The sequence below is a fragment of the Erpetoichthys calabaricus genome, chromosome 9 (assembly GCF_900747795.2).
Source record: "Erpetoichthys calabaricus chromosome 9, fErpCal1.3, whole genome shotgun sequence".
In the NCBI taxonomy this organism is placed as follows: Eukaryota; Metazoa; Chordata; class Cladistia; order Polypteriformes; family Polypteridae; genus Erpetoichthys; species Erpetoichthys calabaricus.
In genome coordinates this window covers 179,870,427-179,942,515 of record NC_041402.2, presented here as the reverse complement: position 1 = coordinate 179,942,515, position 72,089 = coordinate 179,870,427, and the positions used below count along the sequence as shown (strand labels likewise).

At 45.2% G+C, this 72,089-nt stretch overlaps 2 protein-coding genes across 2 annotated transcripts in view; one reads left to right on the top strand and one right to left on the bottom strand.

Moving 5' to 3' along the window:
- The first annotated feature begins 22,704 nt into the window (after positions 1 to 22,704).
- On the top strand, positions 22,705 to 52,438 carry bcl9l (bcl9 like). Its single transcript, XM_051932254.1, is given in 9 exon segments — positions 22,705 to 23,938; positions 38,806 to 39,198; positions 39,700 to 39,825; positions 40,167 to 40,344; positions 47,882 to 47,966; positions 48,173 to 48,532; positions 48,534 to 50,328; positions 50,444 to 50,686; positions 50,737 to 52,438. Coding segments are annotated over 8 exon segments (4,179 nt in total). The 5' UTR covers positions 22,705 to 23,938; positions 38,806 to 38,894; the 3' UTR covers positions 51,825 to 52,438.
- Positions 52,439 to 61,505: 9,067 nt separating this feature from the next.
- LOC114657275 (C-X-C chemokine receptor type 5) overlaps positions 61,506 to 72,089 on the bottom strand; it is a 29,818-nt gene continuing 19,234 nt past the window's right edge. The window contains exon 2 of the mRNA XM_028808996.2: positions 61,506 to 63,051. Within this exon, the coding sequence (XP_028664829.2) occupies positions 61,978 to 63,051 (1,074 nt within the window). The 3' untranslated portion in view covers positions 61,506 to 61,977. The remainder of the gene's footprint in view (positions 63,052 to 72,089) is intronic.

Here is a 72,089-nt window from a genome sequence, read left to right as displayed (position 1 = left end):
AACAAGCAAGGGGGTGGGTATCCCCCTTGGAGACCATGCCATCATGATCAAATATGAAATCGATGAGCGAGGGGTTGAGGGTCCTCCTTGAAAATCGGTGCTGCTAGTGTGACCTACATAAGAAATCAACAAGTGGAGTGATGGGGGGTCCCACTTGCAGATCGACACCCTGGTGATCAGATACAGTATGAAAAAAACTTTTTGCTGTCCACTTGGGAATGGCGCCCCAAGGTTGGTGCTTAATGGGCCTTTGCCTGATCCTTCCCTGGACCCAGAAGTGAGCGCTGGTCTATCAGTTAAGTCAGCGTTTCTCAACCTTTTAAGTATTTGCGACCCGAGTTTTCATAACAGTTTTAATCGCGCCCCCCTAACGCTTTTTTGAAAGGAGCCCACTAATATCAATTTGTTATTTTTTAATTAATGATAGATTGCATCTACATAGATGCATATTTTATTATACCTACTTAACTTTTATCGATATTTATCTAACTTTATATTAATTTTTCTAGTATCAGAATGTAGTTTAAGTTAATTTGTTTTGGTTTCAGTAGATGTATTTTTCATATTTTCGATTCTTGTTTTCTTTTTTTCACATCTTCATGCACCCCTTTTTGTTACTTTGCATCCCCCTAGGGTGGCCCGCCCCACAGTTTGAGAACCACTGAGTTAATGAATGAATTCATTTCAAATAAGAATAAAAGATTTGGGCTCTGAATTCGTCCAGTTATGTCATCTTGGGCGTGTAGATGTTGTCCATCCCGGAGTGAGGACAATAGAAACAGCCTTTCATCTACCCTTACTATCTTTATAACTCAAACATGAGCCATAATTCTATCTTTACATCTAATTTCCTAATCCAGGTTTTTACCAGGTCATCTCTATGCATGACATTATTTCTAATGCACCATCTATTCTTTAATACACTCTTGTGTGTGTGTGTAGCATTTATCATTTCTCAAAGAAAGCTCTTGGTTAGATTAGATTAGATTAAAGTAGGCAACCTGAAGGGAAAACTTGGGGCTTGGTGGCAAAACTGGCACTCCAGCCACCATAAAAAACCTCCCACTGTCCCATTCCGTCTAAACTGGCGTGGTGCTGAGGTGTCACCCGTTGCATGGCTGCACTCGGATCCTAGATTAATCTTAAGGAGAAATTTAAATAAATACAGCAGTCTTCTTTATTTCTCTCTCACTCTCTCTGTCTTCTGCCTCCACTCCTCCCTGCAAGCATCGCACCCCTCCCTCCCAACTCTGGCTCCCAGAATGAAGGCAATTTCTTCTTTTATGCTACATCTGGGAGTACTTCCAGTGGCCTCTGGTCCACAAGCACTTCCAGACAAAGTAGGGCTCCGCAGACCCCTGGCGTCACCCACAGAACCCAACGGGGCTAAGCCCACAAACTCCAACTCTCAGTGTGCCCTGTGGGAATCCGGGATACTTCTACAACCCAGAGGGGCTGCCACCTAGCACTCCAGGTGGAGGTAATGCCCTGTGCCTATTTTCTATCAAGGCACTTCCATTATTAACGCGTCCCTGCCAGGTATGGACCCTGGCCATCTGCCACAACCTTCACCACACATTAGTTATTAGGCAGAGAAAGGGTGACAGAGATAGTTAGCTAATAAGGGACAGAGGACAATTAGGAGGCCACAACAACCATCTTAGCTCTCTCATGACTATGAATTTGGTTTTGCTCCTGCTCAGGGCCGTCATAACAGTATTATAGGCCCCCCGGGCAAAGCAGTGCACTGAGGTCCCTACCTACACAACCACTCAAAGGAATAAAAATGTAAATGGTCGATAAAATTAAACATATATTTATTGTATTGGCACTCCCAACAAAATCAGTGTTTAAACATTAAAAAATATGTTGTACAGCAAAGATTAAAACGTTTAAACAATAGAACATAAGCCTTGAAAAACATATAAATGATGCACAATTGGTAAGCCATACAGATGGAGATGGCACAGTATGAAATTACTCTGAATTATTTATTATGAATCAAGTGTTCAACACAAACATTTGCAAAATTTCTTTGCAGAGAATTGAGTTGAAGTGATGTTAACATACTGTATATGCTTTAACGTGATGTAGTGCCTGAGAGCCGTATACATACAGGCACATGAGGTTGCAGAGGTGACCGTGATACTAAATCAGAGGTGAATGCCAATGTCCACTTGTAACACAATAACAAATATTTATAGTTTAGTATAGTATTTATTTATTGACAGCAAGTCACAACATGGGGCCCCCAGGCACCTGCCCAGCGTGCCCATGCGTTAAGACGGCCCTGCTCCTGTAGTCCAATTTGGATGATTAGTTGACCCTGATTTTTTGGATTGGCCTGTTTTTTTTGGATTATAATTCTAATCCCTGCCACTCAAACTCAATAAGGCAACTAGAAACAAATATGTTACTTAAACGATTTGCATATGGGTCACGGCTAACAGAAGCCGACTCAAAACAGCTAAAGCTGATAGATAAGAAGATGTGACAGGCACAAGCATCAAGGAGATAAAGGTAAATGGACATTGGGATGTAAAAGGATTGTGCACAGAAGTACATGAGCAGGTTAGTGAGATCTTCCTGAGTAAAGCTTCAGTCACTAAATCTACAGGACACTAACATCTAGCACAGGGGTGTCCAACTCCAGTCATGGTGGGCCGCAGTGGCTGCAGGTTGTCATTCTAACCCTTTTCCTAATCAGTGAGCAGTTTTCATTGCTAATTAACTCCTTTTCCCTTCATTTTAATAGCCCTGTTTTTAAGGATTCAGTTCATTAAATGAAAGCCAAACAGAAATGAGATGTGAAACAAGCCAACAGGTGACCAACTAAACTGGAATGTCAAACTCCAGCCACAGGGTCGTCAGGATAGCGGAGAGAACAATTGGTTGTACCCTCCCCACTCTGGAACAAATCTACACCTCCCGAAGCCGCAAAAAAGCAATAGACATTTCACAGGACTCATCACATCCCGGTCATTGCCTCTTCCAGCTTTTGCCATCGGGCAAGAGATACAGAGCTATGAAAACTAGGACAAACCGCCTTAAAAACAGCTTTTATCCGAAAGCAATCATGGCCCTGAACTCAGAATAAAACTGCTCCATATTATTCTTCCAATGTGCAATATAGACCTTAAGTCAACAAGTGCAATTTGTATATTTATTACTATTCGGTTTGTTATTATTTTCTCTCTTCTTGTCTTTCTGTCTTTTTAACTCTTATTCCTCACACTGAGTCGATTGCACCTTCAATTTCGTTGTTCCTTTGTAAAAGTGACAATGACAATAAAGATCGATCTATCTATCTATCTATCTATCTATCTATCTATCTATCTATCTATCTATCTATCTATCTATCTATCTATCTATCATATAGTGCCTTTCATATCTATCTATCTATCTATCTATCTATCTATCTATCTATCTATCTATCTATCTATCTATCTATCTATCTATCTATCATATAGTGCCTTTCATATCTATCTATCTATCTATCTATCTATCTATCTATCTATCTATCTATCTATCTATCTATCTATCTATCTATCTATCTATCTATCTATCTATCTATCTTTCACTCCAACCAGTTTCTTAACGAGATGCCAATTCTTGCTGTTTATTAAACCAGTTATCTCATTCCATGGCTTGTTGCTGCTCTCATTCTGACAGAGCAGACATTTCCAAAACTGCTGATTTTTCTGTATTTTTTTTTGTTTTCTAAGACCACTGTCAAAATGTTTTGGTGACCTGAGAGATCATTTGTGTCTCATTATTGTTTGGCTGTAAATTAAGGAAACAATGAAGGGGCCTGAGTCACGTTAGTTAAAATTAAGGCAAAAGAAGTTAATTAGCGGCAGAAACAGGTCACTAATGAAGAAGATGGTTAGAATGAAAACCTGCAGCCACTGTGACCCTCCAGGACCAGAGTTTGACAGCCCAGTCCTAAGTGGTCCTCCATCCAACAACTGGCCAGGCCCAAACACGCTACCCTTCAGATGGATTACCTGTCCTGATGGTCACCAAGACAGGAAGATCAGACATAGTGGAAAATTTGGGTGGTCATTGTGCGCTAAGGAAGACGTTTCAGGTTGAATAAGAGGGGTGTTGGGTCGCTTTGAGTTGGAAAGTGGGGCATATATCAGGCTGTGTCGATTTTGAGATCTGTTCAGAAAGGGTTAAGTGTGATATTTAAGTGTTTATGGTGGCATCAGGGTAGTGCTGCTGTCTGGCACTAAGAAGACCAGGATTCACGTCCTGTGTGCTCCCTGCATGAAGTTTACATATTCTCACCAGTGGCCATCTTAATGTATGGGCACAACGGACACAGGCCAGGGACCCGAGGAGCATAGAGGCCCACAATGTTTCTGATGCCTACTGTATGTACGTTTCTGTTTTGCTATCAAAACAAGGGTCCCAACACTCTACTTTGCCCCGGGGGTCCATGATGCTGATAAGACGGCCCATTTCTCAGCGTGTCCGTGTGGGTTTCCACTGGGGCTCAGTCGAGTCCCGGGTTAACAACGAAACGACCGCCACCAGTACTGTTAGCCCACAGGGTGCTGGCGGAAATTTCTCAGCATATCTGTGTGGGTTTCCACTGGGTGGTCCAGTTTTTAATCCCACAGTCCAAAGACAGCCACTGTAAAAAAATCAAAAAAAATCACACACTGTTCCAGTGTGGTGCTGCGGTGTCACCCACTGCACTCGGGTCCTAATCCAGGTGGTCTAGCGTGTTGCAGGTGCAGCAACCAGTGCATGCTCCCAAAGACATGAAGGTTAGGTGGATTAGAATGCAGGGCTTCAAGTCCATTGCTGAGCAAGATTGAGCACTGGATGATCAGAGACTGGATTCACATGAAAAAGACTTACCTTTAACCAAAATGGTTCATTGACCTGAAATGGGATATATCTGTCTCAGATGCAGCGCAGAGCTTCATTGACTTGATGCGGAATTGCTCAGTTAAGATGGAGTGAGGGTGAGTGTGGGCTGATCAGATTTTGGAGGAGGATCTGCTTTTGAAGAGGAAGATTTTAACGACCATGTTGGAAGGACTGGGATTCACAGGTTAATGTTAAATTGTCCCTAATGTGTGTGTGTGTGTGTCTGTGTGTCCACCCTGCAATGGACTGGCACCCTAGGCTTGCTTGGATAGACCTCAGATCCCCCATAACCATGCTCACGATAAAGCAGGTTCAGAAAAAGGATGGATGAATGGATTACGTGCTTGTAGGGATCAGGGAAGGGTCACAGGCCATGAACACAGATAGCTGGAAGACTCCATTTTAAGGAGGTAGCACGTATGGTTTCTTTGAAGACCGTCAAGCAAAGCAGATATGGTTTGTGAGCAGCAAGATGCATGTGTAGGTGGAGTGGACACTTGGAAGTGTATGTGGTCATTTCCAGCTCGTGTGAAGATCTGATAATGCGGATGGGCCATGTAGAAGATGGGGAGGTCTGCCAGTGTGGTCAATGCATGTGCTCACCTTGAAGGAGAATTGAATGTGTGGACCAGCTAGGCTCAGACAAAGTAAATGAAGAGAGTGGTCACTCTGAGCTGTAAGGAGATGAAATCAAAGGAGGGTTGTGAGCCAAACAGGACAGATTAAAGCAGACAATTTGCAGTATGTGATGGTATTTAAAGTGGATGGAGCATATATATGGCTGTGGAGTTTTTCAAATGGATTGAAAAGGCTGTGGGCAGCATGGTGGCGCAGTGGTAGACCTGGGAGACCCAAGGAGACCTGGGTTCGCTTCCCAGGTCCTCACTGTTTGCATGTTCTCCCCATGTCTGCATGGGTTTCCTCTGGGCGCTCCGGTTTCCTCCCACAGTCCAAAGACATGTAGGCTTGGTGATTTTTAATTGTCCCTAGCGTGTACTTGGTGTGTGGGTGTGTTTGTGTGTGTACTGTGGTGGGTTGGCACCCTGCCCAGGATTGGTTCCTGCCTTGTGCCCTGTGTTGGCTGGGATTAGATCAGCAGACCCCCGTGACCCTGTGTTCGGATTCAGTGGGTTGGAAAATGGATGGATGGATGGATGGATGAAAAGGCTGTGAAATCACTTGACAGTGGACATGCCTGGTCAGTGTGACCCAAGGAATACGGATGTATGCTTGGTCAGTGGATTTGGGTTTACAGTGAGAGCAGACTGTGAAAGCCAAACACTTTAAAATGCCAGTTATGTCTGCCCGGCCCTGCATACGGCACTTTAACCGATCATATCGGAGGTGAAAGTGCCAGGGTGGCCAGGCTGGGTGGACACTGGTTGTAATTAGCCTACGATGTCGTTTCTCATCCTTGGGAGTTTTTCGAGGCACTGCCAACCACCCAATCGTCTCTGCGCGGCACTTCCTTGTCGTTTCTCTTTTTTCTTCTGCATTTCTCGTAACTTTTCTCCCCCAACTTATCACTTAGCGAGACTCGCAACCCGGTGAATAAAAAGCGGCCGACTACGCTGCGAGCAGAAATCCCACCCATCAGCTTGAAACGATCAAGCCCCGCAGACCCGCGTCGTCCTTGTGGCCGTCCGGCCCTGTCCATTGTGCAGCTCGCTTGCTCCTCCGCTCACTTTTTCCTAATGCTCACTTTGAAGGGAGGAGGCGTGTCAGAATAAAAGTCCCCCTCCGCGCGCCTTTTCTGTTCTCGCCTTGCCAGTAGCTTTCTTGTTTCACACTCCTGACAGCCCGGGACGGCTGCAAGCTGCCCTGTGGCTACTGGGCTCCGCCCTCAAAATGAGAATACGTGTGAAAAATGATTTGTGTTTTAAACGTTGAATTTCATTAAACCATGCACCTGATGCAGCCTGAAGGACGTCGTTATTCTTCCTCTAGGCTGGCGCTCGTTGTCTCATTCCAAAAATAAGAAAAACAATGTGACTTAACAATGGTCTGTTTTGGCGCCGATGTCCTTAACTGCGCATTCGAAAACCAACGCACACGAGCTGGGCGACAAGGACAGCAGTTGATCGTCATTACTTCGTAACAACACCTGGCCGCGGTAAACCGGTTTACATAATCGCACGTGAAAACTCGTCTTTACAATGGCGTGTAGTAAAGCAAAGGGTACTTCAGTTATCTCCTGGTCCTTTAGGGGTCTGCGTCTGCCGGAACACATTGACCTGCAGCGATGTATTTCATCAGTCAAATCTATGAAATCCTGATATTTATGAATTTCTTCTACTTTTTTTTTCGTTGTACTGAAGCTTGATGGTCCTGGAACAGGGGTCTCCAACTGCGTTCCTGGAGGCTTTCATTCTTACCCTTTTCTTTATGAGTGATCCGATTTTGCTGCTAATCAACTCCTTTTGCCTTAATTTTAATTTACTTGTTATTTAAGAGTCAGACCCCTTAATTATTTCCTTTTTTTTAATCAGCAACCAAACAATAATGAGATCTAGCATGAGCCAACATTTGGCCAGCTAACCCGTGTCCATCAAACAGTACCTGAAAATAAAGAAAGCTGAAGGTCTCCGTAATGTTGATCTGGTCATGTCTACAAAATATAAAAAAAAAATCAATAGTTTGGGAAATGTCTGCTGTGGTAGAACAAGAGCACCAACAAGCCATGGAATTAAATCACAGGTTTAGTTACCAGCAAGAAACCCAGCCACAGGGGATGCACAAACCAGCGTGTTTCTTCATGCCGGACCCAAGCCCGGATAAATGGGGAGGGTTACGTCGGGAAGGGCATCCAGTGTAAAATTTTGCCGAATCAATATTTGGACAACAATACAAATTTCCATACCGGATCAGTCGAGCCCCGGGTTAACAACGAAACGACCGCCATCAGTACTGTTAGCCAACAGGGTGCTGGCGGAAATTGGGCTACTGTTGGCCAAAGAAGAAGAAGGAGAAGAAGAGGGGGGAGACGTGTCCGGAGGCAGGAGGGAGATAGGACATGCAGGTGATGGGTGTAACAGAACAAGATGCAGAGGACAGAAAGATATGGAAGAAGTTGAGCCACTGTGGCAACCCGTAACGGGGGCAGCTGAAAGAAGAAGTAGAAGAAGAAGTTACCAGTGAGAATTGGTTTCTAATTAAGAAATTGGTTGGAGTTTGAGGCCCTGAGTTAGCCAGACATCTGTTGGCTCACTTCACATCTTGTTTTTGTTTAGGGGCCATTTAAGAAAATCAAGCTGTTTGTTCCTCTTCATCTTTTCCTGCTGGGGTTGATGTACACGATCAACCTTCTCCAAACAGCTCAGTCCGGCACCTCCTCGCCACTCAGACACTTTTCCTTCAGATCTTCTTTTTCTTTATCCATCCACCTCCCCTTTGGCCTCCTTCGCTTTCTCTTCACCTGGACTTCCACTCCCATCACTCTTTTGCCCACATACTCATTATCTCTCCTCATCGCATCTCCATATCACTTCAAGGTGCTTTCCAGTATTTTCTTAGATACTGTATATCTCACCCATTGTTTTGTACCTCTGATGGTCTCATTTCTTATTCTGTCCTTCTTCGTAACTCCACACCTCTACCTCAACATTCTCATGTCTGCCACATCCGACGTTTTCTCCTGCACTCCCTTTACTGCCCATGTCTCAGCTCCATACATCACTGCTGCTCTCACCACCATCTTAAAAACCTCATCTTTAACCCTCGCCTTAATTCACAAAAGAATTTTAAAAACAAGCAAAGAAAAAGGAGAAGAAAATGAAAAGGTGACACCCCACAGTAAGACCTTTATGAAAACAGGCTCTCCTTGTCTTGTCACCACAGTTACATTCTCTCATCTATCTGGGATTATTCTTCATATTTGTAGCGGGTTTCCAGTCAGAAGGCCATGTCTGACTTTGGGAGCCTCTTGAACCCGACACCGTCAGTAACATTACCGGATGAGCCAGGCAGATGAGGACAAACACACTCCTATCAAGGGGTAGGTGCAAAAGTGAACGGTGTTTTGTATTTTAAACAAAATCCAAACAGTGTTCAAACGTGCGGTGCAACTCTTCAATAAATATTCCATAAAAAGTATGTGATAGTGGAGGTTAAAACAAGTCATAAATAATCCATTAAAACGAGGTTAAAAACGCACAGGCAGGAAACTGCCCTTTAAAACAGAGCCTGGTTGCTTTCCTTTTAACACTGACTTCTCCTCATCTCATCCCTTTCCGGACTGAGGAGACGTCCACCAGCAGATGCAGACAACCTTTCAGTCCTGGCCTGTATCCTCATCGCCAATCCCACGGGGTTCTGTAGGGAGTCGTCGAGCCCTGCTGCCACTCGTCTCCACCCGGTGAAAGCGCACTCCTGAGCACCATCACACACGTGCGTTTGGGAGTTGCAGTTACCTGCCGGACCAGGGGTTGGCACTGCCCTCTAACTCTTTTTCCTTTCTCCCTGCAGAACAACTGAATAATATGCACAATAATGACATCACATACCGGGTTCCAACCCTCAAGGCCCCACCTCTTCATGAAGTCACTGCCGGTTCCAGAATACCTTTCACCCATGACATCACTTCCTGCAGCCAAATACAATATACCACCTCCATTGCTCTTTTTGTCAGTTGTGTTTTGAACTCTGTCTGTGAACACGTCATTTCCTTTGCTTATCCTACAGTATACGGGGGATACCCCCCAAACCTTTGACGGTGTTTGTGTCCTTATTTTACAGCATGATGGTCACTCCTGCTACAGTCCCTTTGAGTGCTGGCCACACACGCTCCTCTCTGGGGTGCCATTCCCACCTGTCTGCTTCCTTTCAACATGCCTCGGCTCTCGTGCTCCTCCTGCCTTTCTCTCAATGCCCCTCTTTTCGATCTTTTTCTCCCTAATGCTCGTACTTCCCTTTTTACTTTCTCATATACAAAGTATCCATCTATCCATTATCCAACACGCTATATCCTAACTGCAGGGTCACAGGGGTCTGCTGGAGCCAATCCTAGCCAACACAGGGCGCAAGGCAGGAAACAAACTCCGGGCAGGGCGCCAGCCCACCGCAGCATATTCAAAGTATCAGGAAAGTATTGGAATCATCCAATAATTCAATTTCGAGACTTTGAAGAATCTCGACATTTTAGACCTCACTGAGTCCAAAAATACAATTTTTGGAATTATGTCTATATGTGTGTCTGTGTGTGAGTGTGTGTTTTTATGTGTGTGTATTTAAACACAATAACTTGAGTACGATTTCACTTACATCCACCAAATTTTGCATACAAGTATTAAGTACAAAACATACATTTCTCTCAACTTTTCGGTTATTTCCGCTAACACTTTACTTTTTATTCATGCATCTGCAGAGTCCGAATTATTCAAGTTTAATTTTATAATAATTGTTCAATATATTATTAATTTGATTTGATTTGTTGTCGATGGTTCTTTAATGAATATAATATAAAAATATAATCATTGTCTTGCGGTTTTCTCCTCAAATATCCATCCCTATATCTATTTATATTAAAGCCAAATACCACTCACTCACTCATCACAAAATCTCCCTAACCATGAGGACTTGGAACTTGAAATTTGGAATGCAGGTTACCCTTGGCCCATAGGTGCTCACTAAGAAACGGTTTTAAAAATTTTCAAGATCAAGCGTGTTCTGTCTGTCTGTCTGTCTGAGAGACAGGGCCACAGAGGCTGCAGGTTTTCATTCTAACCCTTATCTTAATTAGCGACCTGTTTTTGCTGCTAATTAACTTGAAGTCTCTGCATCCTGCATTATCACTCACTGAGCAAATTCTTCGGACCACTGGGGTAAGGCCTCTGGTTCTTTGTGGCAGGGATTCCACAAGATTTTGGAATCATTCATTTGAGATTCTGCTCCATGTTGACACGATTGCATCACACAACTTCTGCCAACTTGTCAGCTGCAAATCTCACGTTCTACCACATGCCAAAGGTAGTCTATTGGTTTCAGAGCCGGAGATTATGAAGGCCACTGAAGACCATTGAACTCATTGCCACATTCATGAAATTGTTTGAGAGGACTTATGCTTTGTAACGTGGTCAGTGTCCAGCAAATATAACAGGGTTGAACTTGTCAGATCTCTTTGGCCTTCACCTTTGTTTTCCTTATCGTGCTAGAAGTAACCATTACAAGATGGGCACATTGTGGCCGGGAAGGGATGCACATGGTCAGCAATAGCATTGAAATAGGCCATGGCATTCAAGTGATGATTGACTGGTATTAATGGGCCCAAAGTGTGCCACCAAAGAATACTCCACACTGTTACACCACCACCAGTGTGGACTGCTGACAAAAGGCAGGTTGAGTGTGTGGATTCATGCCAGTGGTGACTCATTTTGACCCAACCATCTGTGGGCCTCAACAGAATCTGAGATTCATCAGACCAGGCTAATCCAGTCCAGTTTTGAGGATCCTGTGCCCACTGCCAGCCTCAGCTTTCTGAAGTGGAACCCTGATGTGGTCTTCTGCTCTTGTACCCCATCTGCCCAAACCATAGGTTGTGCATTCTGAGATGCTTTTCTTCTCACCACAGTTGTGCAGAGTGGTCACCTGAGCTTGATCCATACTGGCCATTTCCCCTCTGACCGCTCTCATCACCAAAGCATTGCTGGATGTTTTAGATTTTTTTCACCATTCTCTGTAAACCCCAGAGAGCATTGCGCATAAACATCTCAGGAAATCCGCAGCTCCAGAGACACTCAGACATGCCTGTCTGGCACCAAGTTATGCCACGGTTGGAATCACCGAGATAACATTTGTTTCCCATTCTGATGTTTGATGTGAGCATCAACTGAAGCTCCTGACCTGCGTCGGGAGGATTTTACACATTGTCCTGCTGCCACACGATTGGCCGTGTTACACACATGTGCATGGGAGGCAGCTAAAGGGCTCAAAAAAAGGATAATTCCACACCGGAAAAGAGGATGGCAGAGTGAACTGATCCTTTCTCTTTATCCTCTCTGGACTGAACACGAGAAAATCTGTCTGGGCTCGATGACGTCACTTCCACTTCCTGTCCGGATGACATCATTTCCCCCTTGCCCTGCTTTAAAACCACTGTGTTTCTGTCAGCCAGCCAGGTCTGTTTTAGACTGATGTCTGTAAAGACCTCTAAAACCAAATCTTCACTTTTGACAGCCAATTTCAAGTACATTATGGGTGGCTGCCCCCCAAACCTTTTTTCTGTGTGGTCCAAGTCCTTTCACAGCTCATTAGATAATTGCACAGAAAAGCAGGTGGACGGGTGGTCCTAAGGGGTCGTTTATACTTCATGCTCAGAACGCTTATGCACACGCATTCCGTTGGTTTGACTCCTTATCCTCTGAGCTCGTCCTCAGAAATTAACACGACACGTGCGCAAGTTGCAGTACCACCAAAAAGTCGGAATGTGACATCAGAGTCTGCGACAGAAAGCCGCTCTCCAGATCCAACAGGACCAATATGTCTGCTGGTGAATCAAAATGCCGACATACAAATGTATTCGTGGTGCTTTTATATTCAAGAGTTGCATATTGCCCATCGTAATGACACGATACATTTTAAAGGTTTCATATACCACCTTCTGTGCTGTCTTTTATTATTTTTTTTGCGCTTTCACAACACCAACAGAATGTATGGCAGCGTATTTGAGCCACAGAGGAAAAAAACGAAGGACACGGTGAACAGGTGTATTTTGTGATTAAAGTGGATATTTCGGCTTTAATCTCAAAATGTCCATTTTAACCTTGTAGTTTACTTTATCATTAAAGTAGACCGTCATAAACGTCATCTTAAAACCGACCAAGTTGTTAATCACTACCTGCTTCTGGGGCTTCCTCCTGACCTGACAGCAGCAATCGCCACACAGAACACATTACATTTATGATATTTCAGCGCTCTGCACATTTAGAATCTTTAGATCTATACTTGATATCACTTTCATGATGAAATGCATTAAAGTGTGTACGTTACATTTTACAGATAAGTCGTTAACTTCATTTAAATAATGAATACTGCTAATAATTACACATGGTGTGGCGGCACGGTCTGCCTCACAGGGAGTCAAGTCCCTTCTGTTCCCTGCCTGGAGATTGCATGTTTCCCTGGTGGGTTTCCACAGTGTGCTCCAGTTTCCTTCCAAAGACATGAAGGTTTGGGGATTTGGTGATGCTAAAATGACGCCAGTGTATGTGTGTGCTTGTGCTCACCTTGCGATGCGCTGATGCCCCATCCAGGGATTGTTTCTGTCTGCCGCCAAATGCTTGTAGGAATGGGTGCATCCCTGGATTGATGGTTTTAATCATTAAACATCCTTTTCAGAGATATTGTGGAGGCTTCAGGCAATTCACAACACAGCGAAGCCGAACCTGTTCTCACGGTGATATCTTCCAGATTTACGTAAAGTACAAGCGCAAATATGAACAGTACAACGCTTGCCTCCGCTGGAACATGCGTTGTGTCGCGTGAAGTATAAACCTGGCCTAATACTCTGGCTCAGTGTGCCTCTGTCTTCTTGCAGTCCAGTCCTTGCAGAGCTGTTATATACAGTGCATCCAGAAAGTATTCACAGCGCATCACTTTTTCCACATTTTGTTATGTTACAGCCTTATTCCAAAATGGATTACATTCATTTTTTTCCTCAGAATTCTACACATAACACCCCATAATGACAACGTGAAAAAAGTTTACTTGAGATTCTTGCAAATTTATTAAAAATAAAAAAACTGAGAAATCCCATGTACATAAGTATTCACGGCCTTTGCTCAATACTTTGTCGATGCACCTTTGGCAGCAATTCCAGCCTCAAGTCTTGTTGAATATGATGCCACAAGCTCGGCACACCTATCCCAGTGGCGTAGCGTAGTGGGGGCGGCAGGGGCGGCCCGCCCCGGGTGGCACTTTTAGGGGGCGGCAAAATTTCACAATAAATAATAATCTTGTAAAAATTTGAACCATACCTAAATAAGGGGGCGGCGGAATTTTCCTTCGCCCCGGGCAGCTGACACCCACGCTACGCTACTGACCTATCCTTGGCCAGTGTCACCCATTCCTCTTTGCAGCACCTCTCAAGCTCCATCAGGTTGGATGGGAAGCATCGGTGCACAGCCATTTTAAGATCTCTCCAGAGATGTTCAATCGGATTCAAGTCTGGGCTCTGGCTGGGCCACTCAAGGACATTCACAGAGTTGTCCTGAAGCCACTCCGTTGATATCTTGGCTGTGTGCTTAGGGTCGTTGTTCTGCTGAAAGATGAACCGTCGCCCCAGTCTGAGGTCAAGAGTGCTCTGGAGCAGGTTTTCATCCAGGATGTCTCTGTACATTGTTGCAGTCATCTTTCCCTTTATCCTGACTAGTCTCCCAGTCCCTTCCGCTGAAAAACATCCCCACAGCATGATGTTGCCACCACCATGCTTCACTGTAGGGATGGTATTGGTCTGGTGATGAGTGGTGCCAGGTTTCCTCCAAACGTGATGCCTGCCATTCACACCAAAGAGAGAGAGAGAGAGAGAGAGAGAGATAGATAGATAGATAGATAGATAGATAGATAGATAGATAGATAGATAGATAGATAGATAGATAGATAGATAGATAGATAGATAGATAGATAGATAGATAGATAGATAGATAGATAGATAGATAGATAGATATGAAAGGCACTATATCATAGATAGATAGATAGATTGATAGATAGATAGATAGATAGATATGAAAGGCACTATATCATAGATAGATAGATAGATAGATAGATAGATAGATAGATAGATAGATAGATAGATAGATAGATAGATAGATAGATACTTTATTAATCCCAAGGGGAAATTCACATACTCCAGCAGCACCTTACTGATACAAAAAACAATATTAAATTAAAGATTGATAATAATGCAGGTAAAAACAGACAATAACTTTGTATAATGTTAAAGTTGAAGAGTCACATAGTTTGGGGGAGGAATGATCTTCTCAGTCTGTCAGTGGAGCAGGACAGTGACAGCAGTCTGTCGCTGAAGCTGCTCCTCTGTCTGGAGATGATCCTGTTTAGTGGATGCAGTGGATTTTCCATAACTGATAGGAGCCTGCTGAGCGCCCGTCGCTCTGCCACAGATGTTAAACTGTCCAGCTCCATGCCAACAATAGAGCCTGCCTTCCTCACCAGTTTGTCCAGGCGTGAGGCGTCTTTCTTCTTAATGCTGCCTCCCCAGCACACCACCGCATAGAAGAGGGCGCTCACCACAGCTGTCTGATAGAACATCTGCAGCATCTTATTGCAGATGTTAAAGAACGCCAGCCTTCTAAGGAAGTATAACCGGCTCTGTCCTTTCTTACACAGAGCATCAGTATTGGCAGTCCAGTCTAATTTATCATCCAGCTACACTCCCAAGTATTCATAGGTCTGCACCATCTGCACACAGTCACCTCTGATGATCATGGGGTCCATGAGGGGTCTGGGCCTCCTAAAATCCACCACCAGCTCCTTGGTTTTGCTGGTATTCAGGTGTAGGTGGTTTGAGTCGCACCATTTAACAAAGTCATTGATTGGGTCCCTATACTCCTCCTCCTGCCCAATCCTGATGCAGCCCATGATAGCAGTGTCATCAGCGAACTTTTGCACATGGCAGGACTCCGAGTTGTGTTGGAAGTCCGATGTATATAGGCTGAACAGGATCGGAGGCGCTCCTGTGTTGCTGACCACAATGTCAGACGTGCAGTTCTCAAGACGCACATACTGAGGTCTGACTTTAAGATAGTCCACAATCCATGCCACCAGGTGTTCAATTTTTGTCTCATCAGACCAGAGAATTTTCTTTCTCATGGTGTGAGAGTCCTTCAGGTGCCTTTTAGCAAACTCCAGGTGGGCTGCCATGTGCCTTTTACAAAGGAGTGTCTTCCGTCTGGCCACTCTGCCATAGAGGCCTGATTTGTGGATTGTTGCAGAGATGGTTGTCCTTCTGGAAGGTTCTCCTCTCTCCACAAAGGACCTCTGGAGCTCTGACAGAGTGACCATTGGGTTCTTGGTCACCTCCCTGACTAAGGCCCTTCTCCCCCGATTGCTCAGTTTAGATGGCCAGCCAGCTTTAGGAAGAGTCCTGGTGGTTTTGAACTTCTTCCACTTACAGATGATGGAGGCCACTGTGCTCAGTGGGACCTTCAAAGCAGCAGAAATTTTTCTGTAACCTTCCCCATATTTGTGCCTCAAGACAATCCTGTCTCGGAGGTCTACAGACAATTCCTTTGACTTCATGCTTGGTTTGTGCTCTGACATGAACTGTCAACTGTGGGACCTTCTATAGACAGGTGTGTGACTTTCCAAATCATGTCCAGTCAACTGAATTTACCACAGGTGGACTCCAATGAGGCTGCAGAAACATCTCAAGGATGATCATTGGAAACAGGATGCACCTGAGCTCAATTTGGAGCTTCATGGCAAAGGCTGTGAATACTTATGTACATGTGCTTTCCCAATTTGTTTATTTGTAATAAATTTACAAAAATCTCAAGTAAACTTTTTTCACGTTGTCATTATGGGGTGTTGTATGTAGAATTCTGAGGAAAAAAATGAATTTAATCCATTTTGGAATAAGGCTGTAACATAACAAAATGTGGAAAAAGTGATGCGCTGGGAATACTTTCCGGATGCACTGTAATATTAATTTATTATCAACTAGCCTTCCCACGCGGCTCTTCCTGCATAGTAGTGAAACAGGACAAACTTTTAAAATCAGTAAACAAAAAGGTATCGCTTGCTAAGCGGAGGCAAGGAACACTCCAAAACGCATGGGTAGACCGACTCCCCACTCCTGACGTCACGCTTGATCCCCCCTCGGCCCGCACCCCTCGGCCCGCAGCCTCTGTCTCAGATTAGCATGAATATATTGCTCCCGCAAGTGAACTATGTATGGTTCTTTGAGCAATGAGAGAAGTCGCAAAAATCAACCGGAATGTCCAAGCAAATTATACAAAAAAAAAAAAAAAAACGGATCTAATTCCGTTAAGTAGTTCTTTCGTGAAAAGCGGAGAGACAGACAGACAGACCAGGGATGTGTGGTCAGGGGAATCATGAAAAGTAGAAAAAAAAAACTAATAATGATAACATAAAATAAATGTGTCCACTGGTCTGTGATTTAAATATGTTTTCTGTACAATTCCAATAATTCTGATAATTTTTTATAGTCAAAATCGGTGAATTTGCGCATTTCCTGTTCAAACACAGGGGAGAAACGCAAGGTGTGGCAGTGACGAGCCTCACCTCACCTCGGACTGTACTCTCCCTCACACCAGCAGCATAGCTGGAGGGGGGGCAAGGGGGGCCATCTGTCCCCGAGCGCAGCATCCGGGGGGCGCCATTTTAAAATTTTCTTTCCCTTCCCCATTGCATTTTGGCAAACAGGAGGGGGCGTGAGATCTTCAGTTGTTCCCGGGCGCTGAAAACCCTAGCTACGCCTCTGCCTCACACGCTGGGTTGATGCCTGCAATTGGCGCGTGCCTGTTGCTGTCTCTCTGTGTGTCGCCAATATAATGTTTGCAGACACGTTTATTATACACCCTGACTTTCCACAGTCTGGCTAATACATTTAATGAATGTGTGTGACATATTTAGTCTTGCCAATTGGACATAAAACCGCAGTGAAAAGGCACAAGTTGAGGCAGACAATGCTGTGTCGCACCGAAAGGGGGCACATGTGAGCCGAACAGGTGCTCGTTGTTGCTGTTCTTCTACGGAGAGGCTCTCAGTGCCAATAAGTTAGTGATATCAGAAAGTCAAGTGAACTGCGGCAGTCTGTTTATTTTTATTTTCTGTTTTGACTGACTGCCAAAATGAAAGATTAAGACTTTTAAATTAAAGGAAAATAAGGAGGACTTTTACAAGAATGTGACGGAGATGTTCGTGGAGAAGGATAGGCGCATGGATTTCATTTACAAATAAAGGTAAGACCATAAACGGTTTTCACTTTTATAGAAAACATTGGATCAGATTAAGAAAAAAATATATATTTAAAAGCTAAATTTTGACCTTAAATAATATATTCCTTTGTTTTTCTTGTTATCCTTTTGTTGAACAGTCAGTATTACAAATTGATTGATAGTATCCAAATTAAAAGCTTTTCAAAACAACTAAATATTTCAATTAAGTTCGAAATTGAAATCAATTTTTTTTTTGTACACCACTCTATACCTTCATTTGTACTGATTACGTATGAATTGTGGAATTGCAACGGCAATGGAGGGTGAGGACCAAATGCGCTCTGTCCCGCCGCAATAAAAGTAACGTTCTTTCTAAGCCAAATATGTACCTCACCTATGTGTGTGTAAAAAATGTTGATGAGATATGAAACATTACCAGTAGTCAATGTGCAGGCTGCCAATTGAAGAGTGAATAAGCTACTCTTTGGGGTTCATATATTTGTAAATCTGACTCTGAAGGAGTCCGTGCCTCAACAGCCATGAACCTCACCCGCACGTCACTGAGACAGACAGACGTTGGATTTTATATGCAGTGACAGCTCTTGAAATTAAGGAGCATCCCTTACATCAGCCACAAATCTGCAAAAAGCATATCCACCGCTGGAAGGTAATCAAGTCGTTTAAGTCTTTGGGATTATTATCCTGTTTGCAGTCAACAAGACCGACCAGCTCAGCAGGTTATAAATAATGAGGACTGATCGGATAGCTTTAGACGACACAAGCCTCTGAATGAGGAGCTTTGTTTGAAGTCCGGCTTTCTGCATTAAGACGGCATTTGCAGGCTGGTGTCGGGGTTTCATTACTGCTTCTTCCATTTTTTCTCGGCTCACTGCACATCTTGAGGTTTGTCCCGATTAATAAAGTTGATAGATGGCGAACCCTCTGCCGCTATTACAGCTTTCGGCCACCAGGTGGCAGCACGGACTCAGCCGATCCTCTCACCAGTCGCTCTCGTCACTCTGTGGTTTTGGGATCAGCGGCCTCAAGAGGCTTGGAGTGGGCGGCTGACCGGCCTGCCCGCTAATATACCAGCTTTGGCATCCCATGTACACTACCTGAGCTGAACTGCCCTAACTACATTATTCATTAAAGGAATGTGCAGTCTTTTGTGTTTTATTAACCCACTTGAGCTTTGGCAGCCCCTTCTCTTTTAAATACAAACAAGTAGGTAACGGTGTCAAAGGTCCCCACCTCTTACCCACCTCGATCCAACTCTAAATCATTCCAAAAGCCACCGCTGGTGCCTGCATCCACCTTCACGTTTTCATACAAGGGTCTCCCAGTCCAGGTTTCAAAGCTTTTGGAAGTCTATAAAACCCCCTGCCGATAAAAGAACTGACAGAAATTGCTAGATTTAAAGGATAAGTGTTCAGGGAAGTTCTAGTGAGCACATATCTCCAATGAACTAAACAGCTTGACCCTAAAGACATAAAAGAGCTAAATCTATAGTGTTTAAAGGGAAAAAAAGAACGTTGCTAGTGCAGCATTAAGCTGCCAACCCTTCATAAAAGCAAAAGGTGAATGCCTCGCAGGGGAGCCACTCTGGCACACACACGCTCATCTCTGCAAATGAAAAGCGGCTGTTTTGTTCTTAGTATCTTCCAGGCTTTACTTGCCACTATGTGTACACGAGCACAAGGCACTTTTCTTGATCCACTCTAAATTGCCCCAAAAGAAACAAAAAAATCCAATGACTTTGTGTGGTTATCAAGAATTGGAGCTACAACACCAAAACATGGAGGGATCACCACTGGCTCTACCACAACCTGGTCCTGTCTGCCCTCATAGCCATCAGTCGCACAAATGTAACCCCTCATTCAGGAACAGTAATTCTAACCTTAAGGCAAATTTTCAGTGACAGGCAGACATTTCATAAGGTGAGCAGATATGTTTAAGTAACACCTGAACCCCGTCCATTTGTAGGTTGACATCTTTACAAAAACAGGAGGGGACTCCACGATGTCGGACAGCCATGTGCTGAAATCTTCAAAGCAGCAGGAAGAAAGTCCACCTGTAAAGCAGGCACATTGAAAATGAGGGCAGAATCACAATCCAGAAGCCCTGCAGGCTGTTGAGGGGTCTGTGACTGAAGGAAATATCAGTGGAGAATGGGGGAGGGACCAGTAGAATCTGTGGGTGGGCTTCTGGAGCGTCAGCCTCTGGTCTTCTACAGCCCACCCCTCACCTGTTCAATGCACACATACCTGTAGCTCCTGATCTTCTAGCTCTGGTTTCTCCCATGTACTGTTCTGAAATGGGGGCCATCGGTCCTCACAGAGCTGGTGCTGAGCCCCCAATAAGGGCTAAAGATAGCAATGCCTCTGGGAGTGACCACAATGATCCTAACTGATAGATAGATAGATAGATAGATAGATAGATAGATAGATAGATAGATAGATAGATAGATAGATAGATAGATAGATAGATAGATAGATAGATAGATAGATAGATAGATAGATAGAGCATAATACAAATGAACTGTTAAAGGCCAATGAATGGAGAATCTATGTCAGAGACTTTTTATAGTTCCAAACCCTCGCCTCAGTCAATCAGTAGATCCCTTATTCGAGGTGCACTGTCAGTATAATACTTGCATGAGGTCGTACTTTATGTGAAATCTTGAACCACCCAAAAATCCTCTACCCCCTCAACTGAGAAAGCAGTTTGAAATCAAACCTCTGCCACCAAGTAGCAAGAAACGTAATTGTCAAGAACAAAAACGGAGCATACTGCACATAACTCTTGATGTGTTTAATCTCCAAAGCAAAAAAAAAAAATCTACTGTATTTCAGTCAGAAAGAGAAAACAACACCTGAGCACAGCCCCGCTGCTGAATATCTGGTAAATCAACCAATCTGCTCTTCTTAGCTTTCACTTCCTGGAAAGTATCCTCATTGTATTTGAATTCCAGACATTCTGCAATATTGGATACTGACTCATTCAGTGCCAGAGGACTGCTTTGGAACAGCTTAAGATACGGCTGAAAAGAGCATACCATTGAGACCGTATACATCCTCAGACATGTTAAAGAGCAAAAGAATTGAGCATTACTTAGCTGGCTAGCTACCCCAACAGGCTCCACTAACCACTGATTTAAGAAGTCTAACAAACGATAGATAGATAGATAGATAGATAGATAGATAGATAGATAGATAGATAGATAGATAGATAGATAGATAGATAGATAGATAGATAGATATGAAAGGCACTATATAATAGATAGATAGATAGATAGATAGATAGATAGATAGATAGATAGATAGATAGATAGATAGATAGATAGATAGATAGATAGATAGATATGAAAGGCACTATATATTAGATAGATAGACAGATAGCTATGAAAGGCACTATATAGATAGATAGATAGATAGATAGATAGATAGATAGATAGATAGATAGATAGATAGATAGATAGATAGATAGATAGATAGATATGAAAGGCACTATATAATAGATAGATAGATAGATAGATAGATAGATAGATAGATAGATAGATAGATAGATAGATAGATAGATATGAAAGGCACTATATATTAGATAGATAGACAGATAGATATGAAAGGCACTATATAGATAGATAGATAGATAGATAGATAGATAGATAGATAGATAGATAGATAGATAGATAGATATGAAAGGCACTATATAATAGATAGATAGATAGATAGATAGATAGATAGATAGATAGATAGATAGATAGATAGATAGATAGATAGATATGAAAGGCACTATATAATAGATAGATAGATAGATAGATAGATAGATAGATAGATAGATAGATATGAAAGGCACTATATAATAGATAGATAGATAGATAGATAGATAGATAGATAGATAGATAGATAGATAGATAGATATGAAAGGCACTATATAATAGATAGATAGATAGATAGATAGATAGATAGATAGATAGATAGATAGATAGATAGATAGATAGATATGAAAGGCACTATATAATAGATGGATAGAGACCACTTTCTCAGGTCCATGAGGTACTAACATAGCGCCCATATTCTTCTCAGCATGTTCTCCAAAAGATGTGGAAATTACCATCCATCAAGCCTTTCTAAAAACATGTTTTCACTTTGTGGGTTATTCATTGAAGATCATTGGGCAAAAATGGAAAATGTATCAATTTACAATTAAATCTAGAACATAAGAAAGTGTGCAGGAAGTTAAAGGGTCTGAATATTTTATGAATCCACTGTAGATAGACATACAGACATTAAATGTTACAGCCTGAACACGGAATGTATAGGTAAGAAATATGAATAAAACAATTGAATAAAGGAGAAATACTGTAGATGGATGTGAGCAATCAGAAAAAAACAAAGAAAGCATTTCTGCCAAAAACATCTTAAACAAGACTGACAGATAGTGAGATAAATATTAACTCTTACATTTTGAGTTCAGGCTTGATAGGAAGGAAATATGAATATGAGTAGAATAAAAGAGGAAAGGACGGATGTGTGCAACCAGAAAGAAAGATCACACACACTTCTGTGAAAATCATCTTAAACCAACTTGAACGTTGCCTTTAGCCCCAATATCAGGCTTCTCCCATTCGCTGGTTTCATAAAAGTCTCACCTTCTCCACTGTTCTTTAGCCCTCGTTGTTAGATTCGCCCCCAACCACAAGCCACCGTGTGATTTGTGGGAGTGATCATCATCACTACCTGCGAAATGTCATTCGCATGCGGAAGATGCCTGTTGTCTTTTGTATTCTCCAAGCACGCCAACGCATGGTACTGTTCGCATCAGAAGGACGCTGCCTAATTGACTTCGTGTCTTTTTGCCTGATCGCACAACGAGTCGCGCGCATTTCTCTTTGCTCGGCGACGGCGCATTCCCATGCATGCGCGCGGAACAGATGTCATGAGCACGAACCGCCAAGGGCCGGAAGGAGTTAAAACTGCTGATTGAATAAGAGGATACTGATTCCGCTTCGGGCAGCGGGGCGGCCCCGGCAGCACCAGAATCAATGACCTGTTAATGAGACAGACAGGCAAGCAGACACACATACATACGATCATCACACGTTCGCACGCACGTACTCACGCACGCAGGCAGACGGAGCAGTGCACGCGCACGCGATCACATACGGAGGCTTTTATTGTGACATGGCTGCTGCGCTGTAGCATGAAGGCAAAGTGAATGATCCTGTTTCTCTAAATGATTATCCAGACCAGAGGGGAGACAAGGGAAAAGAGAGAGAGAGAAAAAAGGCTACGATCTTGATCCGGGCATTTGACACGATCCTGCAGCGGCTCTAGAGACCTCCAGGAAGAGCAGCGAGCACCAAAAGCTGACCGAATCGCCCTGGGCACTGGCTCTTAACGACCGGACAGCGCAAATAAAAGAGCGGCGCTGAGAAAAGGGCACAAAAAGAGAGAGCGAGCGAGAGAGCGAAAGAGAGAGACGCCCGTGGAAGAAAAAAAAAACAGGAGGATCTGGAGGCGATCGAGAGGGAGCTGGCAGCTGTGAGGCGCGCCTGGCGCCAGTCTCTCGTCTGATTCGGGGGCAAAGTGAAAGTGAAAGACGGCGCGCGGGAGGGAACAAGCAGCCGGCAGCATGGTACGCCTTGTGATCAATTCAACGGGGCACACAGCGATGGGCAGCCCGCAGTAGCCTCGGCTGGGCAGTCAGAAGAGAGACGGATACAATACGTGCCGGCGCGGACCGGCTTTGAAGGCCCTGCAGCTGGCAGTGCAACCCGGCACCCGAACGGAGGAGCTGGCAACACAGTTCTGACGCGCTAGGAACGACCTGACCCTAAAGCCTGACGCCGAGGATTCTACAGAATAGCCCATAAGCAGAGGGGATCTAGTAAGACTATCCATCGCGTTGGCAAGAAGGGCCGGTAGTAAAAGTCCAGCATCTTGGCACTGACCAAAGTCATCCCTGCAGATGAGTATTTAGCATTACAGCACCTTGCCAGAGAGACCCTAATAAAACCCTTCAGCACCTTAGCAAGTAGTGCAATTTAGTGTCTTCAGCAACACAACGTGTCTTGGGGAGCAATCCAGTAACTTGGTGAAGGGGTCCCGCAGGCGGGCATCAGCACACAATTTCCAGATGAGGTAAGAGTATCTTCTGTTTACTGGTGATCTTGAACTGTTTTCCCATGGATGCATTTGTGGAGCTTTTTATGGTTTAGCCTAGAAGGGAGTTCATTATCCACTATCTCCTGGTGTCTGGTGCTGGTCACTGTCGATCTTTTGCAGGGGTACAGAGTGAGGGTGCTGAATGGAAATTTGCTGCACCTTGTTTCTGGACTGCTAAGTTGTAACCTACATGGACAAGAGTCATGAATCTGATGGAGTGCACTTCGAGTTGGTTGGTGACATGCTGGATTGTAAGCTAGTTGTGCTATCAGTTTACCAGTTAAAGATTTGGCCTATCACATGCCCAGGACCCCTCTGTCAGTGCTAGCAGCCAAGTCAAGTGGGTAGTGTAGTTGGTGGTCGTACTGCTAAACTGAATAGCTGACTTGTACTCGTACTTCTCAGTCTTGAAATATTGGTTCTTTACTGGCACTTCCCTGATGGACTGAATGGGCTTCTTGCGTTTGGCAGATTTCTTAGGTTGTGTGGTTCCTCGTAGAACCATTGCTTGACAATGATCCACTTCCTTCTAAGAAGAGTTCTTTGCTTATGAAAGATGGTTCTTTGGGCTTTGGAAATGTTCCCAATATGATGACAAAAGGAAATCTTTAATTATGGTAGGTCATCTAGCAGGATGCTCACAGATCAAGACCACCAGAATGGAGCCTGTATAATTGTATGCAGTCGGAGTCCATTACAAATCAGGAACCCATTGGTATTTCACAGATGTTTAAATTATCATCTATTCATGGCTATTTATGACACCTCTCAGAGATCTAAATAAATAAAAGTTCTGTCAGGAACCCTCATGTCAATGGTTCTTTCAGGAACCACGGTGGCACCTTTATTATTAAGAGTGTAGCTGTCACATCATTGGTTCTGAGAGTTTTTAGGAAATGAGGCACATGTCGCAAACCTAGTAGGACCCCACTAGGTGTATGTGGTAATGGCCTCTCTCTCTTTTTGTTCCACTTTGTACCAGAAGGGTGTTCTGCCCGGAAGGATACATACTTCAAGTCGGTGGACTCCAACTGGGTTTCTCCTCGGTACTTATGTGTGAGTCTTTGTTGCAGGCAAACATTCAGACTGTGGAGAAATGATCTTTGACTGATGAAAGATGGCCATTTTATCAATATTGGATTCATATACAAATGGTATGAAGAGTTGTTTAGACTTATGAATTTAGAAAAAGGATCATAACCTTCCTCAATGATCTTCACTGGTTAGGCACACAAATCAGATGGAGTACAACTTGATGAACCTCCCAGCTTCCTCCCATAAGAACCTGGGAAAATTAAACATGCAAACATACATCTCATATATGTGTTTGGATGACAGAACATAAGAAATCCAACAAACAAAAGGAGACCATTTCGGTCCATCAAGCTTGTTTGTTTAGCTAATAGCTAAGCTGTCCCAATATCTCATCCAGATACTTCTTAAAGGTTCTCAAGGTTTCCATATTTTGGTAGTTTGTTTTAGATTAACACAACTCATTGAGTAAAGAAGTGCTTCCTGGCTTCAGTCCTAAATGTATTTCTCCTTAATTTCCTACTGGTGTCCTCAGGTATGCGATTCACCATTTAGTCGAAAGAATTTGGTTTGGTCTGCTTTATCATTACCTTTGAGAATTTTGAAGACCTGGATTAAGTCCCCATCGATTCTTCTTTGCTAAGGAGAAACAGGTTTAATTCTCCAAGCCTGTCGCAGTAGAACACGTCCTTAAGTCCTGGGGTATAATCGGTTGCTTCCCACTGCACAATGTCTTTCTCTCTCCCTCTCCTTTCTGGACCTCCACGATTGGAGCTTCAGGCCTACTCTCACTTACTGAACCCCCCTTGGCTGCTTCATCAAGCTTGGTTTGGTTTGTAAGTCAGCACAACTGAAATGGTAAACTTGATCTCATGAGCCCAGGTGTCTCCTGTCTAATGTTGTGCTGTTGAGTCCTCATAGCTAAGCATTCAGGCTGGAAGATGTGAGTGTTCCCTTGTTTGTCTGGGCCTGAGTTGATGATCCAACACAGCTAACCCTTCAATCTGATTTTAATAACCTATCACACTGATCCCACTTTCTTGGATCTTTCATTTGTAATATGGCATAAGAGGAAGGGAAGTTCCTCAAATCTGCAATTTCTGAATTGTCTCCCCTTAAGTCGATTGAACATTACGTGACTTCTAGTCGTAGGGTGTGTCAAACTTATCAGTCGCCGGGCCATTTCAGTCTACACAACTGAAATTTGCTGGGCATGTCAAATTTGCCAATAGCATGCTACCTGACGGAGTCAGCGTTGCACGAAGAGTTAACGGACACTACAGGTTTGCTGCAATTTCTGCCCTTTTTTCCTCTTTCTTCCATTCTGTTATCATATCCAAAGCACAAGAGCACAAGATATCAGATACTAGTTGAGCTTCTGTTCTATTTGTGAGGCCCAGAACTCCTGTGATCCTTATTTGTTGTTGCCACATTCTGTGCATTGTACTTCTGGGTGAGCATTCATTGATTGTCAGCACTCATGCACACCGAGCCCACCGCCACGACTAAAGACAAATTCACACCTGTTTGATTTTGTTGGGACGAGATGTGGACTAACTGAAGCCACCGGTGGAAAAATCATCCAATGTAATATGACATTTAGCCCACCTTTTGGCCAAATATTCAGGTGTGATGTTGTCTTTCTAAGGCTTCTCACTTCTGTCTTTGGCTGAGCTGCCTGGCCCTACTCGGATGGTTCCACCTAACTGATTCTACCCATCTGGCCAAGGTCAGGAGATCTCACATAGAGGCATACCTTCATAATTCGTCCTATAGTCCTAGTTCTGTCCACCTTGCCTGTTGAGTTGGTTCTCTGGACTAGTTTTATGGCATGATCTTGTCTGTTGTGCCCTTTGCAAGTGGTCCTTGAGCTTTGAGAAATCCCATCTACCCCCAGCTCAACAGATCTGACATGGCTGCACCTTCATGACTTAACTTTTCTGTTAATGTGCGCACACCTGATGTTGTGCTTCTAGCACAAAATGGAATTTTTTTCTTTGTTAAATCTCCCTTGTCCAGCTCAGGTGATCACTCGGGCATGGTCTTGTCTGCCTGATCCCGTACAGTGTTTCCTTCATGCCTGATTTTCCCTGTGTGGCTTTGCCAATGTGATCCCATACAACTTGGGTCGTGAGGAATGCTGTTGACGTACTGATCCCATACAACAGGTTGTTCAGGTGTAGTCCCCCTCACACATTTATGGTCAGTAGATTCCACACAGCTCTTATGGTGCCTGATCATGCCTTCCTTGACCAATGCTATTGGTTCCTCAGGCTATATAATGCCCTCCTGACCTAACTCAATTTGTCTGACACTGCTATACCTTCTAATGGGGCTCCTCTGGTCCTTTCTCGGACTACATAAAATGTAGTTTTATTCCATGTCATGTCTTCTTAATGATCCAAAGTAATTGGACCATCAAGCATGAGCTTTGTCTTTGTAGTTCCACACAATTAGTATTTCATGCGTGGTCCTACCTGTTTAGGTTAGCCCATAGTGATTCCAAGGCTTGACCTTGCCTTTCTGTCCTTGTGTTATTGGTTCTTCAGACATGATTATGCTCATCTTCCTCAGTCATTTGATTCTGAACATCTGTGCCTCTATGCCAAGTCCTGTTGGTTTTATTCAGCATAGCTCAATCTGCAGTACTCATCCTACTTGCTTGGCCTTGCTCAAATTGATCTCAAAGCAGAGCTAAGGCTGGCTGGTCCTAAGCATTTGTTCTTCCAGGCTGATTTTGCCTGCACGCTCCTGTCCAACTTGTCTTTCTGGTCAGGTCATGTCTGCTTGGTCTTACTTTAGTTGACCCCAGACAGCTGGTCTTGCCTTCCTGACCTTTAGAAACTGTTCATTTTCAAGCCAGATCCTACCTTATTGGCCTTCCTCACTTGATCACAGACAGCTCTTTGGGGGCCTATTCTTGCCTACCTGACCTTTTGTCATTTTCTTGTCAAACCTGTTCTGGCCTGCCTAGCCATGCTGAGTTTATCCCACATACCTCAGCTTTGCGTCATGAGCTTACCTTCTTGGTCCTGCATAACTGCTCCTTAAAATATGATATACTGCTTACTCGGTACAATTCGTCCATCAGGCCTGAACTTGATTAGCTGGCCTTACCCAGTTGATCTTGGTCAATAGTTTAAAGGGCTGATCTTAAATGCTAGGCCTCCTGTGACTAACTTTACTTCTTGCTTTTGCCCTCTTTGTTGATCCCACATAGCTCTTCCTTCAGGTTAGTCATGCTTTCATGGTCCTTTCCAGCAACTCCTTTAGAACTGTCAGGAATGGTCATGTTTAGTTGACCTTGTTTAAGTAATACCAGGCCATGCCAGTGGGACTGGTCTTGGATCAGGTAATGCCACACCACAGTTTGAAAGACTAATCTTACTGCAGTTTCCAAACCCCAGACCACCAGTTCTGCAGACATGTCGTTACTTGCCTTTTGCACCTTAGTTGATCTTGTATATCTGTGCATGTGGCCATTGCTTTCTTGGTTTTTCACAACTGTTTCTTCAGGCCTAATCTTTGTTGTCTGAACATATGCAAATAATCTTTCAAGGCTGTTTGTTTCTATTTGGCGCTACTTGGTTGTCTGTGGTGGGCTGGCGCCCTGCCCGGGGTTTGTTCCTGCCTTGTGCCCTGTGTTGGCTGGGATTGACTCCAGCAGACCCCCGTGACCCTTTGTTAGGATATAGCGGGTTGGACAATGACTGACTGACTGACTGGCTACTTGGTTGTTCCCTGTCAGGTGTTTGGAGGACTGATTGTGTCTGTCAGGCTGTGTCCCCCTAGTACTTAAGGCCAGGGTCTTTTTGTACTGGGCCTTACTCAGTTGATCTTACCCATGCATTTGGAGGACTGATCTTGTGTCTATCTGACCCTGTTCAACTGGTTCTTCTGATCTGCTCTTTTCTATTGGGTCTTACACAAATCATCGCAAACACTGATTTGTAGGACTGATCTTGCATGTCCGATCCTTTTCAACTGGTCCTTCAAGTTTAGTCTCTTTTTGTTTCTTCTTTACTTTACCTTGTTGTCTACTTCACCGTATTCATTGATCCAAGGCAACTGCTTGGAGGACTGACCATACTTCCTTAGAAGGCTGGCGTCTTTCAACATCTGCAATAAGATGCTGCAGATGTTCTATCAGACGGTTGTGGTGAGCGCCCTCTTCTACGCGGTGGTGTGCTGGGGAGGCAGTATAAAGAAGAGGGACGCCTCACACCTGGACAAACTGGTGAGGAAGGCAGGCTCTATTGTAGGCATGGAGCTGGATGGTTTGACATCCGTGGCAGAGCGACGGGCGCTGAGCAGACTCCTGTCAATCATGGAGAATCCACTGCATCCACTAAACAGTATCATCTCCAGACAGAGGAGCAGCTTCAGCGACAGACTGCTGTCACCATCCTGCTCCACTGACAGACTGAGAAGATCGTTCCTCCCCCACACTATGCGACTCTTTAATTCCACTCGGTGGGGGAGGGGGGGGGGGGTAAACGTTAACATTATACAAAAATATTGTCTGTTATACCTGCATTTTTATCACTCTTTAATATTGTTTTTTATCCATATGCTGCTGCTGGAGTATGTGAATTTCCCCTTGGGATTAATAAAGTATCTATCTATCTATCTATCTATCTATCTATCTATCTATCTATCTATCTATCTATCTATCAGGCCCGGGTTCAATTCCTTATTCTGGTCTAGTCTTTTCAACTGGGCCTGACTTAGCTCCTCTCCTTCAGCTGCTTGGGAGACTGGTCCTGGCTGACACCCCCATGCTGCTAAACTGAACCTTCAGCCCGGTCTGTTCTACTGGGTCCCTAACAGTTATTAGTAGGACTGTTCTTACATTCCAGGTCCTATTCAACTAGTCCTTCAGGTCTAGTCATTTTAACAGGACCTTATTTAGTTCATGTCAAACGTTTGTTTGGCGAACTGCTAAACTACTTCTTCAAGTCTTAAGTTGTCTACTGCACCTTACTCGCATGATCCAAGAGAGCTGATTGGAGGACTAATCATTTATGTCAGGCCCTGTTCAGCTGGTCATTCCGGTCTTGTTTTATTTACTGGACCTTATTTAGTTCATCTGTTTGAAGAACTGATAGAACATAAGAAATTTGACAAATGAGAGGACGCCATTCAGTCCATCTAGTTTGTTTGTTTGACTAATAGCTAAGCTGTCCCAATATCTCGTCCAGACCCTGATCCCGGCTGACATTGCCCCCTACGAAAAAAAACTGGTCCTTCAGCCCTGGTCTTTTCTGCTAAGTCTTGCTCAATTCATCCCAGATAATGATTTGTAGAACTGGTCTTGCATGTCCTTCTCCTATTCAACTGGTCCTTCCTTTTTGCTGGACCTTATTTAGTTCATCTCATAGAGGTTTTTGGAGGACTGATAGAACATAAGTAATCCAATAAACAAGAAGAGACTGTTCAGTCCATCAAGCTGTCTTGTTTCGCGAATAGCTAAGTTGTCCCAACATCTGATCCAGATCCCGATCCTGGCTGATACCCCCATGTTGCTAATCTAGATTATCAAATCTGGTGTTTTCTACTTCACCTGTTTGGAGCTGTTTGGATGACAGATCATGCCTATCAGACCCAGTTCAACTGGTCATTCAGGTCATGTCTGGTTTTTCAGATCTGGTCTTTTCTACTGGGTCTTATACAGTTCATCCCAGACAGGTCAAGTCTTGTCTACTGGGTCTTCCTTGGTTCTTCTCATAGTGTTGTTTGGTAGGCTGATCCTGACTGAACACTCGCCTTGCTCCTTCAGGCCTGATGGTTTTTCTACTCCATCTTCCTCAGGTGATCTTGTACAGGTTATTTAGAAAGCTGATCACACCTGTCAGGCCATATTTCAACTGGTCCTTTAGGTCTGGTCTGTTCTACGGGGATTTGATTTGGGACAGCTACTTGGAAGACAGACCCAATTTACCAGGCCTGGTCTTTTCTACTTGGCCTCACTCAGCTGATTCCAGATAGCTGAATGATGGAAAGATCCTGCCTGCTAGGGCCTGTTCAGTTGTTCTTTCAGGCCTGCTCTTTTCTACTGGGTATTGCCCAGCTGATTCTAGACAGCTTCTTGAAGAATTCATCTTAGCTGTAAGGCCTTGTTCATCTGGTCCATGAGGCCTGGTCTTTTTCCACTTGACCATACTCATCTGATCAAATACGGACGTGTGGGTGGCTGAACTTGCATGTCATGCCCTATTCAACCAATCTTTGTGTCCTGGTTGTTTCTCCTGGACCTTACTCAACTGGAGACATTGCTTTTTAAGACTGGTCTTTACTATCTTTTCATGCCTTGTATTATTCATTTGCCTTCATCATCAGATTTCCAGACATGTCCGGTCTACTGGGCTTGCTTTGGACTAATTTGTCCTGTTTGGCTGATTTCCATACCACAGGTTGGAGGACTGATCTCACCTTCCTGGTTGATCTCACAGAGCTGTGCCACAATGCCTGATCTTGCCTTTGCACATTTGTGCAGGGTCACTCTCACCTTGACATCTGTGCCCGTGCAGCTGAATCTGTAGACCCTTTGATGGCTGCACCATAACGCCTGCTTGCTTTTACTTAACCCTGCACAATTGAATCTCCTGTCCTAATCTAGCATGTCTGGTCCTGACTTGCACGTTTTGGACTGCAGAACCTCAATGCTTTATCTCCTTTGCCTGGTCCTAGTCGGTTCTGCAAGCTACTCGTTACTCTTCGGAGTGTTATTTTTTTAAGGGGGTGCAGGTTTGTCACCGTTTCATTTCCTCTTTTCCATTTCGGTGGCCTGGCAGGCGGCGGATGTGGTTGAACTGCACTTGTGACTGCAAGAGCAGGGGAGTGGGAAGTGCTGAGCTCTGTGCAAATCGTCATATTCGGCTTGTCTTTTATTCCTCATCAATGCGCTACCTTTGCAGGGCTGATGGAAAGCAGCAAGGGACGTGCACCAGGGCTCCCTCTGAAGCCTTTCAGGTCCAGGAAGTTGCAGCTGTTTACCCCAAGACCAGGTGACCCCCACAAGCAGGTCCTGTCCCATGACTCAGACTTCCTGGAAGTGGGGCCTTGGGGGAAATTCTTAACAGCAAACAGGAAAGAGGTGCATGAACCATCATCACCCCCCCCTCCCACCCCCAACCCAGATATGGCTTTACGTGAGAAAGTAGTGAGAGGAACAGGAGGAGGTGGAGGTGGGGGAATAGCACAGCACCTGTGGGAGTGCACCGTGAGGGTGAGACATTTGACCACCTCCTAAAAGTCAACTTGATGGGACAGTCGCTCACTGCTTTCTTGACATTTGACATGCCACCTTGCCTCATTCCCATGCTGCTCCAGCTTGACGCGCACAAGGGAACAATCAACCGCAGCCTTGCCAGAGATGACGGTGAGGACGATGACAATGACGAAGGCGCATTTGCATTTTTATTCTACTTGGCTTTTTTTTTTTCTTGGAATGTTTTCAAAAATCTGTGACCTTTGGCCGCGGTGCAGCCATAGCCTGAACAGCACCTTGTCTTGTGTGGCTCAGAGGCAGGCGTCAGCCCTTTCAGTTTCAGAAATAAAAATAAATGAGAAATTCCGATAACGGAGCACAAGGGGATGGAGCGAGACGGCAACTTTCTAGTTGACTTTTCCAAAAACACACTGCGTCAGCCCCTCCGTAACAGGGCGAGCTGGAAGGCATTGCGTGCGTGCGTACGTGCGTGCGTGTGTGTGTGTGTGTGTGTGTGTATCTGCCTGCCTCTTTGTCTGTCTGTACAAGTGATTGTCTGCTGGGGCCATGTGCCGGACTGCATGTGTGTTTTAGTCTCAAGTGAGTGAGTGTCCGTCTGTCTGCTCAAGTGTGTGCTAGTCAGTCTGTCTATGCAAATGAGTGAATGTTAGTCACTCTGTCCTACTCCATGTGGGAGTGTCCGTCTGTCTGACTGCTTATGTGTGCAACAGTCAGTTTCTGCAAGTGCGTGTCTGCCAGTCAGTCAGTACGTCTGTGCATGTGTGTGTCACTCTGTCTGTCCAAGTGCTTGTGTGTCAGGGTGTCTATCTGACAGAGCTTGGGTGTTAGTCTCTCTGTGCAAGTGGACGAGTGTTTGTCTGTCTGTATGGGTGTTTGTTTGTGTTTGTCAGTCCGTCTGATTGCATATTTGTGTCCATGCAAGTGAGTGTCTGTCAGTATGTCTGTGGATGAATGTGTCAGTCTGTCTGTACAAGTGATTCTGCATCGTGGCGTTTGTCTTTGTGAGTGAGCGAGTGTTCATCAGTCAGTCAGCCTGTCTGTCTGTGCAAGTGAGTTGGTGTGAGTCTGTTTGCCAGTGCAAGAAGTCTGTCTGTCTGTGTCGGTCAGTCTGACTAAATATGTGTGTCCATATGAATGCCTATCTTTCTTAGCCTTGATTTGTCGGCCTGTCTGTCTGTCTATGCAAGTGAGTAATTGTTAGTCTATCTGTACATGTGTGTGTGTTAGCCAGCCTGTCTGTCTGCATGTGTGTGTGTGTGTGTGTGTCAGTCTGTCTGACTGCGTTTGTGTGTCCATGCGAGTGAGTGTTTGTCAGCTAGTTAGTGTCTGTGCATGCATGTGTCCGTCAGTGTGTCTGTCTGTCCATACAAGTGTCAGGGTGTCTCACTTTGCAAGAGATTTATTATGAGTCTGTCTGTCTGTCTGTGCATGTGTACATCAGTCAGTCTGTCTGCACCTGTGTTTGTGTGTGTCAGTCAGCGGTGAGTGTTTGTCAGTCCGTCTGTCTTTACAAGTGATTGTTGTGTTTTGCAAGTGAGGGCTTGTCAGTCGGCCTGTGCTAGTGAGTGTCTGTCTGTCAGTCGTGTGTCAGTGTGTCTGTCTTAACTGTGCACGCAGGACAGTCTTGTCTGTGCAAGTGAGTTATGTGTCAGTTTGCCTGTTTTTACAAGTGACTCTATGGTCAGGGTGTTTGTCTGACTGTGTATGTATGTGTCAGTCTGTCCATCAGACTGTACATAGGAGGTACACGTGTCAGTTGGTCAGTCAGTTTATGAATGTGTGGTTGTCTGTCTGTCTGTGTGTGTCTGTCTGTCACTACTTCTTGATTGAATGTCAGTCTGTATAACTTTGTTTGGGATCAATCTGTGTTTGCAAGTGTCAGAGTGAGTATGTGTAAGTGGGTATCATTTTGTGTGTGTGTGTCCTCCTGTCTGGCGTGTTTCAGTTATTCTCTTTGACTGAAGTTCTGTGTGTCTGCCGTGCATGTGTGTGTGTGTTTGTTATTGTGTGTGACTGTGTGTCAGCCTGTCTGTGCAGGTGTGTGTGTGTGTCCATCTCGGTGCCTCACTGCATGTGTGTGTGTGTGTGTCTTTGTCTGTCTGGTAGTGACTGAGTATCATTTTGTCTGTGTGTGTGTGTCAGTTTGTCTGTCTGATTGCCAGTCTGTTCATCTGCACGTGTGTGTGTTTCCATTCTTCTGTTTGATTGCACGTGTGTGTCTGCCTTGCACATGTGATTGTGTGTCAGTTCCAGAATGTGTGTGTCATTCTGTCGGGGTGTCTGTCCGTCTGCTAGCAACTGGTTATCCATTTCTGTGCTCGTGCGTGTGTTGTTTTGTCTATGTGTGTTTGTGTGTATCTGTCTTTACATGTGATTGTGTGTCTGTGAAAGTGCATGTGTCAATATCAGAATGTATGTGTCATTCTGTCTGTGTGCCTGTCTGTTTGCTAGCAACTGGTTGTCCATTTCTGTGTGTGTGTGTTGATTTGTCTATCTACGTGTGTGTGTGTGTGTGTGTGTTGTTTTATCTATCAAAGTGTGTGTTTCCGTTATTCTGTTTGGGTGTGCATGTTCCCAGTCTGTCCATGCACTGTAAATTTCTGTCATGGCTTGTGATTGTGCCTCAGTCTGTCTGTCTGTCTTTTCCGGTGTTTACCGTGTGTGGCAGTCCGCCTGTGCCCGTGGGTTTCCCCTGCCTTCACTGACCTCCGCTGGTATCCGTCTTTCTGTCCGTTCAAGTTGTCGACACAAACTGAGCGCTGCTGTCCCCGGCAGTCCCAGTTCCTTGTGCCAGGCGGGCTGCACGCTGCCGGTCAGATTGTTATGTCACCATGGCGACTCTGTGTACATCCTGTCCCTGAGGGAGGGAGTTTGTCAAGGGTGAGTCTCAGGCTGCTTGCCTCGCCCTCTTCACAGTAGCTGGGTGCCCCCACACCAGGGTAGGAAGTGCAGCACCCTGCCAGTGTCTGATTGCAGTTAACTCCTTGTGTGCCGGGGCGTTTGGGAGGCTATCTTGAGCTTTTACTGAGCCACGTGTCCAGGGTGAGCTGACCTGCGGTGACCTGTTGTTTTCTGTAAATCTGTCTCTGTCAGCTGTGACGGGCAGCATGAGGCAGCCGTGTGAGGGGTCTTAGTGCCCACTGGCCTTGAGTTCAGACAGCTGGCCGGTTGTCCTTCATTGTCTTGCACTCCCCCTTTGTTTTCCCATTTCCTTTTAGGCTTCTTCCCTTTTTACTGCTTGTCTCATTAGCATTGACAAGCACATTCAGGTACTTAAGTGGTCACTTGACCAGTCCAGAGCACACATTCTGGGGGTCCAGGGCATCTGAATGCAAATCTGAGATGTTATTAAATGTCCTGTAGCCAGACAGAATCCTGCACACTGCCCTCTAAGTCAGTCACGAGTGGTTTTTGGCATTTGTGACAAAGGCAACCTAGAGAGACCTGCTAGAAGATCTGTGGCCTTGGGTGGGCTGGCTATTTCTGGTTTAGTGGCATCCACAAGTGAGCTGATAAATGCTTGTCAAACATTGACCTTATGTTAGCTGGTCAGCTTGTCTCAAATCAGGGCAGCTGGTCAGTCTCTGCCTGGGAGTGTCTTCAAAATGGTCAGTTCTGTGAGCTGGAGGCCTCTGAGGAGCGGGACAGTTTGTGCCAGATGGTGGGCTCAGGTGTGCAGGTCAGTTTGTTTCCAGTGTTATCTTCAGGAAAGCTGGATGATTTGTGTCAAATGTGTGCTCGGGTGAGTTGGTCAGTTTCAGTCAAGTGGTCATCTACAGGGAGCTGATCAGTAAGAGTCAGCAGGTGTATTCAGATGAGCTGGTCAGTTTTGTCAGCTGGTGGTCTCTAAGGAGTGGGTCAGTTTGTGTTGGTTGACCTCAGGGGAGTTGGTCACTGCATATCAGGTCAGCGGGGTGCTTTGTGCTCAGGTATGCTGGTCAGTTTCTGTTGACTTTTGGCCTACAGGGAGCTGATCAGTTTAAGTCGTGAGGACTGGTCAGGTGAATTTTCAATAAAAGGTGGTCTCAGGTGTGCTGGTCAGTTTCTTTCCAGTGTTATCTTCAGGTAAGCTAGATGGTTTGTGTTAAATGTGTGCTCAAGTATGTTGGTCAGTTTCCAACAACTGGTGGCCAATATGGAGCTGGTCAGTAAGAGTCAGGAGGTGTTTTCGGGTGAGTTGGTCAGTTTTGTCACCTGGTGTTCTCTAAGGAGTGGGTCAGTTTGTGTTGACATTTTGTCAGGGATGGCCTGAGGGGAGCTGGTCACTGTATGTCACATGATGTTTTTCAGGTGAGCTGTTCGTTCTGTTTCTAGTTTAGTGATTAGGTATGCTGGTCAGTTTTTGTTAACTTTTGGCCTACAGGGAGCTGATCAGTTTAAGTCGTAAGGTGTGGTCAGGTGAGTTTTCATTAGATGGTGGTCTCAGTTGAGCTGGTCAGCTAATAGTTTCAAGTGTCACGTGGCATACTTAGCAGAGCTGGTCAGTATTTGATAGGTGGTGTCAAGTGAGCCGGTCAGTTGGTGTCATGTAATTTCACCAGGTAAGCTGGTTAGTTTTTATGGTGGTAAGTTCGGGTAAATCAGTCAGTTGGTGTTGGGTGGGGGCTTCAGGTGAGCTGGGCAGTTTCTGTCACTGGGTGTGCCGAGATGAATTGATCAGCGTGAGGAGAGTAGGTCAGCTTTTATGTCCAATGGTGGTCTCAGGTGTGCTAGTCAGTTTGTTTCCAGTGTGGTCTTCAGGTAAGCTGGATGGTTTGTGTCCAATATGTGCTCAGGTGAGTTGGTCAGTTTCATTCAAGTGGTGGCCTATAGGGAACTGATCATTATGAGTCAGGAGGTGTACTCGGATGAGCTGTTCAGTTTTGTCAGCGGTGGCCCCTAAGGATTTGTTCAGTTTGTGTCCATTGACGTTTCCTTAGGGATGGCCTCAGGGGAGTTGGTCACTCTGTGTCACATGATGTTTTTCAGGTGAGCTGGGTGCTTTGTGCTCAGGTATGCTGGTCAGTTTTTGTTAACTTTTGGTCTGCGGGGAGCTGATCACTTTAAGTTGTTAGGTGTGTTCAGGTGAGTGTTTATTAGGCGGTGGTCTCAGGTGAGCTGAGCAGTTTCTATGACTGGGTGTGCTGAGAGGAATTGATCAGGTTGAGGAGAGTGGGTCAGTTTTTATGTCCAATGGTGTGTCCAGGTGTGCTGGTCATTTTGTTTCCAGTGTTGTCTTGAGGTGAGCTGAATTGTTTGTGTCAAATGTGTACTCAGATGAGTTGGTCAGTTTTTTCCCCTGGTGGTCTCTAAGGACTGGGTCACTGTATGTCAGATGATGTTTTTCAGGTGAACTGGATGCTTTGTGCTAAGGTATGCTGGTCAGTTTCTGTTAACCTTTGGCCTACAGGGAGTTGGTCAGTTTAAGTCGTGAGGATTGGTCTCAGGTGAGCTGGTCAGTTTGTGTCAGCTGATAGTTTCAGGTGAGTGAGTCATTTGTATCACATGGCATACTTTGCTAATCTGGTCAGTATTTGATAGGTTGTGTCAAGTGGGCTGGTCAGTTGGTGTCATGTAGTAGCAGTAAGGTAATCTGGTTAGTTTTTATCGGGATAAGCTGGCGGCTTCAGGTAAACCAGTCATTTTGTGTTTGGTGGTGTGCTCAGCAGAGGTGGTCAGCTGGTACAGAATTATTGGTTTGTCCTGCGTTTGTTAGTGGTGGACATAGAAGTGATAGCCTTTCGTGACAAGGTCAGTTGTTAGAGTTGTGATGGTAGGTGAGCCGATTGGCTTGTCGTATACATTGAACTCCATGGGATCGGTCAACTTGTGTTATCTAATGACCTCAGTCGGGGTGGCTAGCTTGTGTTGCATACTGAACTCAAAGGAGAGGGTCCATTTGTGCAATATAATTAAAACCTCAGATGGTCACTTGATCTCAGATGATGAGCTCAACTGAGCTGGTCATTTTGTGCCAGGTGATGCCCTTAGGTGAGCCCAGGAAGTCTGATGTCAGCTGGTCAGTGTGTGTGTGTCTGTGTCAGCTAGGCCGTTTATGTCAGCTGGCCAGTTGGATGAGCTTCGTGTCATGATGGTGACCCAGAATGTGTCTGTTGGTCAGCTCTTGTTCAATGAGGGTCCATTGCAGAACTCAGTTTGGCTCATGTGGTCACCTTAGCTGGGCTGGAGTCAGGCTCCTGTGTTTGTTAGGGTGGTGATGGTCAACAGCTGTGTGCAGATATGCCTCGACTGTATTGAAATGAAGATGTTGTGAAATGACATCAGTGTCCACTGGTAAGCTGGTGACCTCAGATGAAGTGTAGAGTGTGTCAAGTGGACCTTTCAGGGGGTGCTGGTCAGCAGCTTACCAGGAGTGACTTCCCATGGGCTGTCTGGTTCTTGTCAGATGGGGGATTATGATGATGATGATCACTTGCTGTGTGTTTGTGCTGGGTGGTTACCACAAATCATCTGAGCGAAGGACAGTGTGGAGGTGAGTTGGAGGTGGTGACCACTCTGGGGGCCACTTCCTGTGAAAGGCCCAGAGAGACCAGCTGGCACTCTGACACCTCTCTCCCCTCTGTGCCTTTTGTGCCCACAGGTCAGCAAGACTCGCTCTTCAGGCTGCAGACTGAGGGGGGTGCTCCAGCCTGGTGGTCTACCTCCCTCCCCCAAGTCTCAGCCAGTCAGATGCACCCAGACAATAAACTGAATAATCATGGCAAGCAAGTGAGCAGCAGTGGCCAGTCTCAGCACCAGAATGTAACCCAGGGTCCTGCCTGTAGCCTGGGGTCTAAGGGCATCAGGTCAGGAGGTCATGGCAGCAGCAAGGTCGCACAGGTCTCTCCTGGCAACGCTGGGCTGAAGAGCAGTGGCCAGTCGGTGTCGGGCGTGGGGGCTCTGAAGGGCCGGGCCAAGCGTGAGCGCAGCATCTCGGTGGACTCGGGAGATCAGAGGGAGGCTCTTGCCTCCGCCGGCGAATCTGAGCTCAAAGGTAGGTTGACCGGCCCTTGCAGATGACAGATGGCTACGCCCCCTGGTGGACATCTTGCAGAGTCCCACTTGTGAGCAGGCTGCCTGGCTCTGACTCGCTGCACAGAAGCTGAAGCAATGGCAGGCGCTTTGCTTTGGGCATCTTGGGTTTCTACCTGTTGACTGGCAGATGGGTGAACTTGAGGTCCCCTGTCCATCAGGTGCCAGACTCCCATGTGTCCTCCTCAGAATTCATCTAAACCTTCCCACTCACCTTTCCTGAACAGCAGTGCCACTGGAAAGGGGTGGGGGGTGGAGGATGGGAGGGGATAGGGGGTTGGGGGGGTATGAATCAAGGCTTGCCACAAAACTGCGTGGGTGCAGTCTTTTAAGTGCCCACCCACCGGCCCATATGCCTTTTATAGCCCTCAGCTCGGCTTCCATTCCAGGGCTTCACAGTTGTCAGCTTCTAGGCCATCAGGCTGCCCCTGACCTTTATCCCTGTGTGTCCCCCTGTCCCCAGTAGAAGGCGTCATGCGCAGGAAAAGGCGCTGTGTGCTTGAGAAGAAGCAGCCCTACAGCGGGGATGAGTGGTGTTCGGGGGCAGAGAGCGAGGAAGAGGAGGAGAAGCCGCTGGCAGCCGCGCTCCGTGAGTACACAGCCCTACCCCCTTCACACCTCCCACCCCACCCCCTCACCTCACCCCACCACCCCCCCCCCCACACCCCCCCTTGCTGACACAGTGACTCAACCCAGGGGCCAGGAGGGCTCAACCACTTCCTCCTCCTCCTCCTCTTCCTTCTCCACATGGCAGCCGGCCTATGGGAACAAAGAGATTCACTGTGAACTTTGTGTCCTACACTGCCATCTAGTGGCACGAATTGCTACTGGCGGCAAAGTCAATTGAGTTAGCCTCCTCAGACACCTGTGATTGAGGCGGACCACCCAAGGTGTACCAAGTGTGTAACCCACTCTCTTTTTGATTTGCAGGAGACCCCTTGGTTTCTGTCCCTCCTCAGGCAGGCCCAGGCGCAAACGCACTCTCAGGCCTTGCAGAATCGGGTTCTTCCACAGCAGAGCTGGGGACTGGGCTTCTTTCAGAACTGGGATCTGCCACCAAGCCCATGCAGCAAATTGTCTATGTCTTCACTACCAATCTCGCCAACAGGTGAGTCCGTCTGGGCCAGCCCAGCCAGGTGGCATAAGGCCAGTTCAAAGTGTAAGGGAGTAGGGGCCGCCACGATCCAGTGTCTTGGAGAACGATCGTCATAGAAAATGTCACGAAGATTGGTGTATAGTGTATACATGAGGGCACGGACTGACTCAGTCATATGTTTAGAGTCGAGCAGTCCTGATAAGACTTCAAACGTTTGTGTAGTCATTGCACCTGCATATGGAAATCTGGAGTGGCCCGTCACGTACATAGGAGCCAAGTCATTACAGTGATTCTGACAGAGATCTACAAATAGTGGACATGGGACTGGCCCAGATCCATATAGTAGGAATTAGAATGTGTGTGTGTGTGTGTTTGTCTCTGTCTGTGTGTTAGAAAACCAGAACTGACGCAGTGTTGTCATTGTAAGAGCAGAAGGACAGTTGACTGACATGTATGTGTTTACAGTTGACTGACTCTTACAGGATTTAGAGCGTGTGCATGTGTGTGTGTGTGTGCGTGTGCGTGTGCGTGTGTGTGTCACAGATCTCTGCATAGTACATGAGCCCATATGCAGCTGGACTCAGACTGACACCCACTGTTAAGTTTACAGCTGATGGGTCCTCAGAGGACATAGAATGTCTGTGTAGTGTGTACATGTAGTAATCAGGAGTGACGCATCACTCTACAATAGGAGCAAATGTGACAGAAATCTACAAATGGTGGACCAGCGCATATACTGTAGAACTCCAGGCTGACTCGGCTGGGTGTCTTGACAGGTTTGCAGCATTTCACGTTTTCTGAAGTTGAATGTTGTGTGATTTGGACGTTGTGTGAATGCCATACTATATGCAGTACAGTATAGCCAAGCTGTATAGGATACTGCAGTGCACCTGTTTTAACTAAACGTAACGCTCCAGAGATTCGTGATACATAACATTGGGTGCTGCTGCCTACGAGTCGAAGCATGCACTGTTGTATGGTAAATTTTTTATTTATAAGTAGGGAAATTTCACATTAAAATGATAATTGGGCATTCACTCAGTTATAACCTTACAGGACCACGGATGTAAATGCGGTCAGACATTCCCCGAATGGATGTTTAACCATACATTTATTTATTTGGCCGATGGCTTTATCTAATATTTAATATATAGCTGGTTACATTTCTTTTGGTTTTCCAATTGGATCCCAGGCGGGTGAAGTGTCTTACTCAGGGTCGCACACTGTCAGTGGTGGGATTTGAACCCACAACCTCAGGGTTTGAAGTCCAAAGCCTTAAGCACTGCGCCACACTGCCTGCCCAAAGCTGTAGTTGAAATAGAGTGTGTGATTTCAGGCTCTGGGACTGAGATCTATAGATAGTGGGGGCAGTCTAGTGGGTCAGGAAGGCTGACAGTTGACCGATCCTTACAGGGTTTAGTGTCTGTCTGGTTTGAGCGGGGGCATTAAAACCAGGGCTGGATCTGTCAATCTATTTGATAGATAAACAAACAGATAAATATGAAAGGCACTATATAATAGATAGATAGATAAATAGATATTAAAGGCACTATATAATAGATAGGTAAAATGTATATAGATTTACATATAAAAAGTGTATACTGTATATAGTCATCGTCCAAGGGGATGAAAACCCAGCCGTCCCAGTGTACTTCAATATTTAAAAAAAAAAAAAAAAACACACACAAGGGTGTGAAATCGACAAAAATGCTGCTTCTTAAAGGTACATTGCTGTCAGTCCAGTCAGGATACAAAGGAGCTCCGTCTCGTTAACTGCTCAGTCAAGGAGTGATGCCTCCATCTGGGTGGTCAAGCTATTAATGTCCAGGAACTGGAAGGGGCACAGTCATTTACCCTAACTGGGTGGTTTCTTGACACTGTGGTGGAAAATTAAGACAATACAGTTAACAGCAGCCCACTCTCTTGGACTGCTGTGGGATTACATATCTGAGAGGAATCTGGAAGGTGAACCCCTGACATGCATGCATGACAATGTGTGTGTGTGTGTGTGTGTGTGTGTGTGTGTGTGTGTGTGTGTGTGTGTGTGTGTGTGTGTGTGTGCACGTTATCTTCTTACATAATACGCTACCGTGGCTGTTCATTTGTCTGTCCAGGATTTTAAATCACCTGTAGCTCGCAAACCATTTGACCTGTTGACCTGAAATTTGGTACACATCTACTACGTGACATCCACTTTCCGCTTTCGGGTGATGATTGACCTCCAAGGTTATTCCTCTTTTTACTTTGTTGTAGAATCAACTCTTGGCAGCAGGGCGGCCATGCAGCGCATGTGTATGGGCGCCATTCTCATTCCCTACCACCTTCGGCATCACTTCCTCTACCTCTTCATATCTTAAATCAGGGGTGTCGAACTCCACTCCTGGAGGGCCGCAGTGCCTGCAGGTTTTCATTCTAACCATCTTCTTAATTAGTGACCAGTTTTGCCTGCTAATTACTTCTTTTAATTAACTTGACTCAGGCCTCTTAGTTGTTTCTTTTTCCTTAATTAGCGGCCAAACAATAATGAAACATGAAAACAAGCGGCCACATGACCAGCCCACCTGTGCCCATCACACAATATCTGAAAACAGAGAAAGGTGGAGGTCTCAGTAAGGCTGATCTCTCAGGTCATCAAAACATCTTGACAGTGTTCTTAGAAAAAACATAAAATCATGAGTTTTGGAAATGTCTGCCGTGGCAGAATGAATAATTAAATAACGGGTTTAATTAACAGCAAGCATTGGCTTCTCATTAAGAAACTGGTTGGAGTTTGAAGCACCAGTTTAGCTGGTCATCTGTTAGCTCGTTTCACTTCTCATTTCTATTTGGCTGTCATTTAATGAGGAAACAAATCAATTCAGAGGACTGAATCCTTAAAAACAAGGGCTATTAAAATGAAGGGAAAAAAGTGAATTATCAGTGAAAACTGGTCACTGATTAGGAAAAGGGTTAGAATGAAAACCTGTAGCCACTGCGGCCCTCCAGGCCTGGAGTTCGACACCTGTGTCTTAAGTGTTCAATCTGCCTCAAGAATGATTTAAGTGCCAGGTTAAGTGAAAAACTAAGACAAACCTACTAAGTAATTGCAACACAAACTCTGGCTTAATCAGATTTAACGCAAAAAGATGCCGACAAAAGAAGAGAAGAAGCGGGCTGCTAGAGTGGAGAAAAGAAGAGCTGCTCACAAAGCAGCAAGCACATCAACCTCTGAGCAAACGAATGATAAACGTACTGAGAAAGATGATGAAAACTATAAGTCAAGTGTATTCACTGCATGTTATTGTGCAGTGCACCATTACTGGTATACATATATAAGCGAAAGACCTGTGTGTATGGAGCAGTCTGCTCTGCTCACACTCAACCACAACCACTAGATGGCGCATGAATGCACTTTTACATTTTTTTGCCGTCTGCATGCCCCTCACTTCTCGCTATGTAAGATGTGTGTGCACAGCGACATGGTGCTAATGCCACAGATGAAGAGACACACCGTTGAAATGAAGCAAATGCCACAGTTCAACAAAGTGCGAGTCAAACACCTTGGCAACGGAGGGCAAGGCTTGAAGTTTTCACTGAAAACATTTTCTATCTAGAGGCATTTATTGAGACAAAGATTAATAGGACTCGTATATCAGCAATACGACTAAGATATGGCATCACCAGTGTCTTCTTACGAAAGCCAGTAGAGCAGCAAGCACAGGTGGGTCCACATCCTCTGCACTGGGTCATTCTTAAGAGTTAGCTGACGCCTCTCCATCGTCACGAATATAGTAAAACTGCTAGGGAGTCTTTGGGTTGTTTTTTGCCCCAGTGACCACATGCAGCTATTATTTACATATATATACCTATATACAGTCATATGAAAAAGTTTGGGAACCCCTCTTAATTCTTTGGGTTTTTGTTTATCATTGGCTGAGCTTTCAAATTAGCAACTTCCTTTTAATATATGACATGCCTTATGGACACAGTAGGATTTCAGCAGTGACATTAAGTTTATTGGATTAACAGAAAATATGCAATATGCGTCATAACAAAATTAGACAGGTGCATAAATGTGGGCACCCAACAGAGATATGACATCAATACTTAGTTGAGCCTCCTTTTGCAAATCTAACAGCCTCTAGACGCTGTCCTCCTGTAGCCTTTGATGAGTGTCTGGATTCTGGATGGAGGTATTTCTGACCATTCTTCATACAAAATCTCTCCAGTTCAGTTCAATTTAATGGCTGCCAAGCATGGACAGCCTGCTTCAGATCATCCCATAGATTTTTGATGATATTCAAGTCAGGGGACTGTGACGGCCATTCCAGAACATTGTACTTCTCCCTCTGCATGGATGCCTTTGTAGATTTTGAACTGTGATTTGGGTCATTGTCTTGCTGGAATATCCAACCCTGCGTAACTTCAACTTTGTGACTGATGCTTGAACATTATCCTGAAGAATGTGTTGATATTGAGTTGAATTCATCCGACCCTTGACTTTAACAAGGCCCCCAGTCCCTGAACTAGCCACACAGCCCCACAGCATGATGGAACCTCCACCAAATTTGACAGTAGGTAGCAGGTGTTTTTCTTGGAATGCCGTGTTCTTCTTCCGCCATGCAAAGCGCTTTTTGTTATGACCAAATATCTCAATTTTTGTCTCATCAGTCCAAAGCACTTTGTTCCAAAATGAGTCTGGCTTGTCTAAATGAGCATTTGCATACAACAAGCGACTCTGTTTGTGGCGTGAGTGCAGAAAGGGCTTCTTTCTCATCACCCTGCCATACAGATGTTCTTTGTGCAAATTGCACTGAATTGTAGAACGATGTACAGATACACCATCTGCAGCAAGATGTTCTTGCAGGTCTTTGGAGGTGATCTGTGGGTTGTCTGTCACCATTCTCACAATCCTGTGCATATGCTGCTCCTGTATTTTTCTTGGCCTGCCAGACCTGCTGGGTTTAACAGCAACTGTGCCTGTGGCCTTCCATTTCCTGAAGACATTCCTTACAGTTGAAACTGGCAGTTTAAACCTCTGAGATGGCTTTTTGTAGCCTTTCCCTAAACCAGGATATTTAACAATCTTTGTTTTCAGATCTTTTGAGAGTTGCTTTGAGGATTCCATGCTGTCACTCTTCAGAGGAGAGTCAAAGGGAAGCCCAACTTGTAATTGACCACCTTAAATACCTTTATATCTCATGATTGGACACACCTGTCTATGAAGTTCAAGGCTTAATGAGCTCATCCAACCAATTTGGTGTTGTAAGTCATCAGCATTGAGCAGTGACAGGCATTCAAATCAGCAAAATTACAAGGGGACCCACATTTGTGCACAGCCAGTTTTTCACATTTGATTTAATTTCATTTAACTAAATACTGCTTCACTAAAAATCTTTGTTCGGAAAACACCGCAGTACTCAGATGTTCCTAAGAAATGAAAGACATACCACTGTTATCTTTTTTGTTGAAAGGAGAGTCAATTATTATGCAGGCTGAGAGGGGTTCCCAAACTTTTTCATATGACTGAATATAAAAGTCAATGTGTGTATGTATGTATGTTCCAGCATCACGTCCAAACGGCTGGAGCAATTTTCATGAAACTTTGTACACACCACTGTATATAATATATATATATATATGTGTGTGTGTGTGTGTGTACACTTCGCTTCGCTCGCCAACCTCGGATGTGCCGCTTGTGACGAATCGTGCTGTGCTTTTGGATAAACACGAATATCAACTCTGTCTTTCAGACTATTCTCACTGACATTTCATCACATATTGGTTTATTATGTATGCGAGTGTGATCTTTCGATTCATATAGAAATCCAAGAAAACTTCTTTGTCTGTGTTTTTCAGATAAATTTTGTGTAGAGTACAATACTTTAGACATATGGATGTGTATCCATTATTGGCTGTAGAATTTCTAATACATCCAATAGTTTAACTCTTTCGATTCTATGTTGCATTGCTTCTCTGTGATCAATAATCTAAACCTGACCGAATTGTGGTTTCTTTGAAATTAAACTTGTCGTAGCTTTAATTGTTGTGGGACCACATAGCGTATGGTCCTGAATCGTGTAAATCTACGTTTTGAGCATTGAATAATGTGAACGCTAACAGATTGTTGTAGATTCAGTTATTTTGCCTGTAGCGTTTGTGAATTTCACTTCCAGCAAACAACAAAACTTTTAATTCTGGTGGATTCGCCTCTTCATTGGGAAGAAACACTACTTTTCCCTGATGGCAACACGAATTAGTTACAAGTCTCCGACTTAAGTTTAAAGCCAAACAATATCTACATACTTCTGTCATATCACCTATGTCCATATATTTGATCTCTTTTCGCCTTTCCGTTATTTCACCAAGTAATAATTTCCATTTGTTAGCGCTAATACGATCTTTACTATCAGTTTTTTGAGACTTTCAAATTTTAGTATTTTCATAATCTCTAACCTCCTCTGCATGTGTATCGCACCAACGTTTTTGAATTCTTTCCAACGTTCTACTTTGTCTTCTACTCCTTGTCTTTTATTTCCAGCCCCAGGCCTGGTTAAATCTCTTGGCACAATGACTGGTCTTACTGGACACGAAAGTATCTCTCTGGAAAAAGTGAAGTCTCGCCCCAGAAGTTTTATTTATATATATATATATATATATATATATATATATATATATATAAAATGCTGCGGTGGGTTGGCACCCTGCCCAGGATTGGTTCCTGCCTTGTGCCCTGTGTTGGCTGGGATTGGCTCCAGCAGACCCCCCGTGACCCTGTGTTCGGATTCAGCGGGTTGGAAAATGGATGGATGGATGGATGGATATATAAAATGGTGACACGGTGGCGCAGTGGGTAGTGCTGCCGCCTCGCAGTTAGGAGACCTGGATTCACTTCCCAGGTCCTCCCTGCATGGAGTTTGCATGTTCTCCCCGTGTCTTTCCTCTGGGTGCTCCAGTTTCCTCCCACATTCCAAAGACGTGTAGGTTAAGTGCATTGGCAATTCTAAATTGTCCCGTGTGTGTGGGTGTGTGTGTGCCCTGCGGTGGGCTGGTGCCCGGGATTTGTTTCCTGTCTTGCGCCCTGTGTTGGCTGAAATTGGCTCCAGCAGACCACCGTGGCCCTGTAGTTAGGATATAGTGGGTTGGATGATGGATGGATGGATGTGTATATATAATATAATATAATATATATATATATATATATATATATATATAAAATATGTGTATATGTATGTATGTATAATGAAATTCTTACTTGGATGACCAATGCAGAACACAATGAACACTGGAGTTATCCGAAAAGGTTATCGGGGATTCATCCATAAAAGTTATCAGAGATCTACAAAGCCCTCCGTTTATTGTTTAGCAGTCCAAGGCCTAAAGTGCCGCCGTTGCCTTTCAAGGTGGCTGATCCATGTGCTGTGTGTTTCCACGTGCCCATCTGTGTATAGTGGATGCCACATTAATTGAGTCAGGAGTGGGCAAGTCGATGTCTGACCGCTCTAAGCTCATCTCCATGCCTTTACCCAGTATGTTTTTGTCTTCTTTTGTTTTGTTTCCATCTCTCTAGCGCTGCAGAGGCTGTAATCCAGGGGCGGGCAGACTCTATCATTGCATTTCACCAGCAGAATGTCCCACGGGCAAAGCTTGAACAGGTGTGTACCCTTTATTTTCTGACTCTGTGTGTGTGTCTATGTGTGTGTATAACTGGGCACAGCTGGCATACATCTGGCTGGCTGCCTGCCTGCCTGCTGTTTCTGCTCTGGTGCGTGGGCGCTTGTTTTTGTTATGGTCCTTCCTCTTTCTGCCTCTCCGCGGTGATGACTTGTTCTAGTAATGCCATCTCTCTCTTCTGTTTCAGCACCCTTTTCCAATCAGCAAGGCCCCTAACCTGCAAGAGCAAGTTAGCGTAGGTACGCCTCCTGGAGGCACCCCAAAATCTCAGAGTGCTACCCCCCAGCCAGCCTCTGTGGGAGCAGCAGTTCAGCACAACCCCCTTGGCACCCCACTGTCAGCTGGGCCCCCCGGACACTACAGAGGAGCCTCACAAAGAGATGTCCCCTCCATCTGCCACAGGAGGTGGTGCCAATGGCCCGACTGCCTCCTCGGGGAACGGCCTGCAGGCAAGGGCAGGGGATCTTGCAGGTGGGCCTGTAACGTCACCTCCTCCCCACCTAGGAGACTCCAACCCTGGTTCTGGAAGTGGCACAGTGCTGCGTCCAAGGAGCAGGCCGGGCAACGCAGAGGGTCTTTCCAAGGAGCAACTTGAACACCGAGAGCGCTCCCTGCAAACACTGAGAGATATTGAGCGCCTACTGCTGCGCAACAACATGGCTGCGGGTACAGACATGAGTAACAACACTGGCGCAGGTGGGGCCGAGGACTTAGGCCAACAGGACCCTCCACCGCCAATGCACCTGGGCCCACCTTCTAATTCCAGCCAGCCAAGTAACAAGAAGTATGAGGAGCCATTGCAATCCATGCTGTCCCAGACACAGAACCTGGGTGTGTGCATGGATGAGGGCCCCATGGGACCCCATATACACCCACATTGCCTGCCGCCTCACTCCTCTCCCTCTGCTATGGACATGGGCCTTATGATGGGACCTGAAGGCCTGACCCCTGAACAGATAGCCTGGCGCAAGCTGCAGGATGAGTACTACCAGGAGAAAAGGCGCAAGCAGGAGCTACATGTTCATCCTAGGATGGGAGCAGGGGGAGGTCCGGAAATGGGACTCATAATGCGGGGGCCCCCACCCCCCTATCATAGTAAAGCTGGGGAGCCGTGGCCCCCCGGAGGTCCTGGATCCCGCTTTATAGAAATGCAGCACGAAGGATCAAGGGGGCCACGCTTCCACCCGGGCACCCAGATGTCAAGAATGCCCGTAGGACCCAGTGGTGGCTTTGGAGGTATGCCCTTGGAGACCATGGGGCCCATACAACGGACACCTGGCCGAGCGGGCATCCCCTGGATTGATGACATGCCTCCTATGGGAGGCCCACCGGGCAGTTTCCCAGCATACCCCGGGCAGCATACGGGTGACCCACGGGTCCGGGAAGAAGTATTCCGTATAATGGAGAAGCGGCAGCTGCATGGGCTGCAGAGACACATGGGTGTGACCCTGGAGATGGAGAGGATGGCCCAGCAGCAGCAGCAAGTGCCCGTTGGAAGTGTGGGGGATCCGATTGACTTCCCAGGGTCTCGTGCTATGCTGGACTCCCCCATGGCTCACTCAGGAGGGCCTCCTATGGACATCAGCCTGAGCTTACTTTCCCAAAAGATAAGAGGAGGTGGAGTGGGGGGCCCTATTGGTGACATCATGAGCCCGGAAGAGATTACAAGACGTCCTCCTCCACAAAATGGCATGGGTAGTATGATGGCTGCCGCAGGGCCCAGCAGTAGTAATAAAATGATCTCGGGGGGCTCACCCTTTCCTAATCAAGGACCTTTTTCTGGAGAAACAGGGGGCTACCAACCCCAGGACATGGGCAACCCTAATGTAGCTCAACCCCAGGACTTGTTCGCCTCTGACCAGCAGGGGCCTCCGATGCCCATGAGTCTCACGTCTCGTTTAAGCCACATGCCAATGCAGAGCCATGGCTCCAGGACTGGAAATTTTGGGGGACGTAGGTCTTCGGATCTTACCATTACTATCAACCAAATGGACTCTCCAGGAATGGCCCACCAACTGAAATCCCCCCCCTTAAATCACACTCATTCTCCAATGGCTTCCCCGTCCACTTCTGGACTCAAGTCTCCTCAGCTGACATCTCTAGGAGGTGGGGGACCCCAAAATTCTGGCCCACCTTCTGCTTCAATAAAGTCCCCACAGGTGATGGGACCCTCATCGCTTGGAGTCCGCTCACCGTCGGGTTCCCCAAACCGCCTGAAGTCCCCTTCAGTGCCCACACCCTCTCCCGGGTGGACCTCTTCACCAAAGACTGCAGTGGGCAGCCCGGGACTTACCCAGGCAAACAAATCAGGGGGTGGTCCAAGCGGGAACACCATGGACTCGGGTGAGTACCACTCTCCTTTGAACTGATGTGGTCACTCGGGGCCACATTGACATCCTCTTCTGGCCACACCCATTAATGACATCTCTCTTTTCCCTCCTCTTTGTCTTCCTCTTAGGTGTACTTCCTCCTCGGAGCAATAACTTGATCTCTCTCAGCCAGCCGGGTGCTATCAATCCCAGCATGCCCTTCACCTCCTCCCCAGATGCTGCACCTTCCCAGAATCCTTTGTCACTCATCATGTCCCAGATGTCCAAATATGCTATGCCCAGCTCAACGCCTCTGTACCATGACGCCATCAAAACCATTGCCACCTCGGATGATGAGTTGTTGCCTGAGCGCCCCCTGCTGCCAGGCTCAGGTGAGAACTGCGGTCAGTTTGGTTTATCATTTGGATGATGCATTTATGAGCCTCTTGTTTTCACTCTTCTCACTTTCTGTATTTTTTCTTTTTCTCATGCCAGGAGGAAACCACCTGCCACCTCAGCTGCACCTACCACCCCACACTTCTGCTGACCTCCCAAAGCCCCATGGGAATGGGCCACCCTGGGCAACCTCCACTATCCCATGATCCCACAGGACCCATGATGCCTTCCCCTCCTATGAACTTGGCGCCCATGAACGCTATGCTAATGTCTGCTGGAGCCCAAGAGCCAGCAGGCCCCAGGAATGGCTCTCCCATGCTCTCCCAAGGCCAAATAGGTGGCTTTCCTAGACTCCAGCCTCCCCAGCCGGGGCCCATGCAGTCTCCAGGCCTAGGACTGGCCCAGCCATTCCACCCAGGGATGTCTCTTCCACCACCCGATGATGACTTGCCCCCCCAGGCTGGACAGATGCCCCTCCTCGGGAAGAACCTGCCACACTCTCGCGCCCCTTCGGACCCATATCCACCCATGCCACAGGGAGTAGCTTCAGTCCTGGGTGACCCAGACCTGAGTGAAGTTATCCGCCCCACTCCCTCCGGGATCCCGGAATTTGACCTGTCCCGAATCATCCCGTCTGAAAAGCCCAGCAGCACCTTACAGTACTTCCCGAAATCTGAACCACGGCAGCCACACAAGCCCCCACAGGTGCCACCCTCCAATCCTCACCTTATCAATCTTCAGAACATGATGGTGGAGCAGCAGAGCCTTCCCCCTCCTTCCCGGCCGGGTCTAGGCCTCCCTGTAATGCAAGGCCAAAGCCCAGGACCTGGGGCACCTAGAAACATGGCTGGACTGCCAGTGTGCCACCCTGGACATATGATGAGCAGGACAGGTATGCCACCACCTCAGCAAAGCATGATGGGAAATAATCTACACCCACATCATGGGATGATGTCGCCCCACCAACAGAGCCTCCTGATGATGCAGGCCAAGCAGCGCAGTGTGTCCATGTCGGGGGACATGTATGGACCACAAGGGCCTCTGATGGGCCCGCCGCAGCCTGGCATGATGCGACACCGCAGTGTTTCACTGGATGGTTATGGGCCCGGTGGTATGGCCAACCTGCCTTTCTGAAGACACCTTCCACGTGTGTGCCCACTTGTAGTGCTCTTCTTTATGTTGTCACTGTAATTTCTCATACTCTCGTTAATTAGAATATTTGAATTTTTCAAATGGACAAAACGAGAATAAAGTATTCGGGTAACCTTCCCATGTGCCCGGGACTGCAGGCCACTGAGGCTCCCATTTTATTGTTTCGTCTTGTGAAGCCTAAAGAAAGCCTTTGAACCCTCAAGCGGCCCTCCTTGCGCTTTCCTTCCCTAAACCCACTTTCTCTGAGGTGCCAGGCTGGACAAGAAGCCTGCTCTGTCATGCCATGGTTGCCACCTGCTGGTTACTGCGGAGAGCGAGTGAGAGAGAAATGTAAAGGAAATTGTGACGCCTCTCTGTTTCCATGGCACCTATCAATCGGGGGACTGCCCACCTAGTCTGATGCAGTGCCTGTGTGCCCTTTGATGGATTGTGCCAGCATTGGGCACTCCAGCAGGACAGGATTCCCAATTTTCCAATTTTTTTTTTATTCCGCCTGGCACGAAACGAGGGTAGTCACTCTGTTTCCAGTTGTTGGCACAGATGACACTTCTTCAAAGTTCTTTTGCTTTGCTTTTCTAATAAAATGTGAGAGAACCGAGCCCAAGTCTGTCCATAGTCAATGGTGAGTATGTCTGAAGTGTGTCCCCACCGAGTGACCAGTATGCCCCTAAAATGTCCCCAGTATCTGACACACAAATTGCACCCTGTGACCAGAATGTTTGTGGGGGCCCCTCGGTGTAGCCAGTCCTGTATTATAATTATTCTGCCATTTTTGTATCTTCCATATCTTGGCATCATTTTGATTCCGAATGTACCCAGCTCTGGGTGGCATAGTAGTCACTGTGGTCTTGTAACTCCAGGGCACTGGGTTCGATTCCAGGCTGGCAAAAGGAAAGACTGCTCTCTATGTGATGTTTGCATGTTCTCCCCATGTCCACATAGTTTTCATCTTGAATCCCAAAACTGTGTGTTATGTTAATTGGTGACCCTAACCTGGCCTCCTGGAAGTGGGTGCCCCTTAATGAACGGGCACCATGTCCACAATTGTCTGGACTGCTGGGAGTGAGTGTGCCATTTAATGGATTGGTGCCCTGTCCGCAATTAATTGTTGACTCTAATCTGACCTGCTGGGAGTTAATGTGCCCTCTATTGGGTAGCCACCTTGTCCTCAATTATTAGTGACACTGGCCTAGCCTGTTTGAAGTGACAGCGATCCCTAATGGACTGGCACCTCATCCACAATTTATTGGTGATCCTAACCAAGCTTGCTTGGATGAGTGTGTCCTCTAGTGGACTGGTACCTTTTCCTCAATTATTAGTGACCCTGACCTGGCCTTCTAGATGTATTTTTTTTTCTGTCCACATATAATTGGTTTCCCTAACCTGGTCTGCTGGGAACTGAATGTGCCCTCTAAGAGACTGTTATCCTGTCCATAAGTAACTGGTGACCCTAACCTGGCCTGCTGTATGTGAATGTACTCCCTAATGGACTGTCACCCTGCCGATTGAGCCCCCCTAATGGACTGTCACCCTGTCCACAATTATTAGTGACTCTGACCTGGCCTGCTACATGTGACTTTGCCCCCTAATGGATTTCTGCCGTGTCCACATATAATTGGTAATCCTAACCTGGCCTGTTGTATGTCAAGTAATTTGTGACCATAACCTGGTCTCCTGGGAATTAATGTGCCCTCTACATGGGCTGATACACTGCCCACAATTATTGCTGATCCTTGCCAGACCTGCTGGGCATGAGTGTGCCCCCTAATAGACCAGCACCCTGCCCACAATTCATTGGTAACCCTAACCTGGCCTGCTGGGAGTGACCGTGCCCTCTAATGGACTGATGCTGTATCACAAATAATTGGTTTACCCTCACGTGATTTACTGTAAATCAATGTACCCACTAATGGATAGGCACCCTGTCCACAATTATTAGTGACCCTAACTTGACCTTCTGGGCGTGAGTTTGCCCCCTAGTGGACTGCTGCCCTGTCAACAATTAATTGATGACTGATCTGACCTGATGGGAGTTAATGTGCCCTCTATTGGGCAGCCACCCTGTCTACAATTATTAGTGACCCTGACCTGGCCTGTGATCCCTAAAGCACTGGCACTCTGTCCACAATTAATTGGTGATCCTAACCAGGCTTGCTGGGGTGAGCGTGTCCTGTAATGGTCAGACATGCTCTCCACAATTATTAGTGACACTAGCCTGCCCATCTGAGTGTGTGTGTGTTACCCCCCCACCAAAAGGCCAATTGTGAACTGCTGACCTATCCTCAATTGCTTCCTGCCTTGCAACTGATGCTGCCTTCCACCCTATATTTGTCTTGGACTCATCCAGTAAGTGGTTGGTTGAAAGTTATCCGCACTCTGCAGTCCTCACCCACAGATCTTCATCCAAATGATAGGGGAAGGGGAGCTAACTCCTCCAAAGAAGCAAAATAGCATCCTCAAACCTGCTTCACCTCTTTCAGAATCACAGCGGGGCTGAACCGTAGGCAGGCAGCAACCATAGGTGCCAATTTCTCTCACACACACACACGTGAAACTCTTCTAACCTGCATGTCTTTGAGAAAAAAAACACGGTTAGACCATGGAAAACACATGAATATTGCACACATTTAACAATTTGAACCCTGGACAGGTGAGGCAGCAGCACTAACCAATGTGTCACTCAACATGGTTTCATAACCCAGTTCACCAGCCTACTGTGTTAAAGTATCTCCTCAACAAGACCACCAAAACACTTCCTAGAATTGTTTAGCAGTCTTCTCCGAATTAGAGCCACTTCATGGATCTCAGGTCCTTAAACTTCATTTCCTGCCTGGTTCAGGTCTGGACTTTCAATCGGATATTCCTAAAGGTTAAATGTCATCTCCTTTAGCCGTTCCTTGGAAGACCTCTGGAATGGTCATTTTGACATTTTGATTGTGCTTCAGCTTACAGACGCAGCCTGACGTTCTGCCCCATACTCTGACTCACGTATAGAGAATTGTCCATATTCAGCGTTGGTAGACATGGGAGACCACTGCGATGAGGTTCTTACTGTGGAATGAAGGGTTTGGTATTGATGCGACTTCACTAGAACCATCACGTTCTACTTTTGACATGTCCTCCGCTCCATGAGAATCACCAAGGTGCTCTAACTGACCATCCGTTTGACTCCGTCTTCCTGTATTCTTCTTCATTCCCCATTTTTTACTTGGAGTGGGGCCTAGATAGATGAGGAAGGAGATTCCTGGATATTTCATCTGACTTAATCCTTGGTGGATTGTCATGCTTGACTCCATGAGGGTTTTTTGTTTGTTTGTTTTTTCTTTCTTGTATATGAAGTATAGGGAAAGTATTGGAATCGACCAAAGATTCGATGTCGAGATTTTGATGAATCTAGACGTTTTAGACCTCCCTGACTTTCTTGTATATGAAGCGTAGGGAAAGTATTGGAATCCTCCAAAAATTTCATTTGGAGATTTTTACGAATCTCGTTTTTTAGACCTCCCGGAATCCGAAAATACTATTTTTGGAATTGTGTATGTCTGAATGTAAACATAACTTGAGTATGCTTTCACTTTGGTCAACCAAATTTTGCGTAAAAGTATTGGGTACAAAACATAGATTTCTATCAACTTTTAGGCTATATCCGCTAACCGGAAATGGAACTTTACCTTTTATTCATGCAGCTGCAGAGTCCGATTTATTCAACTTTACTTTTATAATAATTGTTCAATATATTATTAATTTGATTTGATTTATTGCTGATGTTTCTTTAATTGTACATAATATAAAAATATAATCATTGTCTTGCTGTTTACTCCTCGTCCCCATATCTGAGTATATGAGAGAGTCTAGGGGAGACCACTCCAGATTATTTTTTCTCTTTTCAATTTTGGCCCTGTACCCTCACTGAGTCCTAAAGCACAGGGCTGCTCTGGATCACTCCGCCCCAAGATGTTTCTGAATTTGATCAAACACACTAGGTGGCTATTAATGTTTTTGTTAACAAAACAAAGATGAGAATTTGGCTCAATTTGCGCACTCAGGTTCCTTTAATTATTAAAATTTGGATGAATATAAAATATGCAATCATTAGGATTAGGCAGCAGGTCTATAAGGGCCAATAGTTTTTCACAGAACTTAACTTTTTTAATATACTGTGGTTGGTGTGTGTCCTTGCAGCCCATAGTGTATGTGGCCATCATTTTTTTAAGAGTCCAATATATCTTTGACTAATGGTTCATAATTACCCAGTGTGCATCAAGTGGGTCCCTCATGTACATTACATAATGTCTCCAATTCATGGCAGATAAGACCACATTGTTTGGCCAGTATATGGGCGGTGAGAGTTCTTGGGCAGTTTTATGTTCAGAGAGCCCATAACATATGTGGCTATTAAATGTCCAACACAGTCATAATATTTGCAGTCAGTGATTCTGCAGCATGTACAGTGGTGATCAAAATTAGACAACCACTTACAGGTCAGGTTAGGTTGGGGCGCAGGCACTGGTACAGCGTGTTGCCGCACCCACCACACGACGAAACGGCTCGGGATCCTGGTTGTCAACCCCCTAGGCAGACACGCAGTTCCGTCCCACCCTCCAGAAATGACCATCTATCTGCCACAGCCAGGTGTTACGTAGACATCCCCTTGGCCTGGTCCAGCCACTTGGGTCCTCAACAGCCGGATCACCCTCGGTGAATCGTGCCACATGGCCGTAGTGCCATAAATGACGCTCCCTCACAATGCAGGTAATGCGCCTCATTCGGGACTCCATGAGTAACACAAAGTCCAACCAGCAATACCCAAAGATTCTCTGAAAAGACACAGTACTGAAGGAGTCCAGTCTTCATTTCAGGTCACTGGATAGTGTCCATGTCTCACACCCATATTGCAAGACAGGAAGCACCAGGACTGTAAAGACTTGGACCTTCATCCTTTTCCATAGATATCCTGAGCGCCACACACCCCCTTCCAGCGACCTCATGACCCCCCATGCTCTCCCAATCCGTCTACTGACTTCATAGGAAGAGCCACCAGAGACATGAATGTCACTGCTGAGGTAAGTAAACCTCTCGACGAGGTCGACACTCTCTCTGCAGAGAGAAACACTGCCCGTAGCTGTGCCCAAGAGGTCATTAAAGGCCTGGTTCTTGGTTTTTATCAGGACACTTGCAAACATAGACACTCAGCCTTTTGAGAGCCCTGTTCAGAGCCTCCATTGACTCCATGAGGATCACAGCATCATCATTATCGGTGAATCTTTCCTCAACAACCGATGTCCTTAATCCACTGGACCCCATGACCCTGCACATCACCCAGTCCATGCAAGCATTGAACAGAGTAGGAGAAAGAAAAGTTGAACCCCAGAATCAACTCGGGGAAAATGCAGAGGTTCTGCCTCCACTCTGCCCAGCACTCACAGTACCAGTGTACAGGCCAGCTATGATATCCAGCAACTTTGAGGGGATCCCGCAAAGTCTCAGGATGTCCCACAGAGCAGCTCGATCAACTGAGTTGAACACTTTATGAAAATCGACAAAGGCTGTAAGGAAACTCTGCTGATATTCGTTTGCACTCCATAAGAACCCTTAGTGCCAGGATGCGGTCACCGGTAGACTTCTTAGGTGTAAAACCAGACTGCACCGGTCGCTGGTAGGTGAGCAAGTGATCACTGATCATATTGAGGATGACCCTAGCAAGGACCTCGCCCGGCACCAAGAGCAGTGTTATCCCCCTGTAGTCGCTGCCATCCAGGTGATCACCCATCCCTTTCCTGATCAGGATGACAAGTCCCATTTTCCAGTCAGTTGAGATGACGCTCATCTCCCAGTTGAAAGCAAAGATTGCCTGCAATGCCAGGAGGGCAGCCTTACCAACCAGTCTGGAGAAGTTCCACCCTGGATACCACAGATCCCTGCAGCCTTCCCTCCCCTCAGCTGGATTACCACCTGTGCAAATCTCGGTGAGACTGGGGGGGTCTACAGCTAATTGGACGATCAGCCTCAAGAACCGTTGGACAGCCATTTCCTAAATTTCAAAATCACTGCTTATACCTTTTTGAAGTTATCCTAACTGGAATAGAAGGGCAGGTTTTTAAAGCATATTTCATAATTAAAAAATATTCTGAGGCACGATATAAAAAACTTAAATGAGAAATCTGAAGAACTCTAATCAACATCAGAGAACGCCCTCATATACCCCAGTTTATTGGTGTTAATCCGGCACCTGATGCTAATTTCCATAATTATCTGGCAGCACTCCTAATCCCTCTGCAAGATGGTGTGCCACTCTAAGGTGACTGAAACCCTGCGATATCAGGTTGTCCAGACGAAGGCCAAAGGGCCAACCCTTTCAGCCATTGCGAGAGAAGTCTGTTGCTCCAAGTCTGTGATTTCTAGAACATTGAAGCTTTACAATGACACTAATTCATTCAAGCCCCCCAGCAAATTCTGGTAGTCGACGTAAGACAAATGAGGAGAGGATGATGCGGAAACTCTTGATGGTGGAATCGGTTCAACACTGCAGCTGGAATTGCTGGCCAGGTCGGCACTGAACAGGGTAAAGATCTGTCTGGGCATACAGGGTCTCAGAGTTTAAGAAGATTCAGACTGAAAGCCCACTCTGCAACGGCCAAGCCTCTCATCGACAGAAAAAATCAAAAAACGCTTGACTGACCTTGGCTGAAGAGCATGTTGTACGGACTGAGAAGACCTGGTCCAGAGTGATAAGAACAGGTTCAATTGATTTGGGTCCGATGGGAAACATTACGTTCAGCGTGAAGCTGAGGAAAGACTGAACCCAAAATACGTTAAAAAAAAAAAAAAAAAATTAAAAAGTCGGTTAAATTTGTAAGAGGAAGCGTCACAGATTGGGGGTTGTTGTCTGCAGCAGGAGTTGGGCCTCTTATGCAGCTACGTGGCAGGGTGACTGCAAATGTTTATCAGAACCTCCTTCAGCAATGTGCTGTTCCTTCCCTGCGAGTATCTCCCAATCAGTCTGCAATTTTCATGCAAGACTTGTCACACTGCAAAATGGGCCAAGCACTTCCTTGAAGCTAACAATGCTGAAATAGTGAAATGGCCAGTCCAGAGTCCAGATCTAAACCTGATTGAGAAAAAGCCTTGGTGACAAAGTTATGTCTAAGAAATCCACTATGGTTACTGAGCTGTGGAAGAGACTGGAAGAAGAGTGGACCAAGGTCAAACCAGAGCAGTGTGAGAAACTAGTGGTGTTCTACGGGCATTCAAGGAAAGGGCCTTGTGGCCACCAGGGGGCACACCTGCTCCCCAAACCCGACACAAACAGGACAAAACAGGCTTTATTTCAGTGGGAAATGCTTCCTTTTTGTTTCCCACCTGTACGACACAGTCACAAGCACAAATAAGCAGCACAATACAGCACTTTTCTTCTTTCTTTTCTTGTTTCTCTCACTCACTCTATCTCGATCCACCTCCACACCTCCAATGGCAAGCTTCATCCCTCCTTTTCTCGTCTCTGGCTTCCTGAATGAAGGCAGCAGGATTCTTTTATGCTGTACCCAGGAGTACAGGGGGTGCAGGATCACTCCCCAGTAAGGTGGAAGCCTGACAAAGTAGGGCTCTGCAGCGCCTGCAGCACCCCCTGGCAGTGCCCACAGAACCCAACAAGGCTGTACCAAGCTCCAACTCCCAGGTCATTTAAAGCAAGGGCCTTGTGGCCACCAGGGGGCATACCAGCTCCCCAAACCCGACACAAACAGAACAACACAGGCTTTATTTCAGTGGGAAACGCTTCCTTTTTGTTTCCCACCTGTACAGCACAGTCACAGCACAAATTAGCAGCACAATATAACAATTTTTTTTCTTCTTTCTCTCACTCTCTCTCAATCCACCTCCACTCCTCCAACGGCAAGCTTCATCCCTTTTCCTCCTGGCTCTGGCACCCTGAATGAAGGCAGCGGGCTTCTTTTATGCTGCACCCGGGAGTACTTCCTGTGGCCCATTAGCGTCCTGCAGGAGCACTTCCCGGTGAGGTGGAAGCCTGACAAAGTAGGGCTGCCATCTAGCACTCTGCCTAGAGCACACTTTCTCCCCGGGTCCTTCCGGTATGTAGGCATCCCAGCCATCTGCCACTTCCTACTAATTATTAAAAGCTGTAACACTGCAAAAATTTTAGGTGTGATCTTCTTTTCTGCTACAATAGTTACTGTTCTCTAATTTTGATCACCATGTTTTTCACAAAATAACGGTTGCTGTTGAAGTGCTTCCATTATTTTGTAAAACATGCTAGTAGAACAGTGATATATACCACAGCTAATATCCCTTCAAATTTTGATCGATGAATATTAACAATATTGCATAAAAAGCAAGCATTCATAAATTGCTCTTTAATTTTGATCACCGCTGTGTGTACATTCTCTCTGAAGGTTCTCGCTTGCTTCTTACTCACTTGTCACGGATCCGCTGTGGACTTTGGCTCTCTTACTTAGAATCCCAGACTGGCTCTATAATGACGTGGAGGTCAAGGCTCTGTGTGGGGGTGTTTTTGTGAGTTTGTGCTGTAATGAAAGAAGAAACAAAGATAAAGGTTTGGGGGTCCGTCCCGTATATTTTATATAAAAATGTCGCGTAATACTCTGCCGAGGAGTCATATGTGACTGAGCCACCAAGCAGGACTGAGTGCAGAGGAAAGGTGGTGGGTTTTTGTAGCTGAGGGAAAGGAAGGGGCGTCTGGAGGGAAAAGCGGAAGTGAGGTCATCGGAGGGTGTGGTCTGGAGAGAGAAGAGGAAGTGGACTAGATCTTACTTCCTCCTATAGGGATGGGAGAAGAGGCATTAGTACACCTGATTAGCCCCGCATACCAGAGTTTCAGCATTAACCAGAACCCCTCCTGCTGCCTGCCATACCGCCATACCGTTTGTGACAGTGCTCAGTAAGCCCCCAGTATCTTTTCACGGCTTTGCCTAGAAGCACCTTTGACCTCTTGTTCAGCTAATCCACTTCTGTTGTGGTTAAAATGTGCGTTAGATCCAGTGATTGGCAAGGAAGACTCCGCCATGTGGTCCGTAATTTTCTCTAGCATAGTGTGACAGTGGCCAGCCAGTTCATGTTCAATGCCATTTTACTTGTCCAGTGACTCCATAGCCCATATGGCCAGTATATGTCCAGTAAATCAGAAGCATGGGTGTCTAGAATGTTTGTGAGGGTAGTTATTTCATCAGTGAGTCAGCTGTAAATGTTGGCAGAGGGGTCCCTATTTCTCCAATGTTTGGCCAAAGTGGTCCCAGTGTGTCTGCAGAATATTTGGCCATATATGTGCCCAGTAATGCCCTAGCAGTGAGCCTTTGTGAATGACAGCCAGCATATCTTTAGCTGAAGACCACTGTGTGATGTCACAGCTGTCATTGTGCCCAGAAGTGGCACTCACAGGCAGAGCACTGACCCTTCAGACAACAAAAGAGCAGACAGGCAACGGAGTGGCACCATACCTTTATTGACTTGCTGATTATTCCTTGAAAGCATACATTTTTTAGATAGATAGATAGATAGATAGATAGATAGATAGATAGATAGATAGATAGATAGATAGATAGATAGATAGATAGATAGATAGATAGATACTTTATTAATCCCAATGGGAAATTCACAACTTATTCACAATTTATAGTATCAAAAAAAAAATTCACAATTTATAGTATCAAAAAAATAAAAATTAAAACAAGTGAAAGGTGCTATAAATGCTCAGCATTCTGGGACTCGCTGGGTACTGCCATTTGTTTTGAGCCAGGAATTTACAGAGCAAAGCTGGCAGACAGAGACCTAACTGGATTTAGCATAGATGGACACCGAGCTGAGAGATGAGAGGATGGGCATAATAGGCTTTGGGACAGCTGGCATAAAATGAGAGTAGGGCAGTCCTGCAGAACTGTTATTGACACAGTGGGAAAGCTTGGCACGAACTGGAAACCAGAAATCTGGATGTGACTGGCATTTAGCATAGGAGGGTGTGCAGGCCATGGCTGTTTTCTGGCAATGGTTCATTTTGGCACAACTTGGCTGCTTCTGAAGGAGTACAGCAGAGGAGAGCATATAACAGATCCATGAAGATGGTCCACGGCTCTCCAGCAGCCGGTTTTGGACCTGGCAGATAATCTTAGAAGCTTGTGCCACTGGTGGTGATGCCCTCGGAGAAGGATATGCGGCGTCTGTCCCCCAGCTTGAGATCCTTAAAGGTATCTTTGTCCAGGCAACCCAAGTCTCTGAGCATCCGCAGCACATCATGTCGAAACTTGACACCTACGAAGGCGTAGAGGATGGGGTTGAGGAAGCAGTGCAGATAGCCGATGCCCTCTGTGATGATGAGTGCGTGATTCCGGCCATCTATTTCCTCGCAGCTGTTGTCCTTCAGAACATCCAGCCTGTACAGGGTGTCCAGAAAAATAGTCACATTATAAGGCACCCAGCAGATGCAGAAGAAACCTGTCACCAGAAGAGCCACCCGGATCGCTCGATGTTTCTCCAGGCTTTGCTGTGTCCGACACAGGGTTGTCACAATAGCCAGATAGCAGTATGTCATGAAGGCCAAGGGTAAGAAGAAGCCAAGCACATTGGCGAGGAAGCGGCTGATCAGGTGCCAGTAGCTGCCAAGGTCAGGGTAGCTGGCAAAGTTGCAGTACAGGAAGCTGCTGTTGAAGTCAACACCTTTGTTCACAGACAGAAACACAGCATCCGGCAAGGAGATGAACAGACAGAGGAACCAGATGACACCACAGATGATATGGACAACCTGGACGCGACGGAGGCGAAGGCTGTGCACAGCGTGCACGATGGCCAGGTAACGGTCGAACCCGATGCATCCAAGGAGGATACTCCCGCAGTGGAAGTTCACTTTGTGCATGATGCTCACCAGTGTGCACATAAAATTGCCAAACACCCAGCCACGCGTAATCTCCACTAGCTTGAGAGGCAGCGTCAGGGCGAGAAAGAGGTCTGCCAGGGCCAGGTGCAGCAGATAGTTTTCTGTGATGCGCAGGCAGCGCCTGTTCCGCAGCAGGATGACCAGCACCAGCATGTTGCCAGTGGTGCCCAAGATAAACGCAATGGAGTAAACCACCATGCAGAGAGTGGTGCCAAAGTGCCTCAGGCTGTCTGCGGATGTGCTACTGCACGCGTGGTTTTCATATATCGCGAAGCTTGTTGGTACGGAGTAGTCAAAATTCTCATTGAGCTGTGGGGAGAAAAAGAAAAGAAAGACAGTTTGGGGAAATGCTACATGGCAGAAAACATGGAGAAACCACCAGAGCGTAGCCACCGAGTCTAGACAGGAAACTGAAAGAAGCTCGCCAGTGCTTCAGAAATTCAGGGCACTGCGTGAAGATACAGTAAGGCACAAAACTGGCTCAAGCCCAGGAAGCAAAGAGTTATTTGGGGACCTTATCAGAGTCAGGTGAGGTTAAAAGTAGAGTCCCCTAGGTGGCTTCACTCTTTAACATCCATAAATGATCTTGATAAAAATAAAAATAATAAAATGGCTAAGCTTGCAGACAATGCAAAGTTCGGAGATCATTACAGAGGAACTTGGATTAAAGATGGGTGTTGGCAGACATTGAAGGTGGGAAGTGAAAACGTTAGATTTGAATACACAATGGGAGGTCTGAAACTTGAAAATACCCCTTATGTCAAGGACCAGGACTCATCAGTACCTGGCAGTGGATAGTGTCCTATCTCGTGTGACCGCTCCCTGAAGCCATCACTGCTTGAAACCACCTCTGATTCACAGAGCCAATAAACCAATGAATCCACACTTGTTAGATGTTATCCCATTTTTCCAGAAGGGCCTGACCACACTGCTGGCCACTGGCAAATCCAGGGTCATCCCAAAGATACTCTTTGCAGAGCCGTAGCGTGGGTGATGCGAAATGTGCACCCGCATCAGGCGCCGATCTTCGAAGGGCGCCGATCGACGACGTGGTTGTTTCGGGTTAAAAACAAGAAAAAAATAAAAACATTAATATCACTGAAAATTTGTCAAACTTTTAAAGTTATCTCCATTTACTTTTTGTGATTTTGTAAACAACTTGCACACTGAAATGGGTTTATATTGTCTTTTAAAATTACAGCCAAATTATTTGAAATAAAAGCGCAGTTCTAAGTAAAATAACAATGAGAATGACGCACTGCTTGAGAACCGCCACGCCCACTAATATGCAAACGCACAACTGAGCGGTGCGCACCTTTATTGTCGAAACGGCGATGCCCAACCAGTCGTAGTGATCCTCTGTCTACTCGTCATATTTACGATCTTCAATGGCAAATGAGATGCTTGCAAATTTAGCAATAATATCCATGGAACACGAAGTCGCTTCTTCTTTTCAAGAGTTTTCCGCGTGTAAAGCTAGCAGAATAAAGTTTTGAATGATTGGTTCCTGCCTTGTGCCCTGTGTTGGCTGGGATTGGCTCCAGCAGACCCCCGTGACCCTGTGTTTGGATTCAGCGGGTTGGAAAATGGATGGATGGATGGATGGATGTTTGGTTTTTTTCTTTCCTTAATTGTTCTGTATTTGCATTTTATATATTTTGTTAATAGTTTAAAAATATTGTAATTTTTTATGTTAATAAACAATTTTGCTTTGTGCCTTTTAGCCCACCACACCACAACATATAACTATGCGTACAATTTATTGATGGTTCTTGATGAGACTTGATATCTGAGTTCCAAATACGGTCCTTTGAAGCTAATTAGATTTTGATCAAGCCCGATGGGGCGCAAAGCGTTCGACCATTACACCCGGCCGAATTTTGTTCTGTCTGGAATCTTTATTTTTTTATATATTGTGTTCATTTTATCAAAAGTGTTGTCATTTGTTTATGTAAATAAATAAAATTCATAAATAATTTTTTTTTTTGTTTTCTTTGTAAATACAATAAATTTGTTTTATCCATTTTGATTGAAGAAGGGCGCTTATTTCGGCACCATGCATCGTTTTGCCACGTTAGGCTCTGACTCTATGGAAGATAATGCAGGCCAAGGCAGCACCTGCACTACTTCATTCACTCATCGGAGCTGTTGTGACCACCCCAGCTGTGTGTGGCCTGGCAGTTATTGCAGTCTAAGTGTGAGCAGAGGAACTCTAATAGATCACCACCCTAGCACACCAACAACATGGTGCCTGTCCCTCACTGTCATCTCACTGACGTGGCCACTATGTCTGATAGTATGGTTCAGAAGCAATATAGGTGGCAGATGATATGAAACATTATTTTAGATTGGCCTGTCTGTTCGTTGTGGTCACTCAAGGATGACCAGATCTTGGAGAGTTCACTGAAACCCTGCCTGGACACCATAGCTTAATCCATAGTGGCTGGCAACATTACAGCATGATATGCCAGTGTGGTCCTCTCCCTTATTTATGCTGACATGTGTGGCATTATGAAATGGACAGAAAACAAAGCAGAGTCTTTGTCTTACAGGTGACCTCATCAGGCTTTGTTGCAGGTGGACCTTATAGGTACAAATGTCCCTCACAAGCTTTACAGGAGGCCAGGTAAAGAATACAAAGACTCAGAGTGCTGAAAATAAATTAAGACATTTTTGAGAAGGTAGCCAAGCTTGAATGAATTTTGTCATTCCAGAATATGAAGTGTTTCTTGTTTCCAACAGTACTTATAAATGATCTCGATCTAAATATATGATACGTTGGTCAGGTTTGCAGATAATGAAAAGGGAGACAATCTGGTGTCAGCTGAATCAGTGCAGATGGACCTGGACAGGACGGAATTCAGACTTGCATGGGCAGATGAAGTTTACTGTAAATAAATGTGAAGTGTTACATGTAGGAAGTAAAAACATGAAATGTGAATACACAAAGGAAGCTTTGAAACTTGAGAGTGCACATTATGAGAAAGACCTGGGACTCATGGTGGACTCACCACTATCTATATCCAGACAGCAAGAGCAACTAAGAAGGCTAGCAAGATATTAAACTCTCGATTTATAGAATACAAGCGAAGGGAGGAATTAGGCGATGTTAATAATATAATATAATATAATATAATATAATATAATATAATATAATATAATATAATATAATATAATATAATATAATATAATATAATCCATCCATTTTCCAACCCGCTGAATCCGAACACAGGGTCACGGGGGTCTGCTGGAGCCAATCCCAGCCAACACAGGGCACAAGGCAGGAAACAATCCCAGGCAGGGTGCCAACCCACCGCAGGACACACACAAACACACCCACACACCAAGCACACACTAGGGCCAATTTAGAATCGCCAATCCACCTAACCTGCATGTCTTTGGACTGTGGGAGGAAACCGGAGCGCCCGGAGGAAACCCACGCAGACACGGGGAGAACATGCAAACTCCACGCAGGGAGGACCCGGGAATCGAACCCAGGTCCCCAGATCTCCCAACTGCGAGGCAGCAGCGCTACCCACTGCGCCACCGTGCCGCCCATATAATATAATATAATATAATATAATATAATATAATATAATATAATATAATATAATATAATATAATATAATATAATATAATATAATATAATATAATATAATATAATATCAATGTCGAGCTGGTTAAGTTAGCAGATAATACCAAGCTGGGTGGAATGGCAGATGATGCACTGGATTGAGAAAGTACTCAGACCCCTTTACTTTCCACACACTTTATTGTATTGTAGATTTCATTTTGAATTGATAAATTTGACATTTTGCCAATCAATCTGCTCTCAATAACCCGTAACGACAAAATGAAAACGTTTCCAAAAAATTTGGACATGAGTGTCAGTAGCCTTTGCGCCCTTAGGAAACAAGTCACCTGAACTCTTCTCTAACATTTCAGGAATTCTTTACCCCTCTGAAGCTGATCTCTCTGATTCTAAAAAAAGGTCATTATGATAGCAATGACGAGAAGAATTCAGAATTCATTGCAGAATTTAAGGGTCCCTCTAGAGTACTGCCTCTTTCTCTATAATCGGCACATTTCATAACTGGCTTAAATTTAGAGTTTGGTATTTTTCCATCCAGCCATTTTAGTTCCAGACCATCCTCAAGAAACTGACACACAGACAGACACACACCCATCATCAACATATAAAGGTTTTCGATATCACGGGACCCTAAAACGTTGAGATCTATAGAAAACCGGAGATCAAAATTTTGGACGAATCTAAATCTTTCAGTCCTCCCCCATAGATGATAGGTTATGGTGGGGGATGGCGCAAAGCAAAAAGGGAAGGGTCTGAATGCTTTCTGAAGGCAATGTAAGTGCAAAAGCTCTGAAAATTCAGCCTTGTCGTCCAGGCCACGTATTTAATATAGTCTATGTTGAAGCGGATGAATAGATACATCTACTGATAGGATATGATATGCTGATACATTCATCTGGATTGTCTGAGATGCATCATTCGTGATATGTTCCATGATCCATTCATTCAAATCAAATGAAGTTTATCCGATGTTGTTTTTAATTAGTTGTGTTAGTGAATTAAAGGAGTGGATGAATGAAAACTACTTGTCTTTAAGCACAGATAAAACAGATGTTAATTGTTGGAGGGAATGACGCTGATCACAACAATATTCTGTCATCATTTAACTCAGTTGGAATCCCCATTAATTTTACTGAATCAGTCCGCAATCTCTGAGTTATCTTTGACTCTAGCATGTCATTTAAAGCGCATATTACAAAGTTGTCCAAATCAGGTTTCTTCCATCTTAAAAATGTTAGGAAATTAAGGTGCTTTCTAAATAAACAGGAATCTGAGAAAATAATTCATGCATTTATCTCTAGTAGGACTGACTACTGCAATGCGGTGTTCACTGGATGTTCAAACTGTTCTCTATACAGCCTCCAGTTAATCCAAAATGCGGCTGCAAGAAACATTACAAGAACAAGAAAATACGAACACATAACTCAAGTTCTTAAATCCTTACACTGGCTCCCGGTTAAGTTTAGGGCAGATTTCAAAATCCTCCTTTTAACATATAAAGCATTAAATGGCCGAGGTCCGGCTTACTTGTCTGAACTTACCATGACTTACAAACCTGAGCACACATTAAGATCTCAAGATGCCGGTCTGCTTATGATTCCAAGGATTAATAAAATAACAGTGGGAGGTCGAGTGTTTAGTTACAGGACCCCTAAACTGTGGAATGGTCTGCCAGCTACTATAAGAGATGCCCCTTCAGTCTCAGCTTTTAAATCCCGGCTGAAGACTCACTGCTTCAGTTTAGCACACCCCGACTAGAGCTGCTGATTAACTGTACAGACTGCATCTCTGTTGTTAGTCATTAGCACTAAAACATAAGTAACATGATAGTTAGAATTGGATACTAACCCTCACCTACTCTGTTTCTCTTCTCGGTACTCAAATGTGGCACTTGGTGCCACGGCCCCACCTGTCAAGTTGTTTTGCCTGCTTAAGGTAAAGTCATCCCTGATGGAGGATCGCAGGAATCATGGGAAGGAGGGGTCCTTTCATCGGATTGACTGGCCCAGCACTGTTTCAGCCATGGAATGACCAAATGGGGGAGGCAGCTTGATGGATGAGGTCTCAAATGTGGCACTTGGTGCCACGGCCCACCTGTCAAGTTGTTTTGCCTGCTTAAGGTAAAGTCATCCCTGATGGAGGATCGCAGGAATCATGGGAAGGAGGGGTCCTTTCATCGGATTGGCTGGCCCAGCACTGTTTCAGCCATGGAATGACCAAATGGGGGAGGCAGCTTGATGGATGAGGTCTCCAGGACTCTAAATATATCCAAATCTTCTTATGTGATATCATCTACTGTTAAATTCTGCTCCATACTTCTAAAATTTTTATTTTTATACTGTATTGAGGATTTGTTCTGTCCTGTGTATTGTATTGTATTGTATTGACCCCCTTCTTTTGACACCCACTGCACACCCATCCTACCTGGAAAGGGGTCTCTCTTTGAAGTGCCTTTCCCTAGGTTTCTTCCATTTTTACCTACTAGATTTTTCTTTGGGAGTTGTTCCTTGTCTTCTTAGAGAGTCAAGGCTGGGAGGCTGTCAAGAGGCCATTGCGGCACTTCTTGTGTGATTTTGGGCTATACAAAAATACATGGTATTGTATTGTATTGTATATGTACCTAGGGTTCATTGGGGATTTCAGGTCTTTAAACATCAGACCCCCTTGCCCTGCACACCTAGCCAGAGTATTTGTGTCCCGGTGGTGTGATCCATGGATCACCCCTCTTGAATGAAAGCTATCTAAGCTCTTCACACAGCCTCTGTGATGGTTTAGATGCAGAATTTGAGGGTTCTTCTGCTGCCTCGTTCTCTTGCACGATTTGGCTCAAAACTAATCGTCACATCATTATCTCATATAACAGGCTGAAGTTTTGGTATTTCTCCATTCAGGTGTTTTAGCTCTACCATCCTCAAGAAACTGTGAAACGCAGACAGACACACACTCATCATCAAGATAGCAATGTTTTCGGTATCAGGGCAGTGATATTTTCATAACGAAAACGAGAACTAGAATTAAAAATATTGTTTTTTAATTTTCAGGAGAACTGAAATTAAGGCAAAAATAGAAACTAAAACTAAATAAAAAAAATTAGTGATAGGTGAACGAACTTAAATGAGAACGAAAATTGGGTAAAAACAAAAAAAAAAAACAGCAATAGCATTTTCATTCAATCCGGTTCAGTCATGCGGAGGGGTTGTTTGTGGGTCACCCTGAGCATCCAGTTATGTTGCGCTGTTTTCTGTGCGGTGATCTTGTAACTTGGGCTTACTATAGTCACGTGGTGCAACTTCAATAAAGAACCATTGTTTGTTTGTTGAGCACATTTCGGTTCGTCGGGTTGAAACAATAAGAACATGTGGTTGGCCATGGTGAGTTTTGCACAGATGTTTGCGGGTAGAAAGCGAGAAAGTAATGCTGTTTAATTACAGCACAGATGATAATAAAAGAAGATGCAGCTTGCGAGAAGAAGAAAAGAGTCTCGGTGTTTCAGTGCAGGACCAGCTGGATCAGTACTTAAGTGGAAGTCCAGCTCTTCTCTGACACCATGACTGCAATTCAGTACTGAGACGTACAGTCAGGGGAGGCAGGTGAGGCATCACGAAAAGTAAGAAAAACTAATAATGATAACATAAAATACATTTGTCCACTGGTCTGTGCTATGAATTTGTTTTCTGTATGAGTCCAATAATGTTGATCATCTTTATAGTCAAAATCTCTGAATTTGTGCATTTCCTGATCAAATGAGAAACGCGAGGTGCGGCACAGACGAGCCTCACCTCACCTCGGACTGCGCTCTCCCTCACACACTGGGTTGATGCCTGCAATTGGCGTGTGGCTGCTGCTGTCTCTCTGTATGTCGCCAGTTTAATGTTTGCAGACACGTTTATTATACACCCTGACTTTCACAGTCTGGCTAATATCTTTAATGAATGTGTGTGACATATTTAGTCTGGCTGATAGGATATAAAACCATAGTGAAAAGGCACAAGATGAGGCAGTCAGTACCCTACCGTACTGAAGGGGGTGCATGTGAGCCCAATAGGTGCTTGTTGCTGCTGTTCTTCTATGGAGAGGCTCCAGGCGCCAATTAGTTAGGATTGTATTTCATAATTATAATCAGTGTCCATTACTTTTTGCATAAAAGGGAGTGATTTTTATTGTTTACTTTAAAGTATAATAATACTTTGTGGATGTCAGATATATACGAGACAATCAAATCTCGATAAATAAAGTACATTATATTAATTTCATGCAAAACTGTGTTTATGTGAATATTTCTGGGGAAGGGGGTCCATAGCTTTCATCAAATTATTAAAGTGGTCCGTGACTCAAAAAAAAAGGTTAAGAATCACTGGTTTAGGTGATGAAATTTAACGTGGAAAACACCAAACCTGCCACCATCCCCAGAGTTCTCCCTGCACGTTGGCAGATCTTCTTGCAGGATAATGTCAAACCCAGGATGGAGTAATTGCAGATTAAGGGCCCTGCTCAAGGGTTCAACGGAGTGGCATCACTTTTGGCATTTATGGGATTTGAACAAGCAAACTTCTGATGGCCGACAAAGACCCCTAGCCTCAGAGCCATCCCTCCACCCATTGGCACAGTGGACCAGTCACTAACTACATCCAGACAGTGGACAGAAGCCATTAAGCAGACTACTACTACGAGGGATGTTCAAAATGTTTCCACACTTTTTTTTTTAACTCTGTTTATTAAGAATTTTAAAAACAAATTATATCACTTTTCAACATAGTCACCTTCGTTTGTGACACAATTTTCCCAGCATTTTGCCCAATTACTACTCCTCCCAACTTCACTGTTTCCAACGAAAATATAAAAATGTGGAAACTTTCTGAATGCCCCTCGTACTATTACTGCTACTACTAATAATAATAATATTCATAATGATGATGATGGGGCGGCACGGTGGCGCAGTAGCAGCGCTGCTGCCTCGCAGTAAGGAGACCTGGGTTCACTTCCCGGGTCCTCCCTGTGTGGAGGTTTGCATGTTCTCCCCGTGTCTGTGTGGGTTTCTCCCACAGTCCAAAGACATGCAGGTGAGGTGGATTGGCGATTCTAAATTGTCCCTAGTGTGTGCTTGGTGTGTGGGTGTGTTTTGTGTGTGTCCTGCAGTGAGTTGGCACCCTGCCCGGTGATTGGTTCCTGCCTTGTGCCTGGGTTGGCTGGGATTGGCTCCAGCGGACATTCCCCGTGACCCTGTGTTCGGATTCAGCAAGTTGGAAAATGGAATGGATGGATGGATGGATGATGATAATAATAATAATAATAGTACAGTTTATTAATGTAGCACCTTCTTGTGAATCAAAGAGTTTCAATAGGAAATGCAATAGGAATTTAAAAAAGATGACAATATGAAGCTGGGACACAAACTAATATCAAATAAATGATAAAAATTGCATAAAAGTCAAAGTTTTGAATTAGATTAAGAAACAAATAGTGAAAGAGAAGAGATCCATAAACAAATAGTATCTTTAGATATATGGTACAATGTGTAAACTACAAGTCAAGGGGGTTCTGCTTACCTGTTTAGCTGACTAATGAGGCCTCATCTGGAATGCTGTGTGCAGTTTTGGTCGCCATGTTGTTAAAAAACGACATAGCAGCACTAGAGAAAGTCATGTGGGAAGCATCTAGGACTGAGACTGAGCATGGGAAAGGTGCTATATAAATAAAATGTATTATTGTTATCATACAACTTATTTGCGGTACTGTGTAAGTTAAGAGAATAAAA